This window comes from Lolium rigidum, chromosome 6 (assembly GCF_022539505.1).
Source record: "Lolium rigidum isolate FL_2022 chromosome 6, APGP_CSIRO_Lrig_0.1, whole genome shotgun sequence".
In the NCBI taxonomy this organism is placed as follows: Eukaryota; Viridiplantae; Streptophyta; class Magnoliopsida; order Poales; family Poaceae; genus Lolium; species Lolium rigidum.
Genome location: NC_061513.1, coordinates 69135327 through 69202662, shown reverse-complemented (window position 1 = coordinate 69202662; position 67336 = coordinate 69135327). Strand labels below are relative to the sequence as shown.

At 44.4% G+C, this 67336-nt stretch overlaps 4 protein-coding genes across 4 annotated transcripts; 3 read left to right on the top strand and 1 right to left on the bottom strand.

The window, feature by feature from the left end:
* The first annotated feature begins 1127 nt into the window (after positions 1–1127).
* On the top strand, positions 1128–3268 carry LOC124662001 (60S ribosomal protein L10-2-like). The gene is made up of 4 exons (XM_047199892.1): positions 1128–1200; positions 2221–2722; positions 2814–2895; positions 3008–3268. Exons 1-4 carry the CDS (start codon positions 1191–1193, stop codon positions 3080–3082), a joined length of 669 nt encoding a protein of 222 aa, XP_047055848.1. The 5' UTR covers positions 1128–1190; the 3' UTR covers positions 3083–3268.
* A 5117-nt stretch (positions 3269–8385) lies between these two features.
* On the top strand, positions 8386–14454 carry LOC124661412 (notchless protein homolog). Its single transcript, XM_047199268.1, has 12 exons — positions 8386–8571; positions 8646–8727; positions 8842–8931; positions 9528–9653; positions 10023–10150; positions 10462–10661; positions 11086–11149; positions 12882–12992; positions 13139–13276; positions 13631–13773; positions 13862–13916; positions 14134–14454. The coding sequence occupies exons 1-12, from the start codon at positions 8410–8412 to the stop codon at positions 14272–14274; spliced, it is 1440 nt and encodes a 479-aa protein (XP_047055224.1). The 5' UTR covers positions 8386–8409; the 3' UTR covers positions 14275–14454.
* A 25647-nt stretch (positions 14455–40101) lies between these two features.
* On the top strand, positions 40102–40761 carry LOC124662762 (RING-H2 finger protein ATL74-like). Its single transcript, XM_047200563.1, has one exon. It carries the CDS (start codon positions 40102–40104, stop codon positions 40759–40761), a length of 660 nt encoding a protein of 219 aa, XP_047056519.1.
* Positions 40762–53366: 12605 nt separating this feature from the next.
* Positions 53367–55911, bottom strand: LOC124666867 (actin-7-like). Its single transcript, XM_047204192.1, has 4 exons — positions 55798–55911; positions 55131–55202; positions 53991–54998; positions 53367–53896 (listed from the first exon to the last, which is right to left on the bottom strand). Exons 2-4 carry the CDS (start codon positions 55185–55187, stop codon positions 53831–53833), a joined length of 1131 nt encoding a protein of 376 aa, XP_047060148.1. The 5' UTR covers positions 55188–55202; positions 55798–55911; the 3' UTR covers positions 53367–53830.
* Positions 55912–67336: the final 11425 nt, after the last annotated feature.

Sequence of the window (67336 nt, the reverse complement as noted above, 5' to 3'; positions counted from 1 at the left end):
GTTGCATCCAAAATACACAAATTAGAGGCAAAACAATAGCAAAAGTGTTCGGGAAAGTAGATACGTTTTGGACGTATCAGCGTACAACGGCAACCACTACCTCACCGTACCATCATCTGACACGACAACATGGCCCACTTTCGCTAACGTTCATTTGAGCTTGTCGCCATGTCGCCAGGGTAGTGGCGGCAGGCCTTGCTACTTGCGGCTTCGACCATGACATCATGATAGTTTTGTCAATTTTTTTGGGAGGTGGTCTTTTTTTTGGCATTTAACTAGAGCTAGCGGTTCTTTTCGTCCGTGCCCTCTCTACACCTCCTCCACCGTGTGTCGCCTGCCAAGGGTAGGCCACACGCGCGTGGTCTACCTGTGGTGATCGGCCTGCGGTCGTGCTCTCGGATGAGGTCATTGCCTCTCCTCTCCCCTGTTCCTCACGAATTGCACGAACATGATGAAACGCCATAGCCTTGGTTCAATCGGTCGAGCCGACCTTGTTCAGTCCAGCCAGGTAATTGTTTCTTGAGAAAGCACTAAGAGTTTTTCATCGAGTAAACGTCTTGTACTCTTGTTGCATTGATATTCAGAATTAAAGCTAAGAGTAAGAAATTAACAAAACATGTAAAACGGCAGGTCTAAAACGTGGAAAATAATCAAAGGCTAACTAAAGTGTGGCAATTAATTAGAGGTCAAAGTAATATGTGGCAAATAAGGGCATGCACAATGGAGTGATATGAGCCTTCTCTTACGGTTGTCACGTCAGCTTTTTTTGCTTAGTTGGAGGAGAGAGATTGAAGAAAAAAGAATAATATGTGGCAAATGAGAATCTCCAGTGTTTTTTATTGTTGGCACAAAAAGTGACCGTCTACTAAAAGGAACAATTCCTATTATATCAAGTACAAGTATATAAGTAAAAAAAGAAAGACTGTTTTTTTTACGGAAAAAGACTGATTCCTATGCAAGGCCAACCCGAGTGCCCCAATGGCCACGATTTCTTTTGGGCCGGGCCATGGCCCGAAGGGTTGATCCGGCCCGTTCTCATCTTGACGGTCCAATACCACTCCCCGTTCGCCTACTCTATATAAGCTGCCATGTATTTTCCGCCCAAACCCTAAGTCACAGAGCCTTTCTCCTCCTCCCGCCGCCGCCGCCGCCGCAGCCGCAGACGACGCCTGACTCTTGCCGCCGGCGCCATGGGGAGAAGTAAGAAATGATTCACCCTCTCTCTTTCTCTAGCCCGTTGATCTGGTTTAGCTTGCTTGTGAATCTGGTTAGATCCGAGTTGCTGTCGCTGCTTCCTGTTCTCTTCGTTTAGTTACCTGCTTGCATAATAGTGCCTGCAAGAATGCGCTATTTCGTTTCTCTGATGTTAATGTTTCCTGCGCTCCTAAATATATCAGTAGAGAATGGATATCTCTATGTTTTTGAATTCTATCGTGGCTGCGTCTAGTGGTATGGCTTCACATGAACGGTTTATCGTTCCCTGTGACACCGATTGAGTTCTATTGTGATTGCTGTAGCTAGTTGCTGTAGACCTTGTGTACTACCCAATTACACTTCCTTAGCTCGCATGATGCTTATTTAACCATTTATGTTATCTAGCTGTGAGTGTTGTTAACTAATCCCCCTCGCAGATTCTCAAACAGAGGTACCAAACTTATTGTTGTGACTGCTGGCATCATGAACATAGGATATACGTTAACATGTTTTGCACTTCTAATGTTGAGCATTACTTAATGGTTTTAATATGCTTCTTAGTTTTTTGTAAGCGATTTCATTGAAGTCTTTTGGAATTTTTCTGGAGAATATGATTAGATCAAAATAATGGAAATCTGAAACTGGTGTTTTCTTGTTTCATCATCGTGTTATCGCTACTTTGTTTTTCAGTAGCACATGATACCTAGTTTCAGTGTCTCAAATAAGTTCAGCTATGACATGATGGCTTGTTTTGCTCCTCTTGCATTGTGGTGACAATTTTTATTTATCTCCTATTTCATTTCCATGTCTTTCATTTACGTCTGTGTAGTTGTGTGTACCCAATTCCAGTTTACTAGTACCCATGCTGATGGTATTGTATTTATTGTGCAAATACAACCTGACATGTATTCAGCGCTATGGGATGTGTGCCAATGTGTACACTGAGTTTCATCCGCTGTAATGGTTTACTGCATTTTGATTTTGTTCTTGTTGCTAACAAACTTCTTGGTCCTTTACTTGTGTCAGGACCTGCGAGGTGCTATCGCCAGATCAAGAACAAGCCATACCCCAAGTCAAGGTACTGCCGTGGTGTCCCTGATCCCAAGATCAGGATCTACGATGTTGGCATGAAGAAGAAGGGTGTGGATGAGTTCTCTCACTGTGTTCACCTTGTCTCATGGGAGAAGGAGAACGTCTCCAGTGAGGCTCTTGAGGCTGCCCGTATTGCTTGCAACAAGTACATGACCAAGCATGCAGGAAAGGATGCCTTCCACCTCAGGGTCCGGGTTCACCCATTCCATGTGCTGCGCATCAACAAGATGCTTTCGTGCGCTGGGGCTGATAGGCTCCAGACCGGAATGAGGGGTGCTTTCGGCAAGCCTCAGGGTGTCTGTGCCCGTGTCGCTATTGGCCAGGTCCTTCTTTCAGTGCGCTGCAAGGCCAACAATGCTGTCCATGCTACTGAGGCTCTCCGTCGTGCCAAGTTCAAGTTCCCTGGCCGCCAAAAGATCATTGAGAGCAGGAAGTGGTAAGTAGCAAAGAGTATTCCTTGTGCTGATATCATGTGCTTGCAATAATTTCTGTGTGCCGTACCTTTAATTTCACTCAACTCTTTTCAGGGGCTTCACCAAGTTCAACCGCAATGACTACCTTAAGCTCAAGAGTGAGGGTAGGATCTTGCCTGACGGTGTTAACGCCAAGGTACTTTATCCTGGGTGTTCTGTAGCTTCTGCATATGCTTTGTTATTTGATGATGCTGAAGATAATTACTGCCCTTGTGTCATCTAAACTTGTGATCTCTTTCTCCTTGCAGCTTCTGGGATGCCATGGTCGCCTCTCCAACCGCCAGCCTGGACAAGCTTTCCTGTCAGACGACATCGTTGCATAATCAGCAGATATCTATCTGTTTTATCAAACCTTATTTTAGTTTTTGAGGAACGTAGCTTCCAAGTGCCTGTGGTGCTATGTTATCTTGTCTGAAGTTGAATCTTGTCTTCCATGACATTATCTATTTTGTGCTGGGTACTAAGAATGACATGTGCTTTAATTCATGAACCTAAGTTTTGCCTGCGCCTTCTTTAAGCTGTTGCCTTTGTGTGATCTGTGTGGTCTTCTTGGTTTCATGTGTCCTATTGGTGACAAGTACTCCCTCTGTCCTGGTTTACAAGTAGAAAATCTAAGCTTGCCAATGGTATATGTTTTGTAATATATACCTTGTATAATGTTGGTCAGACTTATGGGAATACACTGTCCTGGAAACATTTTTGTTGCTGGTAATCTTAGCTGCACTATTGTGGTACTGCATATCATAGATATCTCGAGGATTAACTGCTTCTTTGAATGAAGCCACTTCTGTGTTTCCATTGACGGATGTGCCATTGAGGATGGGCATGTTGGATGTGTCTCCTGAAAGGGTAGGTTCTTTGAACGTTGCTACTTCTGTGTTTCTGTTGACGGATGTGCCATTGAGGTTGGGCGTGTTTGACGTGTCACCTGAAAGGGTTAGAGTATCCCCACTTGTTGGCGCTCCCCACGCTCAAATCCGAAGTTCCAGCCGTCCCCCCGGCAGGAAACCCCCAACCTCGACCATTTGACATATTTTAAACAAATTCAACATAAAATTTAACAAGTTCGGCAAACAAGAGTACGAAAATTGCTGAAACAAATTCGGCGATAATCGGTACAATGTTTAACAAGTGCTGAAACAAATGAAGCACACAATTTCACAATTTTTCAAACAAATTAAGACGGACTAGTTGTCGTCGGCGTTGGCGTTGCCTCGGAGCCTCCATATGTGCTCCACCAGATCATCTTGCGGCAGTGATGCATTGTAGAGTCTCGAATCTCCCGGCGCATAGCAAAGAAGGCGGCCCATGATGGAGGCACCCGGTGATTAGGCCGTGCAAGAGGACCCTCTCTCTCATATGGTGCTTCTTGCTCAGCCGGAGGAACCGGATGCTTTCGCTCATCTTCAATAATCATATTGTGTAGGCACACACAGCGAGTTCATCACCTCCCACATCCGATCTTTGGACCAAGTCATAGCGGGGAACCGGACGACGACAAATCTCTGCTGGAGGACACCAAATGCTCGCTCGACGTCTTTTCGGCAAGCTTCTTGTTTCTTGACAAACTCGCAAAGTTTGGGGGTGGCGGGGTTGGAGATAGTCTTCACAAATGTTGCCCACTTTGGATAGATACCGTCTGCAAGGTAGTATCCTTTGTTGTAGTGCCGACCATTGATCACATAGTCCACCGGAGGAGCATGACCCTCAACAAGCTTGGAAAAGACCGGGGAGCAGTTCAGGACGTTGATGTCATTGTTGGATCCAGGCATGCCAAAGAAAGAGTGCCAAATCCAAAGATCATGGGTAGCCACTGCTTCAAGTATCACAGTGCAGCCTTTTTTGTGACCCTTGTACATTCTCTGCCACGCAAACGGACAGTTCTTCCATTGCCAATGCATGCAGTCAATGCTTCCAAGCATCCCTGGAAAACCCTAGCTTCATTTCTTGCAAGGATCCTCTGAGTGTCTTCGACGATGGGTGATCTCAAGTAATAGTCCCCGAACACCGCTATGACGGCCCTGCAGAACCGGTAGAAACAATCAAGGGCGGTGGACTCCGCCATCCGAAGATAGTTATCCGCAGTATCACCGGGAGCTCCATACGCCGAGCATCCTCATAGCCACTGTGCACTTCACGAGTGACGAAAATCCAACCAAACCGATGCAATCCGCCTTGCATCCGAAGTAGGGATCAAAGTGGCGGATGGCATACACAATTTGCGAAATAGCTTTCGCTCATCTCGAAACGACGCCGGAAAACACTCTCACCGTGCAATGGATTGTCGGCGAAGTAGTCGGCGTACAACATGCGATAGCCCTCCATTCGCTGTCTCGGCTTGCACTTCCGGCGACCTCGTGCCGACCCACCACGTCGACGAGTTGCCGGTCCGGCGTACATGCTTGCCAAGCAACCAAGGATCATCATGTGCTCGTCGTCTTGGGCGGCCGCCGCCATCTCTTCTTGCATAAGCTCGACGAACATCTGCTCCTCCTCTTCGTCCGAGTCCATAGCCGGCGAGGCAAATGGACGAACACCTGATGGGCGTGGTCGAGGCAACCCGAGCCGCGAGCGACGACGAGCAAGCAGGCCGGCGGAAGAGCAGCCAGATAGGCCGTCGTCGAAAGACGGCGGAATATAGGCAGGTGGGGAAGGAGGGCGGCGGAATCTGGGCAACAAGCCGGCGGGGTGGTGCCGGCGGCGAGAGAGATACGAGGGGTGGGGGAGATTTTGAGCGACGTGGTGGTGGGGTTCGTGCGTCGAGTCACCGACGGATCGGGCCCTTCCTGGCTTTTCACTCGTCCGGAGTCCCCGAGCGCTCCCCGGGGGCCGGGGTGGCGTGGGCTCGCCGGATGGATGAAGGGCCAAATCCGGGCGAAAACGAGGAACTAGGGGCGCGACTGGGCCGAATTTCGCCGTCCGGATGGAAAAAACGCTCGCCGGGGGCCTCGACGGGGGCACGAGTGGAGATGCTCTTACTGTTCCAGAATTTCCCATCGGTGATGTTTTGGAGTGCAATGTTGTTATCGTCCGTTACGACTAGCTTGCACGATGTGTATAGCTTGTGGATGGTTTTTTCTGGTATGCCTGAGTTTTAGTCAAAGTCGGTGTCCTTCACAGGGACAATCCTATGACTGGTTTGTGTCAAAGTCGGCGTCCTTCACAGGGACAATCCAACCACACTTCTTTAGTTGTCAGTGGAAGTCTCTTGCATCAATTCACTGATGTGAGGTATTTGCTGTTGTCGCCTTGAATATCTTATCTGACATTGCGAAAGTCACATTTTTGTCTAGCGAAGGAAATCCTATAAGCACTGCGTTGCTCGTGAGAATCTGGCCCCAGTCGTGGTGCGGCATCGCGACGCATCCGGCTGTGGGCATGGTCACGAACGACCGGCCAGTCGAAGCCCTCCAGCACATAGGTGCAGGATCCTCATGGCCATCCCAATACGTTTCTGAAGATCATAGCTTTGGGGCCCTACCACGCCCATGGAAGTAGGGGAAAGCCCTGAGATCCTCCTCGACACCTAGGAGCCACAACGGCTAGAAAGGAAGTAGAGGGCGCCAGCTTGGAAAAAAACTGGGTGTAATATTTTTTTTTGAACGGGTACGGGTCCAGAAGGACCCGGATGCTGCTTCATTTATAAGCGGTGGATGAAAAAGTTACAGGGGTAGGAACTGCAGAAAAGACCCAAGAATTACAACAAGGTCCTTAGGACAAAAAGATAAAAAACAATCGGGTCCTCGAGATCCTTCTCCACCATCGAGAGCTGAGCTCCGCCGCCGCGCCAGGAATACCGGCACCGGGGACGAACCACTTGGGCCAACACCACTGGAAGGTGCGCAGCAGCAGGAGCTGAAAATCCTCCGCGTCGGCTTGAAGCCTGGAGGAAGATAGACCATCGAAGCGAGGCCTAGGAGGGTCGCCTTTCAACCATGATGTGCAGAGGCAAGGCGGAGGTCACCGCCGGCTTCAGTCCTCCGCTGAATAACTCCTGAAACGAGAGCAAAGAAGCTCTCCGACGCAGCAAATGTTCCCCGCCGTCTCCAAGCCACAGCTCCCTGAACAGCCGCAACTCCCCATCCCCCCTCGCCTCCACGGCCGGCCAGGGAAAGGAGAAAGACCACCCAGAGAAGCATGTGCTTGGCACGGGATAAGGGCCCTTTATTTGTGGAGTAGCCCGCCGCAACTGGGTGTAATATTGGGTGATGGCAATAGGGAAGGAAGAGAGATGGGATGACGTTTGCGTCAATGTTGTTGTCCGTGCAAGTTACATCTGGATGGGTGATATCAGACTATAAAATTTGATAACACCATATGTCGAGCGAGAGTGTTGCAGAGTCCAACAAATTCACTCATGTGAGGTATTTGCCATTGTAACCTCGAATATCTGATTTGACATCATTCAAGTCACATTGTCGTTTAGGAGGACGTCTGCATCAATGGCGATGAGGCAGGCCGCGTCTTCAATGGGGGAGTCGACGCGGAGCTTGAGGTGGTGATGATACTCTATTTGTACAATTTTTATATATGATACTATTACGTAAAGATGATATACTTCATTATAATGCCAAACAAACAGTCTAAGAAACACAAACTAAAAGCACTTTTAACTAATAGGGATTGTCATATCCGTTATAGTACCAAAGTTATTTGAAAAGAGAAAGTATGTCTCAAAATCTCGAATATAAGTTTCATCCGTAATCAATGTAACACAGGATATGCTTCACTGAGAACCCTAAAAAGGATGGGTCGATCCATGTTGTCCTATGATGCTTCCTTTCGTGCTTTCAATCTATCTTGGTGTGGCTTGTAATCTCTAGTTTGGAAAGCTATCAATACTGTGAAAGTTAGCTTTTGGTGAAGAAAGATTAGACTTGGCAAAGCTTTTGTTGGTGCTGGTTGTAAAGGGTTTGATCAGTGGTCCACCCGAGGGGCAAAAGTTTAAGTTTTCATGTAATTTTAAATTTGGATCCAGTGATATTCTGATTTTGTTTTCTTATGGAAAGTGAAGCTGCTAAGTCGCCCTGATTTTGGTCAATTGGATGCCAACAAGTACAGGGGAGAAGTCCTTACGGTTTTGTATATTATAAGGTAGGAGGTGTTGTAGGCCTAAATCGCGGAGCTAGGGCTTGAATACGCGACCTCGCGGGAGCATGCCTAGACAACCGGGGGCGGCTACCATCCTAGTCGAAGACCAGTTCCCAGAGGGAGCTCAATTATGTTGCTCATGAGTCACGAGGTTCACATCCACACGCAACATCGCATCAATGTACTATCTCGCAACTAGTTAATTTCTGGCTTTTCTACTTGCTCACCTTCTTTTTTCTTTTTTTGGGACCAGAGTTCGTCTTCTTTTCCTATGAAACTAAGTTTATGTTTTTCATCTCAAAAAAATGTTTATGTTTTTCGTTACATTTTTATGAAGAAATGATTTTTCTTTACATAGAAACTAAGTTTATGTTTTTCGCAATTAGTGGGCTCGTGGAAACCTCGCCTTATTGGGCCTCTTCTTGGGCCAGGTCGGGATGGCCCTCTCTTCCTAGCAAGTAGCAAGGACTCGACCAGAGCACACCCCGCAGCCCTCTGGTCTCGTCTTCCTCCACAGCTGCCGCAGCCGCCGCCTCCGCCTCCACGCGACTACGGGCAGATGGACCACAACCGGGCTCCGCCGCCTTCCGGCGAGGCGACCAGCAGCGTCATGTGCCAGCTGGTCAGCGCGGAGGGGGAGAACCTCGGGGCGGCGCTCTACCTGCCGCAGAACGTCGGCCCGCCGCAGCTCCAGGACATCGTCAACCAGCTCCTCCGCAACGTGCGTAACATCGACCCCCGCTCCCCCCTCGCTTCCTCCCAATCGACCTTCACTCATACTCTGCTTTGGTTCAGGAGGACAAGCTGCCGTACGCCTTCTACATCGCGGACGAGGAGCTCGCCGTGCAGCTCGGCGCCTACATGCAGCAGAAAAACGGTGAGCAGCTCGGCTCAAACTGCACCCTGAGCTAAATTTGGTTTCATCTACTAGGCTAGTGATGTCGTGGAATCTCATGTGTACCCTGCCTGTGCTTTCTTTTGCTGAATGAAGCAAACATCGAGGTTGCTCTGCGCATAGTGTACCAACCGCAGGCAGTTTTCCGGATCAGGCCAGTCAACAGGTGCTCCGCTACAATCGCTGGTAATTCCATCTTTTTTGCATCATGTTTCTTCATCACCCTTCTTTTCCGGTGAGGAAGACTTGAGCACTTTTGGTGAATCCGTATGTTGGTTCACGTCTAACATGACAAGCTTAAAATTGAAGCTCTATGTTTACTTTCATTTGCTTATTTAGACGGGATTAGAATGAAACAATTAGGACTGTGATGTATGGCTGGCTTCACCCTTCAATATTCTGTACGACCAGTCGGTGTGGTGTAGGTACTTTTCCATCAAGATGATATGTATAACCTGATAGTCAAATTTGATTTAAGGAACTCAGGGTAGCATCGGTTTTTCTATTGCTAGCAAAGTTGTAAATGTGTCTTGTATGTTTACCCCAAGAACTAAGGGTATCATTGTTCAGCCGCCCGTTGTTTAGTTACTATTGAATGATGGACTAGAGAACATCTGGTAGCATACTTGGAAGGTACATAACACTAGTATGGCATTAGTGAATGTATAGCCTGATTAACTCATAGTACATGATAAGTCAATAATCCGGCATTGGAAATTATATCGACTCTGACCTTGTTATACTGCTATGGAATGATCTGTACGCAATCTTACCATCTGCAGGCCACACAGAGGCTGTACTAGCAGTTTCATTCAGCCCTGACGGAAGATGCCTGGCGAGTGGTTCAGGTGACACCACCGTTCGGTTCTGGGACCTCAACACACAGACCCCAATGTTCACATGCAAAGGTGAATCTGATTATTTGGTAATTTTTAGTCATGCTGCTGATAGCTTGAATTGTGGTCCTTCTGAAATGCCCTTTTTTTGTAGTCTTAACATGTTTATCATTCTCCATGCTAATTTCGTGTGTATCAAAGTTCGCTAATTCTTATGGCTTCGTTAGAGATATCTTAGAATTTGTTTGGGAAATGCGGTTGGCGACTCGGTAGCCAACCTTACATAGGTTTCTTCACAACCACGTAGGTCAATCTAATCTGTTTATCAAAGCAAACCTGTAAATTACCGGTTGGAATGAACCTCTTGTAATAGTATACTTTTGACTTTTGGGTGATCTATTCAGTGCGTTGAAAGTTATGAATTAACCCTGTATTCTGTAGGGCACAAAAATTGGGTTCTCTGCATTGCATGGTCACCTGATGGGAAACATCTTGTTAGTGGAAGCAAGTCAGGAGAACTTATATTATGGGACCCGAAAACAGGCAATCAATTGGGTACATCTCTAACGGTAAGATAGCACATTCTTATTCGTTGACATCTAGAATCCACTGCAAAATATAATAACATTTTTATCTCATCTATCCATTTGCATATCACATCATTTCACACTGCATTTTACGCCAATTGTAAATTGAGAAATTTAAACAAACCATTACAGAAATGGATGCTAGTTGGCGAGGACTACAAGTTTGTATGTTTCGTAGTATATTGAATCCCTGTATGCAGATTGCTAGAAAGAAGATATTCAGATCAAATTTAGATCTTGCAGATGTTTCACTCTTGCCACCTTTAGTCATTCATTGTGGCCTTTTATAATAGGGGCACAGAAAGTGGATTACTGCTGTATCTTGGGAGCCAGTTCATTTGCAATCTCCTTCTCGCCGTTTCGTAAGTGCAAGTAAAGATGGCGATGCACGTATTTGGGACGTTACCACGAGGAAGTGTGTCATTTCCCTTACAGGCCACACCAATGCTGTGACCTGTGTCAAGTGGGGTGGTGACGGTTTGATATATACAGGGTAAGATTATTTCTAGGTAGTCCTTTTTTTCTTCCTTAAAAAGGAAACTTGTGAACTAATGCATACAGGTAATATTGTGTAGTAAAATCACTTTTGGACTTTCTGATTTGTGATATGTCGAAGATGAGGTGTAGGCTTAGATGTACTGGTATTGACTTGGTGTACCATGTTGGACTAGTAGTCATTGTAAGCATATATGTTGTTGCAGGAAGGCCTTGATCTAGCTTGTATGGGATTGTTTTTGTTGGTTCCTTAACTCCTTGTTATAATAGTTGCAACTCTTTGCGAAGCGATTGACGACACACCCAGCACACTTACGTCCTTGACCATAAGTGTCTGTAGCGTCGTCACAAATCTTATGAGTTTCTCCACTTTTGGTTATAGTTAACATATACAATTCTGAAAAAAAATCTTTCTACTGCAGTTCTGAAGATTGTTTAATCAAAGTCTGGGAAACTACTCAAGGCAAGTTGGTCAAAACACTGCAGGTAATGTTAACAACAATTCAAAGTTTTTTTTTTGTAAATTCTTATGTACGATGAAAAAAATGATGACTTTTTGAAGTATAATTTCTCCAACTTGTGTAACTACATTAAGGGACATCAACAGTGTCAATTCTCTGACTAATCAGTACCAGTCCACCTTTTTTTGTTGATTTGCTACACGCATAACAGTATTGAGTTTTGTCAGAAATTCTCTTTATTGCTTACTTTGTTATCTAAATAACCAAATCATATTCTAATATGTTTCGAATGATGTTCCTATATTGCCTATATATTTGAAACTTGCATTTAAAATACATAGGAATATTCGTCAAGGAGTTCAACAGCATTTTATACCCATTTCATCAGCCTTTTGCTTGAAATATTGTTTACTAGATGAAAATTCAGATAATGTGTTATCTTATACTGGTAATTGTGGATGAATTTGTTTAACCAGGCTCTGACCCAACATCTTTTTACAATTTAAAAAATGTTGAAACAAGTTCTGTTTAGGTCATTCAAAGAGATATGACAAAGTCAAACAGCCTGTAAAAATGATTTGTCTTTTGCAAAATATGTGTTTAGTTAAGCATATACTCCCTCCATTCCAATGAATTAAATAAGGCTTTTTTTTTTGAAAAGTCAAGCCAAGTAAAGTTTGACCTTTTGAAAAATCTATCAGCAAATATGATATTTTATATATATCATGTGAAAACATATTTCACGATGTATCTAATGATATTGATTTTGTATTTTGCATGTTGATAATTTTTTTGTAAAAACTTGGTCAAATTTTACATTGTTTGACTTTTCAAAAATCATAGAAGCCTTATTCATTGGAACAGAGGAAGTAAGTATATAACATTCATGTTCGGTAGGGTGTCAGGTTATAATGTCCATGTTCACCCCTGTTAAAACACGTGTATATCAGCAAAAGTTTAGGACATCGCTGGGTGTTCGGGTCCCATAGACTACCATCTTAAGGCATAGGGTATCAACTTAATTATCTACTAGATTGATCCTGCCGAACTGCCTAGTTTCCTGGGCGGAGGGCACTTTAGGAGATTCTAGCCATGCTGGTCATCAACAGAAAAGCTCATGTTTACAGTACCAGTATGCACCTCACCTCAACAACATATGGACCAACCCTGGTTATTTCACTTGCCCTTCTATGCACTGACTATAAAAGCTAGTGTTAATTTGGTATATGCCATTACCAACTTTGCTCAATCGAAAAATTCCACAGAAAACGACTTACAAAAAATGCCACCGCAAAAAGGGGTTTGATTAGATATATGCCACTGGCATAATGGTATTCATTGAATCCAAGTGTTGGCAGCGACATTTTCCTTAAGTTAGTTTTTGCAGTGCATTATAAGAAAAGTTAGCAATGTCACATCAAATTAACCTTTAAAGCTTACATGGCGGCATGCAGTCAGGAGATCTTCCTCTGGCTTCTCAACTCTGCTTTTATTTGCATTTTAAGGTTGACTATGTACCAACATACTGGCAAGTACCAAGTCGACAATCTTCAGGTTGTGAGTTGAGAGCTCTGTTCTGTCGTGGGTGGATTGAGTTTTTTGAATGTTTTCAACTGAAATTATTGTGATTTTAGCGTGCATTTGACTTCATGTTTTGTCATTTGTTATCACATTACAAAATCCGTGTTATACAGCAAAACCATCCCATATTTTATTTTCTTATTCATTTTTTACATAATTTTCATTTACATATTCAGGGTCATGGGCACTGGGTAAATTCGCTTGCCTTGAGCACAGAGTATGTGCTCCGCACTGGGGCGTTTGACCATACCGGAAAAACATATTCAACTCCAGAGCAAATGAAAGAGGTATGTTCAACGTGACGCACATTTGGTGCTAATATTTTAATACTCCAATTTATTTCTTGCCAAAACGACTAATTAGGTTTTTCTAATTAGGTTATAATTCTTACGCTAAACTTTGGAAATAACTCTTTATAATTTTGCATATTTAGGCAGCTCTTGCAAGATATGAGAAGATGAGGGGTAATGCTCCAGAGAGGCTGGTCTCTGGTTCTGATGATTTTACTATGTTTCTTTGGGAGCCAACAATTAGTAAACAGCCAAAAGCTCGCATGACTGGTCATCAGAAGGTATAGCATCTCATCTTATTTGCTCTATATATGACAATCCTTTTACTTTGGTACTACGTGTTTCCACTCTATTTTATGGATTTCTGCATCTCTTTTCTGGCTCAATCAAATCTTTTGTGTTCCCTCCCCTGTAACTTGAACTAGTAATGAAATCTCTGCCATCAACTTAATGGTGTCATTCCATCCAAAATCATTTGGGGAAAACAGAACAGTGTTGAAATTATTAGAACTTCGTGTACCCTGCCCAGTAGGTTATAAATATGTCTCTGCTTCAAGCCAGCAAGCCATGGTAACTTATATTTAGTTAAAGATACCCACACAAATGTTTTTGTTGTCTTTTTTGCTCTGTCGCAGGTCGTAAACCATGTCTACTTCTCCCCTGACGGGCAGTGGCTGGCGAGTGCTTCCTTTGACAAATCCGTAAAGCTGTGGAACGGTATTACTGGCAAATTTGTCTCGGCTTTCAGAGGGCATGTCGCGGATGTGTACCAGATCAGGTCAGCAGCCTTTTCTCTACATCCAGTTTCGCATAGATTCCACACTTGATGCCTAACATCATGCATGGTTATAATCTCTCTCTTTCAGCTGGTCCGCCGACAGTAGGCTTCTATTGAGTGGAAGCAAGGACTCCACCCTGAAGGTATGTATGTGTCCACTTTACTCTGGCATAAGAAAGAGCCTGCATGCACTTTTAATCTTTCGATGTATAAACTTGAATTGCATTCATGTTTTCGTACCATTTTGATTTTTTTTTCATGTTTTTGTTCGCATGGCATTGGTTATATTTAGAGATAAGATAAACATGCTGATCTGTGAGGAACTGGAAAACTGATGCACTTTGTGTTTTGTTCCTTCAGGTCTGGGACATTCGTGCGCGCAAGCTGAAACATGATTTGCCGGGGCATGCGGACGAGGTTTACGCTGTGGATTGGAGCCCTGATGGTGAGAAAGTCGTCTCTGGTGGCAAAGATAGGGCACTCAAATTATGGATGAATTAAGCTATAAGCTTGTAAACTGTTAGGGACCAGAGTAGAGCAGGTGATATTGCAAAAGAACTGGATATTTTTTAGAACGAAACAGTGGGGAAAAAACCCGAACCGCTCAGTGCCCACGAAGTGTGCCTCTAGTTGTTCTCTTGCCTGCTGGTGACCTTTGCGAAGGTATCCGTTTTCTAACTGTACCAGAAAATATCGTACACATTCCCTGTCTCCATTGGAGCCTGGCCACTTTCAAGTAAGGCAAAAGGTAAACGTTTTAAGTATAGATAGAAAAATATCAAGATTCACATATTTGTTAAAAAATATTTATTACAACATTAATCAGGCCACATTACATTTAATCAGCCGCAAACTGAGACATGAGTTTCGATATAGCTGAGTGATTAAGAGATTTACCTTTTCCTTGTTGAAGTACTTGCGATAGAGAGCCGGTCTAATGAATAGTTACCAATGGAAGACCTCTTGTGGCATCAATATGGTAATCTCTTCGCATTGAGGGCCTTACCCAAGAACCCGAGGCATAGTTGATGAGCAGGACGTTGAACTTTGTAGGTCGATTATTTCAAAAACACCCAAATTTTGGTCACACTAGGCGTTGACAGGAGTGTCCTGCTGGGGCAATAATAGAGTTCACTCATTCTAGGAGCGAAGCAAGCTCCAAATCTCTTTGGTGGAGGAGCAGTCACTACAAAAAAATGTTGCGCGGACTCCAGGTGCTTGGTTCAAAGAAAGGTCGTGGTTTGAAATAGAGATACACTGTCACTTCAAAGTGCTAGTTAATCTTTGATTAAGTCAAATCTGATTAAGTGAAGTTCATAAAAGAATATAGTTAGTGATATAGATTTGACATTGCAGATGTTAAATGCCGGTTTCCTAATTTTGTGATAGGTTTGACTTGATATGAAATTAAGTCGTCTTGACCAATATACGGAGTAGCTCGGACTTAGTTGGGATGAGAGGAAGAACCATGCGTAAATCAACCTGAGCATATATACACAATAGCAGACTTGATTAATTTGTAGCTTAGTGAGTTCAGTTTAGAAGTACGGTCGCCCAAAGCTTTCTCTACACATTGGAAGAAAAAACTATCTAAGGTTGTCATCCATAGCATATCCGAAAACCCACTAAAAGCAGAATGACAGCAAACCTATTGACAAGGTGTTTAGTTCCCATATCAAGCACTTACATCAAATCCAAAGAGATTGCCCATTTCAGGAGGATAACAGAAAACACCACTACTGCTCCCCCAGCTGGTCTCCTGTTTTGCTTTCAACCTCGCCATTTGGCGCTTGCATATTTCCCCGGAAGGTAAGTACACTTTAGTGCACTTTTGAGCTTGCTTAGCCTCGTCACCAGACCCATGCAGCCATCACACGTATGAAAAGTGCATGGCCATGATATGTACTTTTTACCCTGTCTGCGACACGTACGTACACGTCGCCTACTTACGTGCCTTCATCACCGAGACATGACAGTTGATCTGTCGATATGATGGGTCACGCTGCCAAAGTATGTCGACTGAGTGGGCTTCGATCTGGATTTAACGATTCCCTTGCTCGCATCATATATACTATCAGTACGTCCATCATGTATGCATCTAACTAAACAAAGTACAGTACCATTAGCAACAAAAGCTCCTAGCCTGTTCTTCTTTTCTGAAACTGAAGTTGGGATAAGAGCATTCATGCAGCTAAAAGCGAAGGAAATGAAATTAGTGATCGATGTATATATATTACTCTCTCTGGTCGTATTATAAGATGTTAGCCTGCCAATAACAAATTATATTACAGGGCGCATTTTAACAAATTTGATGTTTCTTGAAAAGTTCGACATAAAATGAACTCTTTCTGAAATATAATTAGACCTAACTCTTTTATGTGCCGTGAAATGCTCTAGCGGTAGGTACCGTGGCGATACCTCCAAAGGCTTTGAGAAGAGTTCATTTTTAAGCCAAAATGTTTTGTTGAAAGGATAGATTCGAAACATTGGCTGATGGAGGGAGTAGTATATATTGATATTTTTCCCCCCTCGCCAGAGAAGGGAGGAGAGAACACATCATCATTCGTTCCATCAATCTTTGCACTCTTGCCTTGTGGCTCGTGCGCACCTGAATGGATGGAACGGAACATGCAGGTTGTCAAGTATAGTAACTTGAGTCCTGTACCCGAGCCCGTTGTGACACGCTTAACTACGACCACTTGCAGTGTAAATGCTTGGACTGGATTGCTCGCGGTAGTGGATAGGATCAGAAATACATGACACGGCTGCCTTGTGCGCTTGCACGGACAATAGGCTCTTGGCCATCCACAGCGACCTCAACTAGTGAATTAAGCTGATATGCTTGGGATAACCCTACCTTAAGAGCAAGTAGCATGCCATCTCGTGGCTACGATCTACGGGGCACTCCCACTGCCTTCCATGCGCTTTTCTCTTTTCCATGCGTTATTCTTCTTCCCCAACAACTTTTCATTTCTTTTAGGTAAAAAAGGACGGCAATGTGTACACGCCTGGTCAATTATTTGGTTTGCTGCCTGTAGCTAAATCTCTTCCTCGGAGTAGCTAACACAAAATTAGATTTAATCATCAGGCATTGACTGCGCCCTGCGGTCATATACTATATATTAAAGTTGAAGGGGTTTGCTTGCACCATAGTGCTCCACGTTGATGTACTGTAGACAACTATTTTAATCCAATCAATCTCTGCCACATGGACTACTACAATGTGCTTTTGTTTCTTTTTTTCTTCTTCTTTAAGACTCTTGGATTATATATTTGTACATGCAACATCTTTTTATCTTTAATTTTTTAGATGTACATCTACGGGTCTCAAACAAAAAAATTACCTACATCTACAACAATATTTTTATGTCCCTTCTTTTAAAACTACTTGCCGGTATTTTTGCTTGACACGCCTTTATAGCCATATTTCGTAGACCGTATATTTTTTTGGCTCCTTAAAAAAAATACTTGATGGTAATCTTATGGCACAGCTTTCCGACCTTAATATTTGATGCAACTCGATTTGATACATATTTCCGGCCATAACATTTTGATGTTAGTTAGGATAGGTCTACGGTTGTATTTTCCCAACTCCTTTTATTTACTCGATGGTCATTTTTCGGCAGAACTTTCCGTTTCAATCAGCCTGCGCCATGTAGCATATGTAACAATATGTTTTTTCAATTAATTTTTTCTCTTTTGGGACTTTTGGTATTTCATTATTTCAGGGACAATAATTTCTCAACGGTGCAACGGCATAGTAATTTCAACCTCAAGTTTAGTTTCGATAGTAATTTTTGGCGAGGCGGCAACTACCTGTATTTTTATAAAAAGCAATTTCTCGGTAGACATCTTGAACATTGCCCATATCAACTATGAAACACGTCGTTAACTACCTACTATTAATTATTTAAGGCCGCATATTTCTTCGTAGTTCATTTTGCAACGATGCACAAGGGTAGTAACTTTTACACGAACCTTCAACCTCAACCGTGGTTCTGGAGAATAATTAGCCGCCAATATTTTTTTAGTAGGGCATAATTGTTCAACGGTGATTCAAAAATAAAAATCCAACATCCGCCCTCTCTTTTACTCGGGGAAAATAATATTGTGTTCTTCTATGGTAACATCGAAAAAATATGCTTACTTCACCATTCGTCACATTTTCACCTAGGATGACCTTCTTCTACGATAACTTTAGAAGATAGATTTACTCCATCACCCGTGGCCTCTTTTAGCCGGAAAAATACTACCATTTCCTTTTGTAGCAACATCGAAAACAAAAGCACTCCACCATCTGCCGTCTATTTCATGGACAATTCCGCGGTACTTCAGCAACCCAGATATTATTTTATTTCTACAATATTTTAACCAACAATCTAGAAACAAAAGCACTTCACCATCCGCCGCCTATTTCACAGGCACTTCCGCGGTACTTCAATAACCCAGATATTTTATTATTTCTACAAAATTGTAACCGACGATCTTGATACCAAGGGCGCAGTCGAGTTTTAGATGTTTCTTCAGCTTTTTTTGAAGTAATCCCGCATTCCTAAACCTAAAAAATATTGTTTTTAAAAAAGAATGCCGCACCGTAAACAACACGGGCGCGGCGTGCGCCGCGCCAAAAACTTCCTAGTTCCCCTTATTGCTCATCCCCTTTTCGATCTCTCCATCGTTCCTCAACCTAGGTGCAATCATCCTCAACACTTATATTGTTGTTGTATCTTGCTGCGATGCAAGATACGACTTTATTCTATGTTCTCAGTTTTGCACACGCCCATACCCGCTCTCGCCTCTCCTCAATCTAAACAAAAGCTTAAGAGGATATGATCAAGATATGTCAGCCCGTTTCGAATTATAAGATGTTCTAACTTCTCCAATGGTATTCGACTAGAGATATGCCATCAGTAAGAAGTATGTGCACACTCTAGTGGAAAATAAGATATATGATCAGGCAATGTCAATGCAAGCCTGCATCGTTCCTTTACTTAAGGTGGTGGCTCGAAACTTATCTTTGGTGATGAAAAGCCCGAAACCAGCCAAGGTTGGACTCGTTAGAATGTTTTCGCAAAGAGGTGTGTACTTGCCTTTAGGGGTTAGGTTGGCGGAGTTCCTACCATGACTCACGAGCAATACATCCTCGAGTTCGAGTTTTTGCGTGGCTTTGCCTTGTATCATCAGGCGATGCCTGTCCTCCTAGGTTTTTTTTCTCTTTCAAAAAGATAAAATAAGACAAACATATGCATCAAATTGAGAGGGATTGATGCGCAGGTCAGAAACACCACTACTGCTCGATCCCCCATGTGGTCTCCTGGTTTGCTTTCAACTTCACCATCTGGCGCTTACATATTTCCCCCGGAAGGTAGTGCACTTTTCAGTTTGCTTTAGCCTAGTCATGAGACCCATGAGGCCATCACACGTATGAACTCGATATGTACTTTTTTGCCGCGTCCGTAACACGCGTCGCGTAACAGCGTAAGTACGTGCCTTCATCATAGAGACATGACAGCCGATCTGTCCATGGTTCACGCCTCCAAAGTATATGTCGCTTGAGTGGGCTTCGATCTAGATTTAAAGATTAGCTTTGCCCTCATCAGATATGCATAAACCATATGCTAGTACAGAAATTGTACGGTTTTTTTTTTTTGATAAAGGGAATATATTAATATCAAAAGATACCAATTACACCCAGCCTCTGCAACAACGCACCACCCTAATGGCACTACGGATGCACACAGCCAAAAAATGAAAAGGAAACTAAGAAACAAAAGTCCCGCTACAGTATCTCGGGTCTAACAACAGCAATACATCCACCGCCAAGACAACACCTGAAAAACAGACTCTCAAAAAACGACGCCTCCAAGAAGGGAACAGTGCTCTAACACCGTCGTCGCCCGATCAAAGATCTTAGGTTTTCACCCTGAAGATAGTCCCCGCTCTCAAAACAATGCCTCCAACAAGGTCATTGCCAGGCACAACCAGTTAAGGCCGGACCTTGGGTTTTCACCCGAAAGGTAGGACTACGAACTTCACCTGTGTTTTCACCCCCACTTTCATACCGCTGCTGTGAAGCCCGGAACACCAAGCAAGCCCCTCAACAGCGCGGAGACTTGAACCTCCCTTAGCTAGTCCTCCCCTCCGGCCTTCATGAAATTCTCTTCTTCCGACTTTCATCATGGATCCATAGTCACTTGATGTCAACACGGAAAAAGAGCTTCGCGCCACTCCCTCCGGAACCAATCGGTCGGAATAAAAACATGGGTGCGCACGACCGAATACCACCGATCCGGCAAACTTCGGGCAAAAGCACCGTTACATTCGCCGGCGGAGCCTTCCGGAACTCAACACTCCGGCCGGATCACGAGTCCAGGCCTCCGGTAGGTCCTCCTCTTCACGCAAGAGAGGCCCTAGGACCGCCGCCTTTATTCAGGTCGGACCCCCACGTCGGCGACCACCCTGGGCTGGCCACTCCAACCCTCCACCGGCGACACCATCGCCGGCTTCCAAGCCCCTCCATCTCGCCGCCGGAACGCGGTGATAGATCAATAGATCCACCACCACCAACCGTAGGCCGATCCTCTCCGGCGAAGAAGAGGGTCACCTCCACCGTCGAACCCAAGGCTGCTGCCCCGGGCGTCCTCATACCGCGAGAGAAGCCCAAGATCATCACCCCTCACCGGCGAGAGGCGGAGGGAAAGGCGCCCGCCTCCACCAGCCACCACCGCCGGCATGCCGCCGATGGGAGGCGAGGAGGCCGCAGCCCGCAGCTGGATCGACCCCGGGAGGGCCGCCGCTGCCCCTACATCCTCATTCGGCCGCCGCCGCCCCGGGAGGCAGAAGGGCCGCCGCCGCCGCGTAAGAGGCTCCATTGGTCGCCGTTCCCGACGCGCCACGAGGGGAGGCCCCCGCCGCCGCCACGCCCCGAGATCTTTGCCCCGGCGGCGCTGCCGGCGGCGGCGGCGGGAGGGTTGGGAGGAGGGGTGCGGTGTAGGCTAGGGTTCGTGAATAGTAATAAATTGTACGGTTGTCTAAGAAGCACACAAAGTACTAGCAACAGATGCATGGAAAGCTCCGGGACTGTCTTTTGCTGAAACAGAAGTTAACCAGAGCATACATATATAAACGCAAACATTTCGAAATGAGTAACTGCTTGTGTATATTGTTCTTCTTTCATAGCGCAGAGAGAGTGTCCCTGCATTCCCGTCTTGTGGCCCGTGCGCGCGTGAAGGGATGAAACAGACTAGTCAATCATGGAGCTAGGCTAGTAACTTAACCCCTGCACCCGCACGAGCCCATCCATTACGACATGTTAAGTTTAAGTATTACCACTTGCAGTGTAATACTTGGACTGGATTCCTCACTGCAGTGTGCAGTGGATAGGATGGGATCAAATGACACGGCTGCTGGTCGATCGCTGTGTGCGCCTGCACGGACATTAGGCTCTTGGCCATTCAGAGCGACCTCAACTATTGAATTGAGCTGATATGTCTGGGATAAGCTACCTTAAGAGCAAGTAGCCTACCATTTCGTGGCTACAATCTACGAGGCGCTCTCACTGCCTGTGCAAAAGCTCAAATAGTTATACTCCTTAACAACCCATTATCTTTTCCATGCGCTTTTGTTCTTTCGAACAGCTTTTCCTTACTTTTGTGTATGGAAATACAGGGCCCCTGGTCGACTATTGGTTGCAGTTTCTCTTTACCTCGTAGCTGTATCTAAATCCCTTCACAGCGGGTAATATACGACGTTAGATGTAATCACCGTTTGCCCTGGGGCACTTTTCAAAGTGCCCCTAAATACCCCCTTTTAGAGGCACTTTTGCCAAAATGCCTCTAATGCCCTACCTATTGGGGCAGTTTTGAGAAGTGCCCCAATAGGTGATACCTATTGGGGCAGTTTTGAGAAGTGCCCCAATAGGTATACACCTATTGGGGCAGTTTTGAGAAGTGCCCCAATTTGTATACACCTATTGGGGCAGTTTCGAGAAGTGCCCCAATTGGTATACACCTATTGGGGCAGTTTGGACAAGTGCCCCAATAGTTATACACCTATTGGGGCAGTTTGGACAAGTGCCCCAATAGGTATACACCTATTGGGGCAGTTTGGAGAAGTGCCCCAATTGGTATACACCTATTGGGGCAGTTTCAAAAAGTGCCCCAATTGGTATACACCTATTGGGGCAGTTTCAAAAAGTGCCCCAATTGCTATATACCTATTGGGGCAGTTTCACAAATGCCCCAAATTCCCCGCCGGTGAGGTGGTGGTGTGCCACGGCTTCCAGCCTTCCAGGTCATCCGAAAGGGACAAGTCCTACTGACCAAAGCACAGCCGCGCGAGCAGTCAGCCCAGCAGCGCACACACGGCCTCCACCGCCAAATTCAAGTGCTTAGTTACAAATTCGAACAAAGTTAAAAACAACAAATTATGTGTAAACAACAGACATAAACATCCGGTAATAGAAACGAGATAATTCAAACACTTAAATTCCTACAAACCATCACATAGAACTTGAAAGCTAAACTAGGTGATAATCCAAACTACTTGATAATTTGAAGCTAAACTAGGTGATAATCCAAACTATTTGATAATTTGAACAAGTTCTATCGTATAACATTAAACTAGAACAAGTTTACTTGATAATCCGAACTAGCTCATTGCCCCCACTAGTTGATGATGTCAACAAAGTTGAGACTTATATACTCCTGCATTGGATATATCTTGATCAAAACAGCTTGATTCAACTCCAATGTGAGCAAGCAGCAAGCAAAGTCTCGTCCAACCATTTGAAAAGGATACATGTCCAAGGTCCCATTCAATTTTGTAGGTGCAGTCAATAAAGTCTTCTTCTTCTCCTTCTAGGGGTTGTCCATTCCTTGAAAGATGTGCTTTTCCAAAAACTGGGTACCTGTAGCCATCCACAGCCTCACTAGGCATGTACTGACATAAGAGCAAATAATAATTTGTCAACATCTAATTATTGCATTCAAATGCATGAAAACATTAGAATAATTAGCTAGTAGCACAAACCAAACCAGACAAACTTACCAAGGCTTCAAATTCCTGATTGTCCTCATCCATCTTGTGCACCCAAAAATTCTTCTAATCTTTTAGTTCATAGAATTCATGTTCGGTGACGTAAACATCTTTGTAGATTCCAGAAAGAATGGCAGCCATCTCCTGCTCAGTAACTGAATTGATGTCTGTGAATACAGTTCTGTACAGGATGCTCCGTATGGAACTAGGCATATCTCCAACCACTGCAGAAATAGGTGCCATACAATTTCAGTAACATATAGGAATGGCTATAGGTTCAGACAATACTAAATTTAAAAACATGAAGTTGAGCCGAATATACCAGTTTCTTCAACTACGGCTTTCTCAATATTGTTCTTGTAAACAATAACATTGAATAAGTTGGATAGTCCATCAAGAGAATCTTCATTGTATTCGAAATGCACAACATCTCCCACTTCTATATCATAAGCCCTAATTAAAGATTTCCAACTAAGGACCACAAATGTATGTCCTCAACCTATCTTTTCTCAGGAACAAATCATATTTGCGGAAATTGGGTGTCCTGGCAACTAGCCAATTCTTTGTGAACTTGTTCAACCTCTCTCTGAAGGAGCAAGGTACATTCTGTATGTACACAAAAAGTGTTAAGTTATAAATAATATGATTGGCTACTGTATCACAATGAATGGAAACCACATTATCCAGTTTCAACATGTCTTACCACACCATGTAGGAATCCAGGAACGACGATAACATTGAAACTTGTTGTTTTCCTCTCTGCACGGCCACAAATTTCAGAAGGTTGCTCACAGCCAACACAAGTCATTTCGGCCATCACCTACAATAGAATTGGAGAGATTTAGGAGATGATGTAAAAAAATTACAATTTATGCATGCACATGTCCGTTTACAGTATGTAGTATAATGTACAGCTACGGTTGCACGGTACATAATGGAGAGCTATGGTCTGCTTCAGCGATCAACGGGTGGTGTCCTGGGCCAACTTCACCCGTTCGGGACTAGCTTCCTCCACGCCGTCGGCTCCATATCGGACAGCCACGAGATGCGTCCGACAGCCACGAGGTTGTCCATGCAATCTAACTTTGTGGTGTGTCGTTCACATGTTTGTATGTGTTGGCAATTAATTGAATCTAACTAGGGAGAAAATAACTTACGAATGAGCTAAATCTAACATTACTCCTTAAATCCTTCAAACTTAAAAGCCTGAACTACTAGAAAAAAGAAGTTGTAATAAATCTGACAGTACGAGAACTTGTTCAACCTCCAAAGTGCCCCTATATGTTAACAAAGTGCCCCTAATTACTTTTAAAGGCAGTTGTAAAAACAAGGTACATTCTGTAGGTAAAACAAACATTAATGCGGTGTGTGCCATGCATGGTGACCGGACGAAAAGGTAGCGGACAAAACACAAAAAGGAATACAGCGGTGTCTGTCATAGCTAGAGGGTATTCCTTGCCCTTTTCTCTTCCGTCACATAGCTAGATGTAAACAAACATTTATCCAGGTAAATAATTTATGCATGGGCACAGGGTGAGAGATTCAGGAAGTAAACAACTAACCGTCAAACAGCAGATTGATTTGTAGAGGATGAACTGCTAGACCTTCTGGTTCTGCACAGGTTGGATTGAACAATTAATTGAAGCAACCAAGGAACCAGTAATTGAGAACAAGGAGAGGATGAACAATGAATAGTTTAATCAGAAATCTTAATCGCGAGAAAACATAAAACTCACCGTCAAACAGACAGTTTGATTTGGAGAGAATGAACTGCTAGACCTTTCAGGTTCTGCACATGTTGGATGGAAAAATTAATAGGAGCAACCAAGGAACCAGTAATTGAGAACAAGGAGAGGATGAACAATTAATAGAAATCAAATTAGAAAAAAGAGATATCGATGAACAGAAGAACTTTGATCGGAATAGAGGGGTGGGACGTACAGTTTAGAAAGAACTGTGCATGCCTGTGATTGAAAGAGAGGGGTGGGAATATAGGGGTGGTCGAGCAGTTATTCCACCCACGATCGATCCCACTTCACATGTTCCCACCTTGCTTTTAAGGCCCAGGGAAATAAAACACTTAACTTCCGGCCTAGTGGGCTTGTTCTGTGTTTCCCAAGGCCCAGGGAAGTAAAACACTTAACTTCCAGCCTAGTGGGCTTGTTCTGTTTTTCCCAAGGCCCAGGGAAGTAAAACACTTAACTTCCAGCCTAGTGGGCTTGTTCTGTTTTTCCCAAGGCCCAGGGAAGTACATATTACTTTGCAAAAAATGAACAATTAAAATCAGTGAAAATTGAACTGGCTGTAGGAAAAATGCAGGACCAAATAGTCAATCATAAAGTGTACCCCCTGCACAATCCCACTATACAATCCCTTCACACAAGAGCCAATGTACCCTCCTACTGCGAGATTGACAAATTTTATCCTGGCACACATGAACTAAGACTAAGAAAGACAAATGATTGACGAACAGAGACACTCCTCCTTTATCAAGAAATTTACAGATACCGAGAATCAGAGCAAAAAACTTAAAATATCGCTCAATACTGAGAAGAAAGAAACAGAGAGACCCTCCTCCTTTATCCGGGCTTGGGACCGGCTACCGAGAATATGGTAGGCGGAGTTACCCCCAAAACCCAAATCAAAAAAATCAGAAATATAGTCTGCATAATAGATACTGCGACATGTATAGTCAAACAAGCGGCCAGGGTAGCGAAATGACATAAACACACAATGGACACACACAAATTGTAGACTAAAACAATTATATCATATGATAAAGATTATATCATATGATATCAACTGAAACTTCAATACCACCACAGCCGTCCTGGTTGAAAAGAATGAGAACAACATTCCCAGATTCAAAGTTATACTCCTTAGCAAACTCCGACCAGCAGGAATCGAACTTCAGCCTTCCATCAGTAGTAGTGTAGTATGCACCCTGAGTGCGGTAGCCATAGTCATCAACAAAAAAACATGCCTCCCCGCTTTCAGAGATATTCAAGGACCTAACAACTTCCTTCGGTATACGCTGAATAATAAAAATTAAATTATATATGGGAAGGATATAAAGGATAACTAAGATTACATAAAGAAAAGGAGAATTATACCAGTCCATTGCCCTTCAAATCAGTATTCGTCAAGGTGTGCACAAAAACAACACCAAGACCAAGACCACGCTCACGGAGAAGTTGTTCCTTCTTCAATGTTTAAAAGATGAGCCAACGAACCCCAAAACAACACTAATTAATAACTAAATAGCAAAGAGTATGTGTGTTGCTACGAAGCCATAGTTGAATTAGTTCAAGGATATATACAATTTGAAGTATGTTAAATATTTCCAATGATAATGCAAGTCAAATGAAGATATTTTTTATAAGTGGATAGTCAAGTGAATGTTCAAAGTGAACCTTTGTAACTTCTCGAGGAAAACGGATAGCAGTAACATTTGGAGTGCGCTCTACTACAACAAAGGGAATGTAGGGGACAGAGAAAATGAACATGACTAAATTGGAAGCTCGGGATGGTTAGTATTGAAGCTACTATTGTTGTTATTGTTGGAAACATAGATAGTACATGGCGAGGCTTTGTCAAATTTCTATTGTAAACTACTAAACTGTGTTGAGATATATCATATCATGCCACTTGTTTAGAGGAAAACGCATCAAACCAATAACACTTGATGGACTAAATTTGAAGGAACCAACATGACAAAATACTCGGTGGTATCAATTGACGAAATAACAAGGGATACTAGTATTAGGTTATTGGAAACTAGTATCGAAACCGAGAAAGAAAGTAGGCTGCTTGGAACTCTCCACACTTCGAGGCTAAAAATATCGTTTCTCTAAACCATGTGTGCCCTACTTGCTTTTTTATTGGTCTCAGCAAAGCGAGATGTACTACTAGTCCTCACCTTTTTTTGTACTAATCAAGTTTTATTACCCGCCTACTTAACAAGAAGCAATACGGTGATGCATAATAAGTAGAAATGTCGGAAAAACCGTGATCCGCAAGGTCGGCTAGAAATGCACACACCATAGATCGTTGATCAAAATCTGCAGGTGATCATCTACCCAGATCTGCAAGATCTGATGGGGATGTAGACACCAGAGATCGTCTAGCTGCTTACTTTCTCTTTTCCACTTACCAAGACAACTAATTCCGAGTGCTTAGGACTAGTCCTTGCAGAAATTGACCTACATAACATCAAGAAACGGAGGGCACAAAGCGCTCGCTCTTCTCTACCTAGAGTCCAAAGAACCAGACCAGAGGATGGGATGTGGACGACTGGGGAAACCAACGCACTGGCGGGATGGCACGGAGCTCGACTCGCCTCGACATGAGCCGACAAACACGAGGGTGGACGATGGTGATGTTGCGGGTCACCGCCGGTGCTACGTCCGTGGCGGCCCGCAACCAACGAGGAGAAGGAGGACTAGAGGAATATGGAGAAACCCTATGGAGGGGAGGATAGGGGAAGAGGCAAGGGAGGAACTCACCGGAGAGAAGGCCCTCTTGTGTCCGTCGACGTCCCTAGGTCAGCGTCCGTGCCGTCGCCTCCGTCCTCGAGACACACTTTTTTTTTTGAGATAATCCTCGAGACACACTTTCCCGACGAACTCACAGGAGATTTTGCTTTACTTTTTTTAGTGGGCCTCCCGTCCCGTGTGCGATGGGCTGAGAAGAAAACGGCCTTGCGCGGAAAATTGGTGGGCCGGGAAAATAAGGATGGCCGCGTTGACTTTTCTGCTCCCACAATTTCCCCAGGTCGAGCGAACTCACCCGAGCACCGGTGACCATGGAGGAGGTCCTAAGCACCGGCGATCCTAGCGCCGCCGCGATCCGTCTCCTCTAGCACCGGTGACCTGGAACCGGCGTCGTCCATCTTCTCCCCCGCGACTCCTCTTCCCACCCACGACCCGGACCACCGCCTCGCGAGGACGCCGCGCGGCCGCGACCTCGTCGCCAAACCCTAGCTTCTCCCTTGCATCCGATGCGCGGATCGCGGCCGGGCCGCCTCCGGCTGCCTCCCGCCGATACCGGCGCCCGGCGCGACGCCGCCATGGACCCCTTCGCCGGATCCATGCCTCGGCGCCACCCTACATCACTCAAGCGCGCGTGCCCGCGAAATCCTAGCCGTGGGGCTTGGGCTCGCAACACGGTGCCCACGCCCGCGCCTCCACTACTCCCCTTCCTCGACCACGAGCTTCTCTGCCTCCCTAGTCCCCTGCTACCCGACGTCGACGACTACAACCTGTTCCTGTCGCCTGGGTGGCCGGGACCTCTCCCCACCGTGGTACGGTGATAGGCTACGGATACCCTCCCGTCTTCTTCAGCGACCTCGATGGCTTCATCCACGATTACAACTACCACTGTAAGCTATTTCTTCTCCCTTCAATCTCCCTTGTGCACTGTGATGGTTCGCCCAACGAGCTGTAGTTAGTTTTAGGTTTAGGACTATGGTGTTGTTCGCCTGAACAAGTCATGTGTCTGACATGCCAACATCTATGTATTATGTTCTGCACATAGATTGTGCCTGCCACATGTGAGATGTAAATCCCAGTTTTGTGCTTTGAATGTTCGAGGTGAAAGCCGCTAGTCACCTAGTGTCTGTGAAGGCCAATATGATTACCAACTTATTTATGTTTGTTGAGCTATTCCTCTACCACAGTGACTAGACTAAGTACATTTTATCTCTATATTCTATGCAGGGTACTCCTTCTAATGCACGATTTATCCCGAGTTCGAGCTATTTTCTCACCTATACTTCTGCTACAAGTGGTCACTGCAATTATTTCTGTTTGGAGATTCTTTGAAAGGCTTGTTGTTAAATTACAAGATGGCATTACAAGTGAAAGATATATTTCTATCTCGTCAAAGATTGATGAGTTGTTTATGCTGGTACAACATGGTTCAAGGTTTTACATGCTCTCTATTTTCATTTTATTACCTCAGGCCTCTTTATTCTCATAACTGGAACTTGCATATTTATCACTGGAGCTCAGATTGGATTCTCATTTAGTTAATTTCATACTGTTCAGGCTCATTGCGTGGTCCATTGATGAACATAGCAAAGAGGAAGAAGCCCATTTATGCTATACAAATAACATTGGGTATTCACTGCATAATTCTATCTTGTATTCTTGTGTAAACATCACTGCGAGTTAATATAAATATGTGGATCTATTGGTCACCAGTAATTGTATGTAAGTCTATGAGAAGTTAAACATAATTAAGTAAATAATGCCTATGTTGAGGTCACTGCCATCTTAATACAGGACTGCATAACATTTTCTTATTGCGGTAGTGCGCTGCAGAAATGCATCACGGTGCAAAGATAAGGCTCTGCTTGTAGAGTGTCGAGAGAAACAAACAAGATAATCAGTGTCTAAAAGAACTTGCCATGTTGAACCCACAACTGAGGCATTCCAATTTATACGCAATAAGGCATTCCAATTTCTGTGGATGCAGTTTTATTAATACTTGTCATCTATGTACTGAATTATCATGGGTCGACTCTCTTTCTTGTTTGCCATGTTCGCTTCAGTAAAATAAAAGTCCCTTGGACGTATAATTGTTAGTGTTGAACATCAAGATTTTTCTATGCCACATAAGAGATGTATTTGTGCTTACAATTTGGGGCATGAATCTGCCCCTTGATACAGAGAGTCTACTACTGTAACGGGCGGTCTACTGTTTTCATAATCTTTACAAGGTTAGGCTTGAACCATTGTGTAAATAATACCACTTATGAAATCAGCCAAGGACATTATATAGGTTTCTACATTTTTTATGTGTAAATTCAATCGTATCTAGCCCAATCATAGCCCATTAGCTTGTATATATACTAGATTTCTACCATGCAGTATATTCTCTTTATATATTTATATTTCGTGTTGGCTATGTCAATTAGCTTGCAACATGTATCAATGGGTGTTTTACTTTTGTACTCACTGTGCACTTGCTGCTGGAGAAGGTACGTGAGGGCGTCGTGCTGGAAGCGTTTGGTGTTGCGGCCATGTGTATTGCGGTGGCAATGTCAAGGCATCTCACCGCATCCAGACAACAACCTTGAGCCATAGTAAGGTCACTAGCATCATATCTACTATTTTATTGCTATAAAATCAAATTACTCATGTAAATGTTCCCATATATCCTGGCACATGTAACGCTGCCATTAAATTATGTTAGCTTCAAATAAATTTGATGCTGATGTGATATATGTCCGAGTTGCCCTTCTCAAGTTCTCATGATATTATAGTATATACCTATAAGGTTGACTTTGTTAGTTTTATTATTTCTGGACCATGATCGTGGATTTTGGATTGCTAATAAGGCAATTGTTCCATTTTGCAGCGTTGTATTGGGAGTTGGAAGGAATTGCATATGATACTACATACATGTGCGGTCTACCTGACGTGGATTTCGCTGTTGTCATGATCCGCTAGATGTCGCCACCACTAGCTGGACATCTGGACATGAGCAGATTTGTTATCTTCAAATACGGCTAAATGTGAGCAAAACTATCAACCTTTAGTTCTTGAAGTAACAATCCGGAACAGTGCTCATGGTTCTTACATTTACTATCTAAAATATATGTGTTTTTCTCTATGTTGTCTTTGCTGTTGGGGAATCAGTTAATTTTTGAGTTAAATAAAACAGGTGACGCAAAATAATAATTTGTGCCATCCTCTATGTTTCTCAAAGATTTACTGTAAAACACATGCATGATTTTAAATGCATCCTCTTTTCTCATGCATCCTCTAGTGTTCGTTGCTCTCTTCCACTCGATTCCTCAACCTGGGTGTGAATATACAGTCATCCCCAAACTTTTGCTCCTGATGCGAATCATGCTTCGATGCAAGATACAGATTACTCTCTATTACAGTCATCCCTAAAAGTTTGGCTCCTGTTGCAAATCATGCTTCGATGCAAGATACGTTCCGCGCACTCCTGAGTCTATCTAAATTCTAAACCAAAAGTCCAAGTATATATGATTTAGATATAGGCATATAGCTGATATACATGTGTGACGTTATCCGAGGTATGCTGCTGACTGTGGTGGTGTGCAAATTTACTGGGAAGGGGTTAGCTCGGTGCTCTGCCACATTGATTCTCCAGTAGTGAAGTTCTAAAATGACCCAGAACAATACAAAAGCTTGAGCGGGTACGATTTACATATAGACGTGGAACTTGTGTATGTGTGACGAGGATCATCGAGCTATATTCTGGTCATGTGCATTTTATCGCAGAAGGGATTAGCTCCGCGATCTGCCAGATCGTTCCTTCAGCAGTGTTCAAGACTGACCATCATGCACATCTGTTGCTCCTAAATAACAGGGTCTGTTCTCTGAAACACCGTAGTATCTCTCCAAGTAGCAACGCCAGAAAGACAACTCATATGCAGTTTCCCTCTCCCTCTGTCCTCAACCTGTGTGTGAAGATACAGTCATCCTCGAAACTTTTGCTCCTGTTGCGTATCATGCGCCAGTGAAGATTTGTTTCACGCACTCCTGAATGTTATGTAAACCAAAAGCTGAAGTGGATATGATTCAAATATAGCTGATGTAGAGTTCTGTGTGTATGTGTGACGTGTTAGAATAGATAGACGTACACGGTACGTATACGTATAGAACTCTTTTGTAACCGTATGTTATACCAATATATAATGAGAAGATCCCTACCCGACGAGGCACGTCGGGACGCACAATTACGTTTCTTTCATGGTATCAGAGCCGCGACCTGACCTAGGGTTTTCGTCGCCGCCGCCGACTTTCGCTTCCGCGCTCCGCCGCCGCAGCTCGTCGCTGCCATGATGGCTTCCGGGTCGTCCGCCGACATCACGGCGTCGACCTCGTCCTCTTCCTCTGCGGGGCTCCCCGTCCCGCCCGCGTCTGCTGCCGCGCTGCCCCCTGCCTCGACCTTGGGCGCCGGCCATGGCGCGGTCCCTCCGGGCGCGCCTCCGCCCGTGCTGCCGGCCGCCGTGCTGCCCGCGTCTGCTGCCACGCCGCCCCCTGCCTCGTCCTTGGGCGCCGGCCTTGGCGTGCTGCCGATCGCGCCGAGCCCTGCTGTAGCTGCCACGGACGGCACCACGTTGCCTTCAGCAACGATGGATGCTATCTTCTCAGATGCATCAATCTATTCCGACGTCTTTGCTTCCGTTCGCCAGCAGCAATACCCCGGATACAACAATCATCCGATGGCAGGGTATTCTCCCCAGGGCACGTATCCTCTTGCCCTCGGGTTTCCGCGGGCACCGTCGCTGTCTCATGCCGGCCCGTCGTCACTGCCGTACACTGGCCCGATGCCCTACAGCGCGGCGCCGTCCGGTTTTCCGCCCCAGCACCAGCCGCTGCCATCTTACGGCGCCGGACCGTTCAACCATACTGCGCTTCCCAGCATTGTCACCATCGCTCCGGCCATCACCATTAAGCTGACCAGCGATAACTACATGTTCTGGCGTGCTCAGGTTGGTCCGCTGCTCCGCAGCCATATGTTGATGGGCTATGTTGATGGATCCTTTGTCTGCCCCGACCCTCATGTCGTCGCCAGCCACGCCGGCGGCCTACACTCACAGCCGAACCCGGCGCACCAGCACTGGATTCAGCAGGACCAGGCAATCCTCTCGGGTTTCGTCTCTTCAATGACTGAGGGCGTCTTGGGTATGATCATGTTCGCCGGTACTTCTCGCGAGGCTTGGGAGACATTGAGTGGCGCTTTTGCGTCGACGTCTATTGCTCGTGCCTCGGCTCTCAGGCAAGAGATGGCTGACTTGAAGAAGGACAACAAGACTATCAATGTCTACTTCCATCAGATGAAGGCACTCTCGGACTCGTTGACTAGTATTGGGATGCCTCTCCGCGATGATGAGTTTATCTCTTCCCTCCTCGCCGGCCTCGGTGAAGAGTATGATGCCCTGTTCGAGGTGGTTAATGCTCGCACCACTCCTATTCAGATTCGTGACCTGTTCTCGCAGCTCCAGGCTACTGAGCAGCGCAAGCTAGCGCAACGCCGCACTCACGGAGGTGCTGCTCACTATCCGGCGGCGCACGCTGCTGCCTCCACTCCCGCCGGACCTGTCGCTGCATGGACTGCTCGTGGCAGCCCCCGGCCCTCTGCTCCACCGCCCAAGACGGCGCCCTCTCCCACGGCCCCTAAGCTGACTGTTGGACGTGGCAGTGTCGTCTGTCAGCTCTGTGGAGTCCCTCGTCACACTGCTTCTCGGTGCTACAAGCGGTTTAACCGTGACTTTCTCGGCATCGGCAATGATGGGCGCGACACCGAGAAGCAACTCTCCATGGCGATGACTGCCTCCCATGCATCTTCCTCTGGCGCTCCTCAGGTTGCAGACCCGGCATGGTATGCAGATTCTGGCGCCACTCATCACATTACTCATGAGCTGGACAAGCTCACCTCACGAGAGCCCTACCACGGCACCGACCAGGTTCACACAGCCAATGGTTCAGGTATGCGCATTCATAATATTGGTCATGCTATTCTACCTACTCCATCCTCTAGGTCTCTAGCCCTTAATCGTGTCCTTCATGTTCCTAAAGCAACTCGCAATTTGTTATCTATGAGTAAACTTTCATCTGATAATAATGTATTCATTGAACTTCATCCTCATGATCTTTTTGTTAAGGACCGGGACACGCGGGCACCCATTCTTAGAGGTCGTTGCAGTGGTGGTCTCTATGAGATTAAAGCTCCTGTCATCAAGCAAGCACTTAGCAGCGTCAAGGTGTCTCGTGATATGTGGCATCGTCGTTTAGGACATCCAGCATTACAAGTCGTTCAACATGTTCTTCGTAGTCATGAATTACCATCCCTCCATGAGTCCAATAAAATTGAGTCAGTTTGTGATGCTTGTCAGCAAGGGAAGAGTCATCAGTTACCTTTCTCCTTGTCTACTCGTGTAACAAAGTTTTCATTAGAGATTATTTATTCTGATGTGTGGGGTCCTGCACAACCATCTGTTAGTGGACATCGTTTTTATGTGAGTTTTGTTGATTCTTATAGTCGTTTCACTTGGCTCTATCTTCTTAAGCATAAATCTGATGTCTATGATGTGTTTCTCCAGTTTCAGAACCATGTTGAACGCCTGTTAAATCGCAAAATTATTCATGTTCAAACTGATTGGGGGGAGAATATGAGAAACTTCATCCCTTCTTTCATAATTTGGGTATCTCACACCGCGTGTCTTGTCCTCACACTCATCAACAGAATGGCACTGCCGAGCGTAAGCACCGTCACATTGTTGAAACCGGTCTTACCTTGCTTGCTCATGGGTCTGTCCCTTTATGCTATTGGAGTGATGCGTTTGCTACTGCTTGTTTTCTTATCAACAGGCTTCCTAGTCGCACCATCGACATGAAAACTCCTCTTGAGCGTCTTCTTAAGGAAACACCTGACTACACCTTTTTTAAGGTGTTTGGCTGTGCTTGTTGGCCTCATCTTCGACCATATAATAATCACAAACTTGAGTTCCGATCCAAGAAATGTGTATTTTTGGGCTATAGCTCTCTTCATAAAGGATACAAGTGTCTCCATGTTCCTTCCAATAGAGTCTATATATCGCGGGATGTCATCTTCGACGAGAATGTGTTCCCCTTTGTTAACTTGCCCAACTCACATACACTGCCACCTATATCGGAGTCTTCCTTACTTTCAGCTGACCAATTTATGGATAATGCACATGCCTCGCCGTTGCTTGCTAACCATGGTGCAGGTACTGGACGCGGTGGTCGACTGGAAATTTGAATCTCGCCCACACCGTCGCGGGACGTAGATCATCATCCTTCAAATCTGCTTGGCTTGCTGCCCATGCATGGCTCCTCCTCGGGCTGCGTGCAGCCAAGCCTCTCTTCAGCACCTCCTGGCTCTGCCTCGGGCTGCGTTGAGCCATGCAATGGCTTGGCTGGTGGCTCACCTGGCTTGGCCTCGGGCTGCGTGCCCGCATGCACGGAGCCTCCGTCCGTGCCCACGAATCATGCTGCAGCTGCCACGGAAGTGGATGGCCTGCGCATGCAAGCTGCTGATCGCATGCATGCTGCTACTCCCATGCATGCTGCTGTGCCTCTGGTGTCTGCGTCGCGCGATCTCGGCAGCGTCCTGCCAACGACGCCCGTATTTTCTTCTGCTGTGCGCGACGACCGCACTTCTGGGCAGTCTCCTCCTGGCCCATCACCGGTGTCCCCTGTCTCCCAGGCAGCGACACAGCCGGTCTCCTCGCCCGCGACACCCGTTTCTTCGACAACAGCAGCTCCGTCCGTTCCGTCCACAACAGCCGCTGACTCCACTTCATCTGCTGCCAATGTTCCTCCACCGACTGGTCCTATAACACGTCTGCGTCGAGGTATTCAACAGCCTAAGCAGCGCACAGATGGTACGGTTGCTTGGAATTCTGTTCTGCAGGCTTATTCTGCGTCGAAGCATACTCATGAACCCCGGGACTATAAAGAAGCTCTACGCCTTCCTCACTGGCGCGATGCTATGGAGGCTGAATTTTCTGCCCTACAGGATAATGGTACTTGGCGACTCGTTCCCCCTGTTTCTGGTGTTAATCTGATTGATTCCCGGTGGGTCTTTAAGGTAAAGCTTCATGCTGACGGCTCTATTGAGAGATACAAGGCACGTTTAGTTGCGAAGGGCTACAAACAACGATATGGTCTTGACTATGACGAGACTTTCAGTCCTGTGGTGAAACCTCCTACTGTTCGGTTATTACTTGCTATGGCTCTTTCTCACCGATGGCACCTTCGTCGGCTTGATATTCAGAATGCCTTTCTCCATGGTTTTCTGGATGAGGAGGTTTATATGAGGCAACCTCATGGCTTTGTTGATTCCACTAAACCGGATCATTACTGCAGACTTGTCAAATCACTCTATGGCCTCAAGCAGGCTCCTCGTGCTTGGCACGCCCGTCTCAGTTCAGTTCTTGGTGCTTTGGGTTTTTCCCCGTCAGTGGCAGATACGTCCTTGTTTATTCTTCGTCGCCGGGATGTTACCATTTACCTGTTGGTCTATGTTGATGACATCATTGTTCTCAGCTCACTAGAGGCTGCTATTCCCAGGTTGATTGGTCAGCTTCGGTCTGAGTTCTCTGTGAAGGATCTTGGTGCCCTACATTATTTTCTGGGTATTGAAGTGTCATCGCCCTCCACTGGCCATCTTCTTCTTCAACAGCGTAAGTATGCTTTGGAGCTTCTTGCTCGCGCTGGTATGTTGAAGTGTACTCCAGTGACTACTCCTATGGCGTCCTCTGAACGCCTGTGCAGCTCGGATGGTGATGCTCTTTCTTCTGAGGAGGCTACTCAGTATCGCAGTATTGTTGGTGGTCTTCAATACCTCACAGTGACACGACCGGATTTATCCTTTGTGGTCAACAAGGTCTGCCAATTCCTTCATGAGCCTCGAACGCCTCATTGGTCTGCTGTCAAGCGGATCCTTCGCTATGTACGTCACACCATTCAGTGTGGCTTGCTTTTTCGGTCTTCCTCCTCTACACTACTTTCGGCATTTTCCGATGCTGATTGGGCTGGTAATATGGATGATCGGCGATCCACGGGGGGATATGCTATCTTTTATGGAGGAAATTTGATCGCCTGGAGTGCACGGAAACAGTCTACTGTCTCGAGATCAAGTACGGAGTCTGAGTATAAAGCTCTTGGTGATGCTACAGCTGAGCTGATCTGGGTACAATCCTTGTTGCGTGAGCTTGGTGTCACTCAAGGTCGACCTCCAGTCTTGTGGTGTGACAACATTGGTGCAACTTACTTGTCATCAAATCCAGTGTTTCATGCACGGACCAAGCATATTGAAGTGGACTTCCATTTTGTTCGTGAGCAGGTGTCTCGAAAGCAACTTCAGATTCGGTTTATCTCTTCAAAGGATCAAGTTGCTGACATCTTCACTAAACCTCTCCCTTTACCTTTGTATGAGCATTGTAAGCGCAATCTCAATCTCTCACTAGTTGAGATTGAGGGAGGGTGTTAGAATAGATAGACGTACACGGTACGTATACGTATAGAACTCTTTTGTAACCGTATGTTATACCAATATATAATGAGAAGATCCCTACCCGACGAGGCACGTCGGGACGCACAATTACGTTTCTTTCATGACGATATGCGAGGTACGGTATGGCGGTTTGCAATTTACCACTTATCAGGAAGGGGTTAGCTCGGTGCTCTGCCACATGGTGGAACTTTGTATATGCCTGAAGAGGATCGAGGTATATTCTGGTTGTGTGTGTTTTATCTCCAAGGGATTAGCTGGACGATCTTCCACACTGATCATCGTGGTTGCGTAATATACTCAAGACTGACCATCATGCACAATTGCACATCTCCTGCTCCTAAGTAGCCTGGTCTATTCTCTAAAACCCCGTGGTGTGTCTCCAAGTAGGACTGTCGGAAAGACGATTCGTTATCATGGCTGTTCTTATTTCCCTGTTTCCTGGTGACACTTTGTTCAATCGGTGTATCACTTCGACGCATTGCGAATAATCAATAAAAAACTTCGATTAAAAAAATATACGGAGTAGAAGAAATAGATATTGTCTAGAATGTTATTAATTAAACTTCAGTTGTGAAAACATTTATGAATCAAACGACCTACACTTATCAAGGGAGTTACTAAAATTACGGAGGGCATGTTCAATAGCCGAAAGCGTCACAACTGATAAGATACCATGATTACAATTAAATAGGGAAAACATGTGCCGATAGCACATGACGGAGTGAAAAAGTATTCTACAATTGAAGAAAACGGTGAAAGGGTCAACCTTCACTAAGTGAGGGCAAACATACTGAGAGTGGAGTTTGGCTCCCGAGCTCACACCAACCCGGTGAAGAGTAACAAATAAACCAACAAGCAACTCAAATAAATCCGAAAATAATATGGAAACAACTAAACAAGCATGTTCAATTGTTCTGGGCACATGGAAAATTTGGTGAAGAGATGTCACCCTTGGTGTTCTGCGAAGAAACAAAATTGGTGCTCAAAATGGCTATTTGTACCATTTGGCGCATTAACTTTGTTTTTGTTTCACGGAACGCTAGAATATCATGTCGTCGCTAAATTTTGTATGTAAGGTTTTGTGAGGGACCATAATAAGCAACATTTTTCACCAAAAAAGCTATTTCTCTCAGTGCAATAAACATCTTATTTGGGTGAGGGGACAATTGGCCCATGAACGCAGGATTTAGCCCAGCCCAGCCCATATATGCGGTTTGTACTGAAAAATCTAGGCAAGAACCACGCGCGCCAACAGAAACTTGAAAGCAGCCGGCAAGACTGACACAGAGAGACACGTCGGACGCCACGGTGTCCTGGGCTTGAGCACCGAACCAGCCGCGTATTGACAAGTCAGCAACACCCTGGCGCTTGCCGATCCACGTGGCATACTCTCGACGGCCGGCAGGTCGCGATTAGTGGAGGCTCCAACGCAATGCAGGATTATGATCGTGATTTCTTTAAACTATATTATTTAGCCCCTAATGATCATCGATGGGCGTAAGTGCGGTTTGGCAAATCCTTACTTTTGGAGCTTCAGCTAGGAAGGCCACATTCTGGCCCTACGAAGCTCTGTTCAGACACGGAACTCCGTCATTAACATAAACAACAAACCGTGTACTAAAGCACAGTGGTTTTGTGTCGAGATGCTGCAATGTGGATGCCCAAAATGTCTGAAAAAACTTGTGCTTTTCGGCTTGGGAGAACGGCACTGTGGCACTTGCATTGCACGGTACTAATTAACTTCCTGCACTACTCAAAAAAGCTATCCCTACTTGGCTACTTGATGAGATTGGGAGATCCATGTGCCATTTGTATATGACCGATGCTCCCATACGTGCGATGTTTTCACTGTAAGATATTTTACGAACTGAATATTACAGATCTTTTGAAGCTACATGTGCGTAACCTCCGTTTCGAAAATGAGTGACTCAACTTTGTTAGATACGGATGTATGTAGAGTCTAGATCAACACGGATAGCTGAGTCACTTATTTCCGAAACAAGGGAGTACAAAATAGCGAAGTAAATACCAGTAAATCGTAATATTTATGCCGAGTAAAAGAAAAACCAAAGCACCTCCTGGTAATGTGGAATTCTTGGGTGGGTAGCTTATTTTTATTTTTTGAGGTGCTGGCCTGGGGGTGGCTAGATTGGTTCTACTAGTACTGGCCAGAAAAGATCTCTTCTCTGAATTTTGCCGACCGTCGTTCGAATTCTACGTAGCGATCAAGGTGCATCTTATCTTAGTGACTCGGTTACTCCACATTCCAGAAACCTTTTGGACTCGTCAAAACACACAAGGCTAAATTAACGCAAGCCCCACTCATGCAAAACATTCTTCACAATTAAGAGATAGCGACACGAAATATCTTGGCAAAATAATAATCCCCTTCACAACTTGTGTTGTGTCCGGGCTGTGCTCCGGTGTCCCCCCTTGGCGAACGACGTTCAGGTGGTAAACGTGTGTTTGGTTCGTGACTAGAAAATATGGATGATCCCATCCCAAAAGCCGAATATTTCTGAGAAAGGCTGGACCATATGATCTGTGAATTTCATGACTAATCTCACTAGCCGCCTGAGAATCCATGGCCGTCGACGCGACTCCGACACCTGCCACCGTCGTATGTGTGGCTCCCCGGCTCAGCGGCGGCCACCATGTCACGGCGAGCGGTGGGCTTGCTTTTCCGCGTGGCTCGCCGCTCGACATCGGCGGCCTCCGTGGCGCGGTAAGCGGTGGGCTTGATTTTCAACGTGGCTCCCTAACTCGGCGGGGCGGCCTCCATGGCGTGGCGAGCAACGAGCTTGCTACGTCCGCGCCACACCCGGTCGAAGAAACGGCCTCGCTAAGTATGTGCGGGTAGTGACCTTGCTAGGCACGGGTAGGCGGCCGCCGCTAGGTCCGGCCTCCACCACAAAGGGAAAAGGACCCGTTAATTACATATTAACCGGTGTGTTAATGGCATATTTATATTTTTCTATTAATCGTTAATTAAACATATTTTATCCCATCCCATTCCGTACATGTTTGCCCATGAACCAAACACACATGTTAAGTCAACCCACGAAGGGGTATCAGCAGATCCTAGCCGTCTAAATAGAACAAAGTTTAGAGGGGGGGACACCGGAGCAATAGCCGTTGTGTCCCCTTCGGCTCCTATATAAACGGCTCTCCTCGCCGCACACCAGAGAACTCTCCGGTCTGCAAAGACAACAACAACTCCCATTGTCTCTCTCAGTAGACGCTCTACATTTACTAGCTCGTATTAACATGGACATGGAACAGATGCATGCCAGGAGGCTTCTGTCGCACGCCGCCGCCGCGGCAGCCACGCCGGCGGTCGCCTCGACACCTGGCCCGTCCGGCACGCCGCGTTCCACGCCCTTCGGATCGGCGGACGACACGGTGATCACGATCCTGTCGCTGCTGCTCTGCGTCCTCGTCGTGGCGCTCGTGCTCCGCGCGTTCGTCCGGTGCGCGTGCCGCGTCTGCTACGGTCAGACCGAGCCCCCCGGCGCCGGCGACGTCGAGGCCGGCGTGCAGATGGCCGCGCTGCAGGCTCTGGCCGGGGCCGTCGCCGTCGCCAGCGCCAGCTCCAAGAAGAAGGGGAAGGGGAAGGGCGCCGCCATCCGGGCGATCCCGACGGTGGAGTACTCGGCCGAGATCGAGCTCGCCGTGTGCTCCTCCACCGAGTGCGCCATCTGCCTGACCGAGTTCGCGCAGGGCGAGCGCGTCCGCGTGCTGCCGCGCTGCCACCACGGCTTCCACGTCCGGTGCATTGACCGCTGGCTCTCCGCGCACCAGACGTGCCCCACCTGCAGGCGGGAGCCGTTCTCTACGCCCGCGCCTCAAACCACAGCCGAGGAGGCGGCGCCGGCGGGCGTGCAGCTGCAGGTGGTGGTTGAAGCTGGACAGTCCGAGCATATTTAGCGGTGTTAAACGTGATGAAAATTGTATAGTAACTAGTGAGAGCACTGTATTCTAGAAGAAGAAAAAAACTACTACTCGTGAGCACTGAAGAAAAAAAACAGTGAACATTTTTGCAACTCCGTTGTCATCTGTGATACCGTGGTCGTGATTTCTTTTGAGTATTGACTATTGAGGTGGTAGTAGAAGTAGAAGTGACCCGGGCCCGATGAAATGAGATGCGAGTGACCTGGTTTCAGGCGATTTTGCCCAATTGATATGCTCATTCATCGCGGCCCTCATTAATTAGTCACTTGCGAAGTGGCCCAGTGAAACATTCAGCCCACAAAAACATAAATTTACATGTGTGTCCGTAAACGAGGCCTAGCCCACTAATCTTGTTGCCTCTGCAGCCTTATACTTTGTCACCACCTCCCGCATAGTCTCCTCGCCGTTTGGCACACGGTTCTTCACTCCTCTCTGTTAAGTTTAAGAACTTCCTCCCTTTCGTCCGCTATCTCGTAACCATATGCATCGTTCCCTTATTTTTTGATGAAATATATTATACGCCATTTTCTGTTAGTTCGGATTTTTGCATGATCTGGCTGGTGTATACAAGTTAAGCGGTATGATAGATAGAAGGTCTCAAGTTTAGGGTATGCCATACATGAGGAGGAAGTGTTGAATATGCATAACCATTCTTCACCATCAGTTAGTTTTAAAATAAAATGGCTTTTGCATGCAATTCATACTCTTTCTCCTATATGTGGAGTTGGTTCCTCCATATGATGTTCTTGCCACACACCATTACAACCACCGCAACCTCAGTTCTCACAAGGACGGAACCATGGGGTGCTAGCCAGGGCCATGGCCCCCACAAATGATGGAAAATTTTAAAACCCCCTTGTATTATGTAGAAAAAATGTAGAAGAAACTCCAAATTCACCCATATGGCCCCTCCAAGTAAAAAAGTTGTTCATTTGACCCCCTTCGTATTTAATTTCTTGCTCCGTCCCTGACTTCGCATCTCGCCCCACTTATCTGGGTTGGATATATAGGAATAGTAGTTTGAGAACTATCTTAAAATTGATGTCATGTGTTTGAGTGTCTCTAATTAGTTGGATAATAGTCTAGTTCAGTAGGAGCATATTGTCTTGCTTTACTTAAAAAAATTAGGTCGTTAATACTTGAAAATCATGTTTAGTGAAAATCATGTGGTGTGTGTACAAGTATGTACCCTAGCGAACTTGTAATATCCACTGGAAACTCACGTTGATTATGAAATATTTTCATTTCTTCCGGTGATCTCAATTGAGCATGCCTCTATAGACCCATGATTAATAATGTCCTCCATGATACATGAGTGACAAACGTAGACACTTAACATGCACTTTATATAGGGCCAACAATTATCGCCCTATTACTTCCTCCCACCTAAGAACTGTTAGTTTTTAAAAAATTATAAGAACCTACATTTGTACCCGTGGGAACATGAACCTGGGTAGCCCCATGGTATACCCACTCCCCTAGCCAAGATTTCACCTTGAAGCTTATCTAATATGTGATTATTTTGAAGAATCTCATTAAAAGAAATAGAGTTTCCTAATTTTATTACACAAAATTGATCAATAATCATATTAAAATGGAACAGAGTCCCTACCAATGGACTAGTGACGGGAAATTACTACAAAATGTACCACTAAACACACTAGCACATTACAAGAATATCATCAAAGAAGAATGTCCACCGCTCCCGAAAGAGCACGAAAGACGCTTCGCAAAGCATCATACGGCTGCCATTGTTTGGATAGGAGACAAGCCAATCCTGCGTCGCCCCGACACTGGCAGCCAAGAATGTACCCTTGAAGAATGCGCCTCCGCCCCACACCCGTTAACCCACAAGGCCACACGTAATGCTACCTCCTTTGAAGGTTGCCGCCTAGCATTCCCCGCTTGCTCGCAAGCCACAACACCGCATGGCTTGGTTGCCCCACAACCCTAGCTGCAAGGGACAACCAACATGTGATCATATTTAAAACGTGAAAGTAAGATGGATTTTCAGTTTTTTTCACCGTGTAAAGCGCTCATGGTCTCGCTTGGCCTTGGGAAGCTCAGAGGACCAGGATTATGTAGCATCATATTGGTTTCCCTTCAACATCACGAATACCACCACAATATTTGACAGGTTCAACTAACTAGCTCTTGTGAGGGTTTGCATACTGGATGCAATCGGTTGGTGGAGTTCGTACGAACTATCTTAAACCAGGCTGGCGGCAATCTATGAGGATACAAGATGCATAGACGTTTTCTTGTATGTTTTTTTTTCGTTGGCTCATTCTTGTGGCAACTTTAAGCAACCCATGATTTGTGAACTTTTTTTGTTTCACTCAGAAAATATTTCAGTCTTGGGGGTGTATGAGCACAAGCCTACTCTAAAACTATGCACACAAAAAAAGGCATAGCGGGGGTAAAGTTCCTCATTTTGGAAAAAAAAACTAACCAGGTCATGAGACAGCATAAACTTTCATCTGAAGGCTGTCAGGTTAGCTAGTAGCCTAGTATGAACTCTCTTTCCGCCGACCCAGTTTTCGCTCAACGCACGACACTCCAAAGCTAGACCAACAAAACAACCTTTCTTCCCTGCTTCCACAATACCTTGTGCCACATTTGACCGTCTATAATTTCTGGCAAATCACCGTCGTAGTCTCTTAGAGCGGAAATCGTGAGTTTTTTCCAGTGCAGTCTAGCTCGTCACCAAGTCAAAACGGGGAGGCATGAAGCACGATTCTAACTCGTAGCTCGAAACTTCCTGCTCGCAAGTCGCATTCCGGCCAGAGTGGGAGCTTAGCTGCAGGTTTAATTCCCACGCGATCTCTTTTTCGCCGCCACAATCATTGCCGTAATGGGTTCTCCTGAGGCCTTCCACTACCGTAACCGGAAGCTTCAAGCCAGTGTGCTGCAACAGCGGCTGTCTGCAGTCCAGGCTCGATAGTTTTCTGTTGCCAATAATGCAGCCATTATATATGTTCAAAGTAACACAGCATACAGACACCTCTCCCACTAGGCACACATGGTTTATAGACGCCCGGGCAAGGCAGGCATATATGCGTATCACCTTATTAGGCCCTCGAGTGCTGAAAGCACCAACGGAGTATCACCATCACGTACTTCCAGCGTCAGGGGAGCAGGTGTTAGAATTTGCGTCAGACTTTCCCCAAGATTGCTGCTTTGAGGAGATGGAGAAAGGCAATTATTGGACTTGTTAAACTCGAGGAGTTCGGTTAACGATCGAACGGACGGTAGTGCGGCCGCCTAGAATTCGTCAGGGAGGTCGAACGAGCTCCAATTGCTGCGCTCCGTGTTGCATTTCGTGGTCCAATCGGTAGAAACCGTACAAGGAATTGACGTCCAACTCCGAGCCACGAACTCAGGATGCATGAAAATTGAAAAGGGTGACTCAGCTCGTAGATACGGTCGTAGTAGCTCGTTAGTTGGCCAGTCGTATGCAGAAAAAATCACGATCATCGTAGGAGGAGGTGGATGGATTGTTGTATTGGGGGCTGACTAATGACCTGCATTTTTACTCGTGTAGCTCTGCTGTAAAATCTCCGAGCTCGGATGGGATCGCACTTGGTACAAAGTGAGCTCGAGAGTGGAAAATGAGATGGCCCCGTCTTATGTTTATCACATGGAACTTCGGAATGGAGTTGACTAGATATTTATAGCTTAACTGACCTAGTGAGGCCATGAGAAGAGACGTCAGCAAAAATATATCGGCAACGTTTTCACAGTGCACGACATTACGGCCCAGGATCCTTAAGCTGGTGGATTTCATTCCTCCAAGAAACAGGTGAATTTATGAAGCCTGATAGAAGATACCGGCGGATGGGCCGGCCCAATAAGATATTTTATTTCTGTTTTTCCTCTTCTCCTTTCTTATTTTCCTGTCTATATTTCGTTTTATTTTTTGGTTCCATATTTTTTTCTTGCTCTATGTTTTTCTTCCTATATTTTCGTTTATTTTTCATTCAAATTATATTTTTCTATTTTTTGTCTTGTTCAATTTATTTATATCAGCTACTACCTTGAATACTTGAAAAAAAATTGAAATACCAACATGAATGCCACCTTTATGAAACATGAAGTGTAGCTCTTCTCATACATTAATTCTTTTTATTCAATTATTACTTCAATCTCATTTTTACTACTTTTTCTATTATTCATAAACTTTTTTTTAAGAAAACAACTTTTCTATACGAACATAGTTTTTGGAATGTATGACTATTTGTTTGGTACCATGTTTTTCTCTAATAGGTGGACATTCTTTTGAAACATGCAAACATTTCTATTTTGTGACACATAACAGTTTAGTATAAATTTTTTAGATTTATATAAAAAATATACTTGTTAATAGGTCACCCTTGGATGCCATATGAAACACTTCACACAGTGATCCTTCCCGTTGCCGCAAAAAGACATGGTAGCCCAATTAGATATACGGCTCGGCCTAGAAGTAATGAGAGCCCAATTTATTATAGTACTTCCTCCCTTCACAATTAATTTGCATTTTAGGTTTAGTCAAAATCAAAATTTGTAAAGTTTAACCAAATATTTAGAAAATATATCAATATTTACAATGCAAAATCCATAGTATTAGAATCTTCATAAAGTATATTGTCATATTATATGCATTTGGTAATGTGGATATTGGTATATTTTTACTTATTTGTTGTAAAACCTAACAAAATTTGACTTTAACTAAACATAGAACATAAAGTAAATAAAAATGGAGGAGCGGAAATACTTTTGTACACCCACGCATGGGTGTGGGTGTTTCCATCACCGTCCATTTATTCCTTGAGATTCGTGCCCACCATGGTAGATGGAAAGATTCCTTTCTCTCTCCTCTTTTTATCCGAATCTCAAAGCACAATGGACGGTGACAGAAACACCCACACCCATGCGTGGGTGTACAAAATCCACTCTCAGTGGAGGAGTATCTTGTCCCCTTTACTAAGTTTCTTTCGGATACTCCTGGGCTACTATTAAAAGGCTAACCTACGATTGTTTTTGTTAGTATAGATTTTGTAGGCCCCATAGCCATGATCACATCAATTTCTTCTAATTTCATATTGGTTAGCACTCGGTCGGGTCCATAGGTAACGCCGATTCCTACAATTGTAGAAGATTGTTTATGATTATTTTTCGATAAGTGAGAGTGCGGAACCTAGTAAAGAGCAAGAATATAACAACAAATTGTCTGAATTGCTGAATAGTATTTGGGTTGTTCAAATTGCAAATTAAGTAAATAATGATTAAGTAAATTAAGCAAAGGAGATGACCCAAGCGTCAAAATTATAGCTCACTCGTAAGCTGATGATAACACTTAACAAGAGTGAATAGTGTTTCTAGTTAACAAATTAAATACTACTTGCTTCCTAACTAATATTTTTGTCCTTGTGTGGATTGACGAAGGATTGATTTATGGTCCATCGGGAATCACTTTCCCAAAAATTGAAAGTGTGTTTATTTATTCGGTGGAGTCTCGGGCCAATAGTCTATTACAAGGTGAAACTCATCAAGTTTATAGAAGCACCTAGATTAATCTAGGGTTTATGGCTATGGATACTACGACACCTAGAGCCTCGACTTAGGCATAGATGTGAAGCTTGACTTTTGGATGAATGGTTTTCTTTGCTTGTGTGAGTGCGTGAGTGAGTGAGTTGATGATAGGTGTCTACATGATGCACATCAGGTCTTGAATGTCTTGCATATTAAGTTAACCCTGCAATCTTCCTTCATTGCGTGGTGGGGGGTTGTGTTCAGGGAAGTCTTGGGTGGCACAACATGTTAGATTGGTTGTAGCTTCTAGGTGCAGGCCTTCACGTCGTGGTCATCATGGGCGCCATGGACTGAAAGGGGTGCATATCCGTGTGTACCGTAGGAATATGGTCCAGCCCCACTTATCCCCGACATTGGTGGAGCAGATTTTAGTATAGCTCAATAAACATAAAAAAAATATAGTACTTAGAGCATGTCTAAAAGATCCCCTAAATTTCTGCCCCGTATAACACTAGTAGAGGGCTCTGTATTCGATTTCGATCGGCCGAAAACTCGTCCGAGCTAGGAGACCCCGTATCCCTAAACGTAAAAGGGCATATTTCTAGAATATACCAAATTAATTTTTTTTCTTTTTTTCCTCTTCTTCCTCCTCTCCTTCTTCCTCCTCCAGCTGCCCCTGCCCCTACCCCGGGCCCTGCCCCGCCCCGGCCGGCCGCTGCCCCCCGCCGCCGCCCCTGCTCGCCGCCACCGACCGTGGGCCGGCCGCCCCCGCCCGCCACGGCCCCCTACCGCGACCGACGCGAGGCACGAACGAGTGCCAGCAGCGTCGCTTGGTCCCAGGCCACGCGCACACACCAGCCGCGCCCAGGCGCGGTCGCCGAAGGCAGGGGAGACCCACCATGCGCGCATATGGGAGCACCAGCGGGGCTCCATGGCGGAGCACACCCGCGCAACTGTAGATCAACGGCGGCATGGCACACCAGGATGCGGGGACCGGAGGGCGCCCCAGACGGTGCCGCATGCGTGGGACTCCGCAGGCAGGGCGCGGCCGTAGGCCGGTGTAGGGCATGGCACGATTGGGTGCGTGCAGGAGAGTCAACGAGGCGGAAGCAGTTGTGATTTTCTGAAAGTTCAGCACGTCACAAGTGGGGGGTTGGCCCTGTATTCAGCCTCCCACCCCGTACTTGTAGGGAGGCGAGGAGCCGCCCCGTAGCCAAAATTGAAAAAAATCGATACAGGGGGCGGATTTACGGGGTCTGCTAGACGGCCGGGTAGAGCTCTACCCCGTATATCGGCGGTTATTTTACGGGATTGGGCCTTTTAGGGGTCTGTTAGACATGCTCTTATGGTTAAATTTACACAACCGACTATCTGCTATGCATTTAGGTACAACTTGCGTACAAGCTGAACATGAGAACCCATATCAATGCATTCTTTGCTGGAAACATTTTAATTTTTCCTTTTTCAAACAAAGACAAAAGCTATATATTTATCTATTTATTAAGAAGAAGATGTCTTGTTACTTAGCAAAAAACCAGGCTAACCATACAACAAGGACCAATGAACACCAGCACCATAGGGCTCAAAACTTCCTCCGCGCAGCTGGCAGAGTGGGAGCTAGCTGGAGGTTCCACATACAATGGGTTCGAGCATGTGTGATGCAGCATGAGTGCTTCACGCTGCAACAATCATGTGCCTCCTAGCTAGGTAATTTTTTGCTGCCACTATCGTTCAAAGTAACCGAGCATACAGACACCCCTCCCATGCACTACACTGTCTACACGCATGCTTATTACGGTGTCCGCATATTTGCATATCATCTTATCAATCCTCGAGTGGTGAAAGCACCAACGGGGTATCATGCCCAGACTTCCAGCGTCAGCGGAGCAACGATTGCATTTGCGTCAGACTTTCCGAAAGAATGCTACTTTGAGGTTGACGATCTGGAGAAAGGCAATTATTGGACTTGTTAAACTCGGGGAGTTCGGTTAACGTTGGATTCGGCCATAGTGCGGTGATTAGTTTGTCAGTGAGGCCGTACTGAGCTCCAATTGCTGCGCTCCGTGTTGCATTCATGGTCCAATTGAGCAGTAAAATTTTGTGTAAGGTTGACGTCCGAGTCACGAGGCATGAGAATTTTCATGCGCGGTGAGTGAGAAGATCCATGGTTCGTTAGTTGGCCAGCCGTTGCAGCGAAAATCGCGACCATCTGAGGAAGAGGACGAGGGATAGTGTTGGTGGCCTGGTGGGTGACTAATGGCCTGCATTTTACTCGTGCAGCTCCGCTGTAAAATGTGCGAGCTCGGATCGCACTCGCGCCGGTTAGAAAGTGAGCGCAGGAGGATTGGCTCCGTTTGATGTTTGTCACATGTAACTTGGTTTGGAGTTGACTAGATATTTTCTGGCTTAATTGACCCGGTGAGGCCATGATCAGATCATCAGAAGAGACACCACGTTAGCGTCCATGAGAACAGATCAGCAAAACTATTTCCTAGTACTAGTACAACGTTACGGCCCAGGAACACCATCCTGGTGGGTTTCCTTCCCCAAGAACAAAAGAAGAAGAAAACGGTGGTTTTGTGTAGCCTTGTTGCATGCACGAATGGGCCTAAAGCTGATCAGAGAGTAACCCATCACAGCCTCAGGTCTTCTTGTTGGAAATCACTAGAAAAATGCCGACTTTCTCGAAGGTTGGTTTCTGAGTGCTTTCTCAACCTGCAAAGTGTCGCATTTTTCTTCTTCGCCTGATCCCTCGCTAGTGTCTGCATGTTCATCAAGTGTCGCAACGAGGAGCATAGTAGGATTAGGATGAGAGAGGTGGACACGAAAGGGGTGGGATCGTGGGAGTACTGTTTCTTCATTTTATTTTTGAATCCGAAATTTCAAAGCGACATCTCTATAGAACCTTTTGACCTAATTATAAACCTTTTTCACTTTTGAGCTCGTCGCGCCAAGATCTTTAACACTAATCCCATGTAAATAGGTTTCAAGAACAAAATATACTCCCAAAAAAGGATGTACTCGGGTTTATATTCAAGTGTACTCCTTTTTCGTTGAAGTTGAGAGGGACACGGAGCGGTGCGAGTAAAATTTTCCCTTCTATTTTTGAATCTAAAGTTCAAAACAAAATCGCGAGAACCGTTCATTCAAATTACGAATCATTTTTATTTTTGAACTCGTTACGTTGACATCTTCGAAACTAAATCCATGTTGATAGGTTTTGACGGAAAATTATACTTCTAAAATTATTACACTTATACTTGTATCATAGTTTGTTCGTAATTTGTTTCTATGTATTTGTACTTTGATTTTCAGTGCACAATGTACTTCCGTATTTGTGTACACGTATTTGTCCTTTGGTTAGTGTACTTTGTGTTGCAATCTAAAACACGAACACGTCCGCCAAGGGAGATGCTCCGCAGGGACCGACTAACAGCGGGATACAGGAGTGCCGACGTTGCAATAGTTGAGCATGACATCGCATGCACACGAGTTCTACATAGAGCATCTTCAGAGAATTAAACGAAAAGTAGGACTAAAGAGTCATTTGTGGAAAATTGCTTCACTCTGAACAACCTCAAGGAACAAAATGTGTAGTCCGGACAACAGTGTACAATCAAGTATGGTTTCCAAAATAATGAAATTACAGGGAAAATATCCCAAGCACATGCAACCAACAGTATAGGGGTGTAATAGCTAATCGAGCACCCCAGAAATTCAGTCCATCAGTAAAAAGGCATACATATTGGATTTGGGTGGCGCGGTGGCAGTTGATGCGCCAATGGTAGGTATGGTATCGTATATTGTACTACTGATCGTGTCACCTATTTTTTTTTTGCGAAGAAATGGCCATTCCATTAAAGCAAGATAATTACAGAAAGGACCTCCAGGAAACATAAGATTACAACCAAACCCTTCTTCTGTAAAGCGAAGCCACCGACGAGAAGCAGAACGCACCGATGGCGCGCCGCCGCCGCGGAGAGCCTCCATCCTACTCCTCCGGCCACATTGCACGCTTGCTTCAACTCGAGCTGAATCCAGATCATGAAAAGCCAAAGACGTCGTCTTCGATCTCCGGCGAGGGGAAGTCGCCCACGGCAGCTGCCCAGAGCTGCGAGCGCAAAGGAGGCAGCAGATCCACTTCGGAGCTCCACTGGAGCGCCGTCATCGAAGGGGAAGATACTGATCGTGTCACCTAAATCAAGTGCCAATGCAGCGGTTCTGTAATCCTGTTGTGTTCTCTAGTGATAGGGCCAATACATCACAGACTATTTGTGTAACCCAATTTCTCCCTCACTCAAAATGTGTACTTTATTCTTTTAGGTTTTTACATGTATGATCTGGGTCCAGTTGTGCATGCTGAACTACAAAAGTACTCATGAGAGGTCTGCAGACGTAAACCCGGGTACTGATTTTCAAAGATCAGCAGCAACTTGTGAATCTGAAATTAAGGTAAAAGGTGGTTAGATATTTTGATTATCTGTGTACAACAGCAAAAAGTTACTACAAAGCAGTGGCTTGAATATAGTTCAGAGGATAAAAGAGATAAAAATCAGATGGTTCGATTAAACTAGAACTACACAACAACCACAAGCTACACTTCAACCTACCAACATGAAAAGACCCGGGGGAGCAAATCCCCGTCTAACATGTATCCTACGGTTCACCTCTCATCCATGTTTACGGCTAAAACAGTCAGTCCGACGCTGATTAAAACACAAACCAATCACGTAACCCCTCCAGCCCCTATGAGGCCGCCCTGTCCAACGAGGCCTTGCCTGAGGCGACCACACCGCCTCCCTACACGATGTTAGGCTCCTCCAAGGTTTTGTTCATCTCCGTGATTAAAACTTTACCACATTGGAGCTAAGATGATGCATATTGCTCAGGATTTCGTTCATACTAGTCTATCCATGCAACCCTCGGAAACACTTTGTCACATATAAGTTTACACAGACTTGAGCTTGTTCTCTTGCTCTATAGAGATTAGGCTTTCTCTTATTGAGAGCATTTACATATTGCTATTTACTTTCAGTACTTTACTTTATTGCAAACTATATACTCAAAACACCAAAACTATTACATTTTTTTTATGGTTTACTTGTCAAACGTGCTAACCAATACCTTCAGCTTCTCATGGGCTCGATAATCTTTCTTACTGAAAAGTACTACAACTGATCTCATGCACTTGGGAGCCATCAGCGCCCCTGGGCCAAAGGAGTGGGGCGTCTTAGGGTTAGTGTTTTGGGGTGCATGGGGCCACCTTGGGCCACCGCCGCCCCCATCCCTTGGCCAGCCGCACCCCCTTCCCCTTCCCTTTATATAAGGGAGAGGGAACACACAATTGTCACGAGGATAAAGGAGAGCCCCCTCCAAGCGCCACTCCCTCCCCCCTCTCTCGCTGTGCACGTGGGGGTCAATTCCATCCCAGTACGCCATCGTGATGTTGGTGTTCCGATACAAGGGATCTACTTCCGCACTCTCGGCTGGATCGGAGAACCGGGAGTCATCGCTGGACAACGTACGTGTGCGAGACCACAGAGGTGATGCCATTTGTAGCGGCTATCGTTGTACGAGGATCATCACGAACCTGAGGTCGGCGACGAAGTACAACTACATCATCCACGTTCTGACGGAATGTTGACCGCTTTCGGTCTACGAGGGTACGTTAGTGAAACATTCTCCGTTACAACATTACTCTTAGACATATATGAGTATTCGGAGTACGCTAGTTAGAAAAATAATTGTTTTCTGCTGCGAACCCCTCTAGCCTAGTGGTAATCCTACAAGCGAGGTGTCCAACGCTCCTCCAACCCCGTTTGATCTTCATGGTGGTTGATCCTAGGGTCATGGGGGAAACTTGGGCGCTATGTTTCCTCTCCGTCACATAGTATGTGCATGCATCGAAGTTGGCTAAATGTACACTTGTTTGGGTTGCCTATCGTGCTTGCTCTAATCTATACACTTTTGTTTAGTTCCCTAGATTTGTATTTGCTTTCACTTCCGTGTTTCGTTGAGTTCTAGTTTGTTTAGTGGGAAATTGCAGAAGCCATCACTTTTTGGTGCTCTCTCTGCCCAAATGTTACCTACTATTTAGATTTGCTACAAAATCTGCATAATTTGTTGTGGATAGGTGTAGATACCACACACCAATGCTCATGTGGAACAACCCTAGCTACATCAACATGTCATCCACCTGTGTTCTTCCTTTCTGATTGAATTAGTAAAGGAGTAAGTTACTGGATATTTTTGGGAAGTTCGATCAAAATTAGGACGTATCTTACATAAACTATGAAAACTTCTAAAATTTCCCAAATTGATCAATAAACTGTGAATCTTACATAAACTAAGCAAACTTTAAATGGCTGGTCACAATTGCTTCATCAACACATAGTGATTTAATTTATTTTTGTTTGTAATTTGACAAAAAAAATGTTGATGAATCTTATTTAAAGTGAACAAAATTGTGATCGATTGGTCAAAATTATGTCAAGAATCCCCAATTAATCTACAAAAGTGATTTTCTGGAATGTTCTATTATTTTCTTAGAAGTATGAAAAAATTGACCTAAATTTGGTTACATCTTACTTAAAACCGAGCAAGCTTTCAAAAGGCCAGTTAAATTTTCTTACAATTATGTGACAATTGAGTAAATTACTATAATTGTTTAGTTTATTTTGAGAAGTTTGAAACTTGACCAAAATTTAGGTGAATATTACTTAAATTTTAAAAGCGGTAAAACCATTGGCCAAAATTTTCTCCGAATTTCCTAGAGTAATCAATGCAAAATTTAGAGATCTGTTGAGAATACTTTTTTAGGTGAATCTTACATAAACCAAGCAAAAATTTAAACTAATGGCCAACATTTCTTTGAAAGTTTCTAGAATCTCAAAATTATCTCAAAATTCTGATCTTTCTTGAAAATTTCTTCAGTTTTTTTGGGTTTTTATGCCTAAGATATTGTGCCATTCCCCTTCTTGTCAATTGGTTAGTGGACGGGTCGAGGGGATCCCATGTGCGATTCAAAATGCCCCTACCTGATAAAATTCCAACCATACTAAGTGAGATACAATGAAATTCCAATGCTTAAGTATAAATAGAATACACACGAGAACATGGCAAATGTCTTGACAAAATATCTTCACAAGAAAAGCGCCTACTAGAGGTACAAGCATCAAACACCCACGCCGGGGAGCTGGCTACAAAAGCACACTCTGTTTCAGGTTTTCAGCACATGCACGAGCTGAATTGCTGAAACCAACTTCCTTTTTTCTTTTTCTTTTTTTTCTTCTGGCAAGAACAGAAACCAGCTGAAATGACTCCAAATGCATGCGCGACAACCTTCCCCGGTTCAACTCCGTTGTTGGACCGACCGACTAACGACCCTGAAGACCTACAAATTTCTTCACACTGCCAGCAGATACCGAGTGACTAAGACAGGACATTGATGTTTGTGGAGACCACGGGACACATTCAAGAATCTGCAATCTGACCTCAAGCAACTCAGAGACGGGTATACTCGGTGATGAACTCAGAAGCACTTCATGTGGACGATGGATGGACCAGATTCGTCGTACTCTGCCTTGGAGATCCACATCTGTGACACAAACACGTATATGCCATTACTAGTCTTGTAGGGTAATTAAAAACAGCAGTAAGAAAACATTATCTAGGAAAAGAATAATGGTTACCTGCTGGAAGGTACTGAGAGAAGCGAGGATGGAGCCACCAATCCAGACACTGTACTTCCTCTCCGGCGGAGCGACGACCTTGATCTTCATGCTGCTGGGCGCGAGTGCAGTGATCTCCTTGTTCATACGGTCAGCAATCCCAGGGAACATGGTAGACCCACCACTGAGCACGATATTGCCGTACAGATCCTTCCTGATATCCACGTCGCACTTCATGATGGAGTTGTAGGTGGCCTCATGGATGCCCGCGATTTCCATCCCGATCATGGAGGGCTGGAAGAGCACCTCGGGGCACCTGAACCTCTCTGCCCCGATGGTGATGACCTGGCCGTCGGGCAGCTCGTAGTTCTTCTCGACGGAGGAGCTGGTCCTGGCGGTCTCGAGCTCCTGCTCGTAGTCGAGGGCGACGTAGGCGAGCTTCTCCTTGATGTCCCTGACGATTTCCCGCTCGGCGGTGGTGGTGAAGGAGTAGCCCCGCTCCGTCATGATCTTCATGAGGCTGTCCGTGAGGTCGCGGCCGGCGAGGTCGAGCCGGATGATGGCGTGCGGGAGGGTGAAGCCCTCGTAGATGGGCACGGTGTGGCTGACGCCGTCGCCGGAGTCCATGACGATGCCGGTGGTCCGGCCGCTGGCGTAGAGGGAGAGCACGGCCTGGATGGCGACGTACATGGCGGGGCAGTTGAAGGTCTCGAACATGATCTGGGTCATCTTCTCCCGGTTGGCCTTGGGGTTCATGGGCGCCTCCGTGAGCAGCACGGGGTGCTCCTCGGGCGCCACCCGCAGCTCGTTGTAGAAGGTGTGGTGCCATATCTTCTCCATGTCGTCCCAGTTTCCCACGATGCCGTGCTCGATCGGGTACTTGAGGGTGAGGATACCTCGCTTCGACTGCGCCTCGTCGCCCACGTACGCGTCCTTCTGCCCCATGCCGACCATGACGCCCGTGTGGCGCGGCCTGCCCACGATGCTCGGGAAGACGGCCCTCGGCGCATCGTCGCCGGCGAAACCCGCCTGCAGTTTGACACCGGAGAAAGAATGGATGGTCAATTCGCTGAAATGAAATGTAAGAGAGCAGGCAGAGTGGAAGAGTCTGCACACGCTAACTGAATACTGCAGGGTTGACATGGTGACAGGAAAACCAACCTTGACCATCCCCGTGCCATTGTCACACACGATAGGCTGGACATCCTCTTCGGCCATTTCTCAAGCGTTTCTCTGCAAAAGGAGTTCTTTTCAGAAGATTTCGAGTTGGATAAGTTTCAAGGGCTTCCATGGTTTTCAGCATCAGAAAGCTAGCTCGTTGACCCAAGGAAAACGCAGGATACTCAGTCAGCCGTCACGCAAAGTTGTTCTATACTACTCACAGCTGCGAGGGGATCTGATTCGTAATAATCGCCAATCACGGTAGTAGTACCATACACACATATCGCGAGAATGATCGAATCTTTGGCAGGTGACATGTTAAATTAGGAAGATTCTGCTGGTTCCCGGCTCACTGGTCATGTGCCGAACGGTCAACGGGGGATCAGCAGCGGATAAAGATCCCGGAAAGATCCTACGGAATCAACGGCGCCATGCATACCAATCCTACTCCTAATCGAGGTCGATGATCAAACATCATCGTCGACCACAGCTAGCTGCATAGCAAGCAGCACGAATTAACTTGCCATGGATCGCAAGCAGGAACCCAAACCGCCGGCAAAATCACAGGTCAACACCTGAGGCGGCGATCTACCGGGAGTTGAGAACCATCTCCATAACGGCCTGTTCTACAGGATCAAATCGAAGCAGGAGGGAGAGGAAAACATACCTGGAGGAGCGGATTGGGGATTTCTGCCGATCGGGTCGTCGAGGTCTGGTGGCGGGGGTGACGCGAGCGTGAGAGCGAGACGGGGGCAAATTGGAGCAGACGGAGCAGAGACAAAAGGCGGAGCAGTTTTATATGCAGGCCGCCAGCTCCGCTGTGCTCCGGTTGACTCGGCCGCACTGACCGCGTGTTTGCGTTCTTGGCCGCAGCTTGACGCCACCGTCCATGTCACGGCACGGCAGCGCACATGAGACGAGCGACCCGGTCGACAAAAGCCACTATTGTCCTGGCCCCGGTAGTGTACGCGAAATGGTATCTCTGCATTAGAATACGGGCGGCTGGCTGCAGCGCGGAACTTTCGGCGCCTAGCTTAGCTAACCCCGGCACGTCCACGTCGGCCGTCGTGGCCGGGTGGGGACGCCGGCGGCGGGCGGGGGGCACACCGGTGCTGTTGGACTAGCGTGCGGTGGAGACTAACCTAATACTACTACTAGCTTGTTTATTAATCTGATGAGAATCGATCCAATTTTGGTGATTTCGTAATAATCCATGGAAAAAATAACATATCTCAAGAGCTCACTCCGATGATAATTTTGCTCGTTGTGGCGTTATTTGCGAAAGAGGTAATTGCACCACAAGTACATAAACTTGTAATTCGGGATGCAGTTTGGTATAAAAACTTGCCCAATGTGTTACCCATGGAAAAAAAATAGCGTGTTATTTCGGGAAGCAAATTTGGTACATATGAGCACCAGTGCTCCTATTTTTAAAAAACATTTAAAAATTGTACATTTGCGTTTTAAAAGTTCATCACATTTATTCCATAAATACATACACATGGTCAAGACCCACATCCTCCTGGTGTTTATGGTTGGGGCGTGCCACGCGTAGGCGGTTGGGCAGAGCTAGAGGAGAATGGCACTGAGGCTGTAGGCGCCACCGTTGTGGCGCATGGGGAGTCGAAAATGGCAACAAGTTGGTTGTTGACCTGGGGTTGAGTTGATCTAGATTGAAATCGAGGGCTCGTGGGTTGATGTTAGTTCTTTAACTTTTTTAACGTGCTATAATGCTATAAGGTTACAACAATAGCGAGCTTAGTGTCGGTAATATCGAGATTAGCGCCATAGCGAGCAAATTATGCATAGTGTAGCGTTCATCTTCTAAATACACTATAGCACCGTTAAAACGTCTAAATAGCCGAAAAATGTCTTTGACACATGAGCACTACTTTTAAAAATCATACCTTTTGGATTCTAAAAAATTTGAAATTAAATACCCACGTACATATAAACATTCCAAAGGTTCGGTAGGAATTTTGGAGGAAAATATGTTGTATTTTGAGCTACATGATGAGTGCATTTTTAGCATGTTTTGCGTTACTATTTTATCAAGTTATCATCAAGTAGTGGTAGGATTTTTGTATTTCACCGTGCTACCGCGCTCTTTTACGCTTGTCTACATAAGATCTTAAAATAATAAGTTAATAATGAAATATCAATGAAAACTGTCATTTTTTGCATTTTGACATGATAGAAATTATTTTTGCACTTAATTATGCGTCTGGGCGAAAGGGCAATGCAAGAACAGCCTCCAGGAACTTTAACGGGCATCGGTATGGGCAGAGCCCGCCCGTACCGTCCGTACGTACCACCCTCCAGGAGCACCGCCTCATCAAATAATTTCACCTCCCACATACGGATTATAGATCGAGCACACACAGCTCCACGAAACCAAGAAAAACCACCCCAGATCAGTTCTCAAGAGGGAACTTTGGTGGAGACAAGATCCGAGCTACTACATGGAATCCTAGGAGGACAAGGCATCTGTGATGACCCAGCGTACCACTGCATGGTGTAGTACACAAGTCGTTGACATAACACAAGTGAAACACCGTTCCACCCATATTACATCTCTCAGAGTGGTACAACAGAAACATATGCGAGTCCAAGGTATGTCTATAGAAGTACACACGAATAGTTTACATAAGATCCACACGACCTCCTACTTTACAGTGAGGTAAAACTTCAAATAAAGCTCCAGAAGAACGACTCGTAATCTATCTTATTGCTAACTCAAGTTCAAGAGCTACTTGGCTTGCTATAGAAATCTAGCTACTTAGGTGCTAGGATTAGGGAAAGATTCCCTTCTATTACTAGTCTAGGTTTCCATTATAACCGATGCGAAGTTGACTCCATTGACTTCTTTGATTGGATTCTTCATCTCGTTGCGGTTGACTCCTTTGTCTTCGAGTTCCACGATAGTTTCTCCTTCGGTGCCTTGCTCTAAGAAGGGGGTTCAAACGAGATAGAATGAGTACGAGCGTACTCAGCAAGTTCATATTAGGAAATATGTGTATCATGCACTAGCTACAGCCATAGACCTGAAAGTCATAGGCCAATGCAGGTTTTCATAATCATTTCTTCAAAAGGTTTATTTTATTCTGAAAACTATGCCCGTCAGTCTTCACAGGTTGACCAGAACTTCGTGGAGTTCCTTTCCTGCCGCGTTCGCAGTTCCCTTCCCGGAACAGGGAGTGACAATCACAATTCGGTATCCTCTCGCAGAGGTGCGTTACTTTTCCCATAAGAGACCTTATCCTTGTTGCCAACCGAGCGAATTCTTTCCCGTCCACACTTCCTTTGGTGTGAGGCCAGGTGTAAGATCCAAGTCCACACCGCCTTCTCCGCGACTCGCAAACCCACCCTTTTGTCCAACCGTACACCTCCGGTAGACTTCCCCGATAATACGGCTTTACTCATGGTGTACTCCGGACAATCCTTCATAGATGGTAGAGATTAACATCACTAATGGATGGGGATTTAAAAGGATTTCCCAACCTATTGCGGCAGTGCCTCCAACACCCCACCGTCTCTACCAATCCGTTGGCGTGCAGAAGGGAAAAGATACAGCTGACTTCCCCAGAGCCATTATAGATCTTATGGTCAACGCGATATGTACGGCGCTAGAATCACCGGACGGCATTGGTAATTAATCCTAGGGTGATATAACCCATTGCAATGGAACCTCCACCATATCAACACATACCATGGTTCCATTGCCCACCACATAGTCATATTCATAATTGTAAAATAATATTTGCTTTTCAATGCATGAGTGATAAGTATAGTACTTTGCATATAGTTTGATAAAAATAATCAAATGACATGAGCAAGCGATGAACTTGCCTTTCTTGACTGCAAGATTATGCAGGCAAAAGCTTCGATACGTGATAACTCCAAATGCTGAAATACCATCATCGTCCAGTAAGGACAATGTTTAAAGAACTGGCAAAGATGCTATAATGCATAGTATGAGATGCAATCGTCCCGAGCGTAACCTAACCTCGATGATTTAGGTTGTATGAGTTGTAAAGATTTCTTTAGGGTTGGTTGCACTTTTAGAATGATTCTCAAACAAGGTTCTTATTAGGGTTTTGGTTACATTAGCATCATAATCAAGTGATATAAGACATCATAACAATCATACACATAAGAATAGTGGTGGAATAATATGTAAGGAACAGTTGTCAATTTTAAGTTCTACAGGACATGGTTGATGATTATTTATATTATACTTCAAAAGAATAACTTTTGAAGAACATGTTGTTTAAGTGATAATAAGTATTTCAAATAAGAACTATGGCTTCTATGGTTTGATTGATATTTGTACTTCAAAAGAATAACTTTTGAAGAACAAGGTTAAAATAAGAATATGAACTACTATATATAGGTGCTATGGCTTTCTAGGGTTTACTATTGGATTCCTTTAGTTTCACTAATAGGAACTAGTTTGTTCTTAATTTGGATTGGGTTTCTATGTAGCAAGTATTGGTAAGGGTATTACTATGGTTTCCTATATACATCATATCAAAGGATGGTTGTTTAAGATGGTTCTATAAATTAGCTATTAGGGTTTACTATGGTTTTACAACTACTTAACTAAGTAATCTCTAATGGTTGCCCAGCTAAGTGGTTTATCATTTCCTAAGTAGGGTTGAGTGGAATGGGAGCATGTGTTGTGAATTATTACACAAGGTTGATACTAGGGTTTATCATCATGGTTTAACTAGGGTTTGATGGTTGAGGTTAATCCTAATGGTGTGGTATATAGGATTGGTGATCAATGGTGCTAATATGTGGTAGCAAGCTAGGGTTTATACCTAGGTGATATATAGATTTTTAATTAAGAATAGGAACATGAAATGATAATCTCATGTGACTTGGTTTATGCTAATGGATCATAAGCATGCATTCAATTGTTGCTTATTAGGGTGCTATATGTCAAGTAAACCTCACATGATCATATGTGACACATATTTAGGGTTTTAGAGTTAGTTCTAAGGTGGAATGATCACATGAAATAATGGGATCCAGGTCTTACTTAATTTGAAACTAGGGTTTCTAAATTGTGGTACAACTCCTAAAATGATGAGTAATAATAGAGTTGTGGTTACTAATTACTTTGAATCAAAATTAGAAATGGTTTGACCTTTTATTAATTTTCACAAGATTTAATAATTAGAGCAACTTCTATTTAGGTTTTATTAAGAATCAGGGTTTAATAATTGTTATTAGGTTTAAAATAATTAACTTGTTAACTAAAGATGTTTAAGTAAATAAGTTTTGTATTTACCAAAATAATATTGGCTTATAATAGTTTCTTGAGTTATTACTTATTTAAAGAAAATAGAAAATAGTAATTTGTAATTAGGGTTTATGAATTATCATTAATGAAACATGATCATGATACTAATCTTAATATTTTATTTAGTTACTGAATAGTTAAAATTTAAATTTGAAACTTCACTAATTATTGAATTCAAATTGTATGTTAAATAATTGAAATGACATAATCAATAAGGTTTAAAAAATAAATGGATTTTTATTTTGACACACATTTTTGTTTTATATTTTATTTGAATAGGGTTTATTTTTGTGAGCATTTTGATATATTATTCATAATTTTCTGAGTTGAAATGAATTTTATACAATTTTGCAAAGTTTCGGTGATTTTCCGGAATTTGAAATAACTTGAAAACACTAGACATACCGATTCATTTCTACCCGAGAGACCGACCGGTGGGTCCATTGATCGGGTCGGTTGCCACGATGGCAACGACCAGTCAACCGATGCTCGGGGCCCCACCGCCACGCTGGCGTTGCCGGCGGTTAAACGCCGGCGACCAATTCATGGCGGCGCTACGCTACGGGGCCCCCTAGGACGCGCGACTAGGGTGTTCTGGCTCTCCTCGACTCACTGGGAGCTGATGGTGGGGTTGGTTTGGCGAGGGGATCACCGGAGCTACGCCGGCGACCATGTCCCGCGGTGGTTTACTCCGGCGAGCACACGAACTACGGCTATGGTTGATGCCAGGAAGCAATAGAGGGGTCCAGAGATGCGCAAGCTCACCCTGGTGCCTCCCGGTGTAGACGCCGATGCCGATTGGAGACAGGCATCGAGCTCAACTTCGCCGATTCCGGCGATGTACTGTGGGAGAAGATCTTGAAATTGGCCGCACTCGGACCTCCCCGGATGCTCGGCTTGGCCCGTAGAACGACGACGTCGAGGCGCACCTCCTCGACCTCACGGCAAGCTCCGGGGTGGCCTCAATCGTTGGCTTCGTGCTCGACGCCGGCAAGCAGTCGAGGAAGAAATCGAGGGCTAGAGAGATGCCGAGGGAAAATGGATGGTTGGATGAGATCAAGGGGTGCTCGGCGATGCTTTTCCCCCTATTTATAGACCGAGGGAGCACGGAGGCTGCGACACGACGATGATAATGGCCGAGAGGTGGCGGTCTCTGGAGAGTTCATCTGGGCGAAGATCTTTTGCTTATGGATAGGCTCGGACGCGAGAGAGATTGGACGTGCTTCTGAGAGATCGGGCGACGTCCGGGCAAGCTTATCGTCGACGAGATCGTGGCCTACTGGCTTGCAGCGCTGTCGTGCTCGGAGACGACGACGACGAACCTGTTTTTCCTCACGCACGATTTTTGACGCACGCGAAACGGTATTTGGACGTGGGCTGGACTGCTCCTGGGCCGTGGTGTGGGTTGGTCGTGGGCTCGAGCTGTTGGGCTGCACGGCCGGGTAAGGTAAACTTTCCCTCTCTTTCTCTTTTCAAACTTTCTATTTTCTCGTTTTTATTTACTCGGTTTTAACTTGATTTGAATTATGTGTTGTTTTGCGGATTCTAAAATATTTTAATATCGGAACAATTTGATAATGTTACCTGTTGTATTATTTAGTTTATAAACAACCATTTCATAATTGATTAATTTGGTGTTCTTGTGAAATGCATTTTAAATTAAAAATGGATATGGTTTAAATGTTTATCCCTATTCCTTTTTATTTAGGAACCAATTTGTTTGAATGGTTAAAAATTATAACATGTGCTTGGTGAACACTTTGTTAGGTTTGACTAGTACATCATAATATGGATTGTGCACATATTATAAGTATAGCTAGAGTTTAAAATTAATGGCAATGAGAATGGATTGGTTCATGATTTTATGTGAAGAGTTATTCCTAAGGTTTTAAGAAGATGGTTAAGAAAGTTCTATAATCACTAATCTGGTTTTAGTAAACTTTAGCTTGAACTAATTAAGATGGATCCTATGTTTATAATTAGCAATGCATTTGCTAATGATGGTTTAATTTATAGAACACTACTTCATTTGGTCTACTAGAATGGAAAGGTAGGGTTTAATATTTTATGTGAAGTGATTCCTATGTGAAAGGTTTAGGGTTTAGGGATGCTTCACTAATTGAAGTATTAAATAGGCATGAGGCATGGCAGGATTATAATTATAATCCAAAGTAATCCATGGGTTGAAATTCACATGTAGTTTAGGGTTTAAGTTGTGACCACCAATATGATACACAACTAGAATTAGGATATGGCATAAGCTTGGGTTATGTTTTACTAATAGGACATGGCTCTCACCTCCAAGATTAAAGGTTGGTTTAAACAAGTAGGATGTAGTACTACTCTAAAATTCTCTGGGATAGACATGGCTATGGTTAGCATCTATAATCTCTCTCACTTCTAAATGTCTTGTAATAGCCTAAGGTCCTACTCAAGATATGATGATATGATCCTCTAAATATATGGTTTGCCTAGGAATTCTACCTTGGTATCTTTTGTAGCTTGTTCTTCGGAAATCTGATAAACTCCGCATCTTGTGGTATGCCTCCACCTCCTAGCTTCTTCATCTTGATCCTAGCTAGTTCATATGGAGTGGCTCTATGTGTTTGTTCCCATGTATGATGGTACTTGATGATCAAATGTATGAAGGGTGTGGCTCTATTTATAGGCTTGGGCAAGCTCTAGTATCATGACACATAGGTGGTGACTCTTGTGTTGGTTTGATGAGTAAGGTGCTTGGTTGTCATGCCCTCATCCATAGCAATCCTTTGAGCATGAGGTGGCAAAGCTTGGAAAGCAAGTCATGTAGATATTTTCATCCTATGTGGCAAGATCATTATCCTCTCATATGATTTATTCTTGGATAGCCAAGTGGCATTTGTCACTAGATATCTTGTGGATGGTTTTATTATTGTGGATGAGTCACTATATTATATTTGATTGGATTTATATTATAATATTGGTGAAAAGGTCAAAGTTGAGGGTTATTCCTCAAATTTGGATAGTTGGATTTGATTTCACCAAGGCATGATCATATGAGTTTCAAAATACTCATAGTTAATTTTATACAAATAGTTTGGACTATAATTCGTAATGTAAACGGATTTAGTTTTATGATATTCAATGTATTTAATAAGTTATGATTTAAATAAGAATGTGTGGCTTTTATGCACTTTAGACCCCGTGGTTTACCTTATTTATAAGTGAATTGAATTACACACAAAGGTAGTTGCTAACTTTTAAGTGTTAATAAGTTAGAGTTTGATTCTTAAAGAATGTGTTGTTGTAAATCTAATTCCATTTGATCTAATCCATAGATCAAATCATCTCTACCCAAAACAAGGTTTTAGCAAAGATCACGGTGAAGTTTATCGCGCTTGACTTGATGATCTACTTCAATTCCAAGCAAGTCAAGTGAAACTTCGATTCATCGTGGTAAGTTTTATTTGAAAGCGCGAAAATTCCCCGGATTTTCTATGCATGAATGCAATGCACACTTTGGTGTTCTCTCATTTTATTGCCTCTAAACCTGGGATATTACAGCCTCTCCCCCTTAATCTGAACTTCGTCCCGAAGTTCGAACGCTCTCATGTTTCGGAACGTGGAACTGACTTGAACGGATCACCATCCTTCAACTCCATGGTGATCACACTAGATATAGTGAAATATATCCCTTGTCCGGATCCTTCCGGATTCTTCGATATCCGGCATCGATACTTTCTTCAATTCTATGATTTCTTCCAACACTCCAAGCTTATAGGCTTACTCTCCAAAGATTCTTGGATTAGGACATCTTATTGTGTTAATGGACTTTACTAATGGTTGTGGTGACATCTTCCTATTTGGGTACTCAAAGCTTGGTTCTACCAACTGCGGTAATCCAAATTGCGGTGTAATATGGCACTATGATTACCAATTGCGATACTCAAACCTTAATTTTAAAAGATTTATTTAAAGTAAGGTATTGTTTTCCCTTACTACCATAACTAAAGTAATGGTACTTGGTAAGGTATTTACAATAGGCATGGTCCTGGTGGTTTATTCCTACGAATGGATTAGACTCATTTAGTCCATCCAATCATGGCTTCTAGTTTATACTAGTTATCCTCTTTTTGGTTTCTTTAGGTTCCATGAAAGGAATCTTTCTACTAGGCTTATGTTTTAGTATGGTCAAACTTCTTCGTATAGTATCTTCTTAAGCTTGGATTGTCCTCCGACATTTTCTTCATCCAACTTCATCATATTAAACTTACTTGAGTTCTCTTGGTTTCGAGTAATCACAATTACCCACTCAAGTTAAGGTCTAACCTTTACTTCTTCGAGATATGGACCTCGGTTTCTGGTCTGACAACCTCCTGAGAGTACTATTATATGGGTACTTCCCAACAACCTTATAAAAATAAGATCGGACTTCCTCTCAGATCAGACCTTTTTCTTCGTCTATCATACTCCAAATCATATTTAAATACTTCTCCTTCAACCTTCCTCTCCCCCTTGGAGTTTACTAATGATCTTCAAACTTCCTTTCTTCTAATCATTAAACTCCAAGGTTAGGTAGTTGGTTTAAGTCTGGTTTATATTTCGTATCTTTCTAAAGTCTCATGAAGAATTCTTTGTGGTGTATCCACACAGTTGTGGGTATCCATTATGAATCCTCCGACTAAATATTTACCAACTACGAGATATCAGCTGTGAAATACTAGCTGCGGAATCCCCCTTTCTTTTAGGGTAAAGAAATGTTCAGGCTGTGGGCTATCTGGTACCAGCTGCAGACTACCTAGTACCAGATGTGGCTTATTGGATATCAGTTGTGACTATGTTATGGTTTTAGGCAATATCTACCTCCCAGCCGTGGCTACTTACATAGTTTTGGTTAATATACACCTCACTTTACATTCTTTCTCTTCATGATTATCCTATATCAGCTGCGGTCTCATTATACCAGCTACGACTTCACTTGTCTATTTTCCTTCTTCCAGGGTTTGTTTTGCAAGATAACCACTTGTGGATACTATGAAAATAGTATTTTAAGTGACTTCACTTGCATTCCCTTCTTCCATAATGAATACAGCTCTACTTCTACTACTCCATATTCACTATTTTTCTCACTTCCATGGTACTTCCATGTTGAAGTACTCCTTGATGAAGGATAGAAGTGAGTTTCGATTGGTCCTTCCTTTGGAGTATTGTGGTTACTTCCCACAACTTTACTTCCTTCTTCTAGTGAACCTTCATCTTGACTTCAAAATCTACAGAATTCGTCACTTCCTCACACGAATACCTTTACCCTCTAGACCTATAACATCAAGTAAGAACTTGATATTGCAACATGCATTTGCATATCAAAGTCAAACTTCATGTATGGATCTAGTCAATCAATGAAAATCCAATAAAATCCAAGAAAATCCAGCTTTGTGCATACAATACACATCTTTATATGCCTGAATATAATAGTTGGGTAAGACATCCCTAAACATCAGGTTCAGATGTGTAGTATATAACACCACATCAGATAGGTTTAGGTCATGATACTTAGCATGAATACGTGAATTTCTACTATTTGTCTCAACATTTATCTCCATTGCACATTTGCAATGAGACAACTTGAAACAAAATGGCTTGGGATAGTTGAAGTTAACCTAGTTTTCTTTGGAAGTACTAACAAAATAGTGTACCATATATATGTGCTATTGAGGACTACCTCCTATAATACAATTATTTCTAATATGTCTACTCTAAACACATGATTGTTTAGAATATACCACCTATAACTCTAGGATTTCTCTATGTGATATGCTCTAAATAAGCCTTCTTTAAATTAAGGACTATGATTCTAACATACTTGGTATAGTTTCCAGGATTTTAAGGCCTAAGCTTTCGAACTATTCCCTAAATCCTTACTCCTTATCATTCTTTTGTTATCGTACTTATGATGTTCTACTCCATCATACCATGATTCTCAAGTGAATCATATATGAGTACCTAGTTTATTATTGAAAGTAGACTCATGTAACTCTTATCACTCTTCCTTACCTCCTATGATTGACTCATCATAGGTACATACTACCTCATATTACTTATCTACATTACTTAACATCATTCATTTGGCATTTTAAATGACTTTTACTTAACCATAACTTGCATTGGTATACTTCTTCCAATAGGATATCTTCCTTATGGTTGTATCCTCTCTTTGGACTACCATGTATTGTATACCAATTGTGGTCTACTACCACCCATTATCTTAAGCTTCAATGGTGTTCTAGTTACTTGGAATGAAGCAAGATAACTAACTAACTTTACTTAAGAAATATAGATAAGAAAGATTGACTCAAGTGTGTCAGGATTATTCTCAAGTGAATACCCATCTCAAGTCAAAAGAATAATTGGTTTAGCATAGTTGGCTTAGCTAAAACACTTCCTATAGACACTACCAAACCTATAGGTCTCCTTTAAAGGGTTTTAATCCTAGGGTCAAAGCATTTGCTCTGATACCAATTTGTGATGACCCAGCGTACCACTCGCATGGTGTAGTACACAAGTCGTTGACATAACACAAGTGAAACACCGTTCCACCCATATTACATCTCTCGAGTGGTACAACGAAACATATGCGAGTCCAAGGTATGTCTATAGAAGTACACACGAATAGTTTACATAAGATCCACACGACCTCCTACTTTACAGGTGAGGTAAAACTTCAAATAAAGCTCCGGAAGAACGACTCGTAATCTATCTTATTGCTAACTCAAGTTCAAGAGCTACTTGGCTTGCTATAGAAATCTAGCTACTTAGGTGCTAGGATTAGGGAAAGATTCCCTTCTATTACTAGTCTAGGTTTCCATTATAACTGATGCAGAAGTTGACTCCATTGACTTCTTTGATTGGATTCTTCATC

Bases quoted from the DNA above. Each gene is read 5' to 3' on its own strand.
- LOC124661412 (XM_047199268.1), top strand. From the start codon at position 8,410: ATGGACCACAACCGGGCTCCGCCGCCTTCCGGCGAGGCGACCAGCAGC. The intron at 13,277-13,630 runs GTATAGCATCTC...GCTCTGTCGCAG, and splicing joins GCATGACTGGTCATCAGAAG to GTCGTAAACCATGTCTACTT. The intron at 13,917-14,133 runs GTATGTATGTGT...TTGTTCCTTCAG, and splicing joins GCAAGGACTCCACCCTGAAG to GTCTGGGACATTCGTGCGCG.
- LOC124662001 (XM_047199892.1), top strand. The intron at 2,723-2,813 runs GTAAGTAGCAAA...AACTCTTTTCAG, and splicing joins ATCATTGAGAGCAGGAAGTG to GGGCTTCACCAAGTTCAACC. The intron at 2,896-3,007 runs GTACTTTATCCT...TTCTCCTTGCAG, and splicing joins CTGACGGTGTTAACGCCAAG to CTTCTGGGATGCCATGGTCG.
- LOC124662762 (XM_047200563.1), top strand. From the start codon at position 40,102: ATGGACATGGAACAGATGCATGCCAGGAGGCTTCTGTCGCACGCCGCC.
- LOC124666867 (XM_047204192.1), bottom strand. From the start codon at position 55,187: ATGGCCGAAGAGGATGTCCAGCCTATCGTGTGTGACAATGGCACGGGG. The intron at 54,999-55,130 runs GTTGGTTTTCCT...GTCAAACTGCAG, and splicing joins ATGGCACGGGGATGGTCAAG to GCGGGTTTCGCCGGCGACGA. The intron at 53,897-53,990 runs GTAACCATTATT...TTTGTGTCACAG, and splicing joins CTCTCAGTACCTTCCAGCAG to ATGTGGATCTCCAAGGCAGA.